Here is a 72,089-nt window from a genome sequence, read left to right on the forward strand (position 1 = left end):
ACTCCTCCCAAAAATCGCTCTACTGCTGAGCGTGTTGGTGCCCTTCTGGCTGCTGGCTTCGGGACAGAGTAGGTGCTAGCGGTGGTGGTGGTGGGAGCTAGGCCTAGGAAGCTTGAGAGTGGCTTGCCGAAGCTATAGAGGCCATAGGTTGTTGGTTACCTATGTACTCTAGGACGTAGGGAGAATATTATGAAGCAGTATGTAGGACTTGCTTCGGCTGATTCTGCCGTGCTTCAGCTTCGGTAATCTCTTTCTGCTTCTGAATAGTAACTTGGCACGTTCTTGTGGTGTGGCCTTTGTCTTCGTCGCAGAACAAACAAAACAGTCTCCTGGGTTGATCCCCATATCTTCCTCCGAAGCTTCTGCCCCCTCTGCCTCTTGGAGCTGGTGGCCTAAAGGAACTTTGTTGCGGCCCCGATGATTGGGAGCTGTGCTGTTGCCTTTGGGGTTGACTTCTATTATGGATTGACCTGACATGCCTGGGGGGATCTTCCTCCGAAGCCCTTAGCCATCTCAGAGTATCTGTAAGCTTCTTCCCTTCTTTGCCGGAAATCATTATCAGCTCTGATGTTTTCATCCATTTTCTGGAGAAGCTTCTCCAAGGTTTGCGGCGGCTTCCTTGCAAAATATTGTGTCGTTGGTCCTGGTCTGAGCCCCTTGATCATGGCCTCAATGACAATCTCATTGGGCACTATGGGCGCCTGGTCTCTCAGTTGAAGGAACCTTCGAACGTACGCCTGGAGATACTCTTCCTGATCCTGTGTGCACTGGAATAGAGCTTGAGCGGTGACTGGCTTCGTTTGAAAGCCCTGGAAGCTAGTGACCAGCATGTCCTTTAGTTTCTGCCAACACGTAATTGACCCTGGCCAAAGAGAAGAGTATCAAATTTGCGCTACGCTTTTGAATGCCATGACGAAGGATTTCGCCATAACTGCAGTATTGCCCCCATATGAAGATATAGTTGCTTCGTAGCTCATCAGGAACTGCTTCAGGTCTGAGTGCCCATCATACATAGGAAGCTGAGGTGGCTTGTATGATGGGGGCCATGGGGTAGCCTGCAATTCCGCTGCCAAGGGAGAAGCATCATCAAAAGCAAAATTGCCATGATGAAAGTCACTGTACTATTCATCATCATTGTATGAATTTTCTTGATGAAGTTCCCTGTGCTGGGGCCTTCGGTCTTGGTCATCCTGGGTGAGGTGACGCATTTCTTCGGCGACTTCATCAATCTTCCTCTAGAGGTTGGTGAGCCGAAGCATTTTCTCTCTCTTCTTTTGGACCTGTTGATGGATAGCTTCCAGATCCCTGATTTCTTGGTCCAGTTCCTCCTCCTGAGGTGTTGGGCTGGTAGCTTTCCTCTTTTGGCTCCTAGCTTCGCGTAGCGTGTACTGATTGACGTCCAGTGGCTGCAGTGCAGCCCCTGGCGCTGATGTCTTCTTTGGTGGCATGACGAAGGTCGTTGTTTGCCGAAGGTGGTCGAATGAGTTCACCGAAGGTGGGCGCCAATGTTGGTCACTTGTTCTCAAATGCTATGAATCAAGAACAAGGCAACACGATTGTTAATGGTTAAAGACCTTCGTCCTTCGAAGCATTATTTCCTCTCGGATATAATGATCTTCAGATGAAGGTCATGAAGGATACACCTTCATCATCTTATCGAATAAACATGAATATAAATAAGAAAATAAAGGAATACAAGTAAATGAAGATAATAATTGTTATGTGCCAATGACTCATTTATTATTATCTTCATCGAATCTCTATAAGCATTAACAACATTCATATTACAATGATACCTTCATGAAAGTCACGTAGAGGGGGGTGAATAGGTGGAATCTAAAATTTTTAACTTAAAAGACAAACTACAAGCCGGGGTTAGCGTTAGAATTAAAACCGAGTCCGAAAGAGAGGGCGAAAACAAATCAACCAAGAAATAAAGTGGATGACACGGTGATTTGTTTTAGCGAGGTTCAGTTCTTGAGAACCTAGTCCCCGTTGAGGTGGTCACAAAGACCGGGTCTCTTTCAACCCTTTCCCTCTCTCAAACGGTCACTTAGACCGAGTGAGCTTTCTCCTTAATCAAATGGGTCACTTAGACCCCGCAAGGACCACTACAAGCTTAGTGTCTCTTGCTTTGATTACAAGTCACTTAGAGAACAAGAAAGAGGAAGAAGAAAGCCAACCAAGCAACAAGAGCAACAAAGAAACACAAGCGATCCTCTCACAAGTCCTAGAGCACTAGAGTTGATTTGGGGACTTTGATTGGATGGGAGGCTTTGATTTGTGTCTTGGAGTGTTGCACTTTGCTCTTGTATTGAATGCACTGTTGTGAATGCTTGGATGGTTGGAGTGGATGTGGTTGGGGGGTATTTATAGCCCTCAACCACCAATTCAACCGTTGGGGAAGGCTGCTGTCGATAGGCGCATCGGATAGTCCGGTGGCACCGGACAGTCCGGTGCGCTAGCCACGTCACCCAACTGTTAGGGTTCTGAAGATTCTGACCGTTGGAGCGCTGACTTCATGTCGTACCGAACAGTCCAATGCTGCACCGGACAGGTGCTGTTCCCTATCCGGTGCACCTCTGATGCCTGCTCTGACTTTTGCGCGCACTGTTCACTCACTGTTCACACTTTTGCAGACGACCGTTGCGCTGTTAGCCGTTGCTCTACTTGGTGCACCGGACAGTCCGGTGGTACACCGGATAGTCCGATGAATTATAGCGGAGCGACGCCTGAGAAACCCGAAGGTGACGAGTTCAGACTGTACGGTCCCTGGTGCACCAGACACTATCAGGTGGTGCACCAGACACTGTCCGGTGGTGCACCAGACACTGTCCGGTGGTGCACCGGATAGTCCGGTGTGCCAGACCAGGGTTCTCTTCGGTTTCTTTTGCTCCTTTCTTTTGAACCCTAACTTTATCTTTTTATTGGCTTGTGTTGAACCTTTATGCACCTGTAGAATATATAATCTAGAGCAAACTAGTTAGTTCAATATTTGTGTTGGGCATTCAACCACCAAAGTCATTTATAGGAAAAGGTTTGACCCTATTTCCCTTTCAATCTCCCCCTTTTTGATGATTGATGCCAACATAAACCAAAGCAAATGTATAAGTGCATAATTGAACTAGTTTGCATAAGGTAAGTGCATAGGTGACTTAGAATTAAACCAATTCATAATTTCACTAGATATGCATGGATTGCTTTCTTTTATTTAACATTTTGGACCACGTTTGCACCACTTGTTTTGTTTTTGCAAATTCTTTTGGAAATTCTTTTCAAAGTTATTTGCAAATAGTCAAAGGCATATGAGTAAGATTGTAAGAATCATTTTCAAGATTTTGAAATTTCTCCCCTTGTTTCAAATGCTTTTCCTTTGACTACAACAAAACTCCCCTGAATGAAATTCTCCTCTTAGCTTTCAAGAGGGTTTTGAGATATATATCAATTTGAAATATAGATACCAATTGAGATATAATTTCTAGAGGCATACTAATTTGAAAGATACCAATTGAAAACTTTATTTTGAAAATTTTGAAAATTTTGAAATTGGTGGTGGTGCGGTCCTTTTGCTTTGGGCTTAATATCTTCTCCCCCTTTGGCATTAATCGCCAAAAACGGAGACTGTGAGAGCCCTTTCTATATTTTCTCCCCCTTTGGTAAACAACATATGAGTGAAAGATTATACCAAATTGGAGAGTGTGTAACGACGAAGGGTAAATGATATGATAGAGTGGAGTGGAAGCCTTGTCTTCGTTGAGTACTCCATTTCCCTTTCAATCTATGACTCAGCATGAAGATACACTTGGAAACGCATTAGTCGTAGCAAATGAAAGAGATAAGATCAAAGGTATATAAATGAGCTATGTGTGCAATGTTTCAATCAAAATTCCGAGAATCAAGAATATTTAGCTCATTCCTAAGTTTGCTAAAGGTTTTCTCATCTAAAGCCTTGGTGAAGATATTGACTAATTGTTCTTTGGTGTTTATATACGCTATCTCGATATCCCCCTTTGTTGGTGATCCCTCAAAAAGTGATACTGAATGTCTATGTGCTTAGGGCGGCTGTGTTCAACGGGATTCTCCGCCATGCGGATAGCACTCTCATTGTCACATAGGAGAGGGACTTTGCTCAATTTGTAGTCATAGTCCCTAAGGGTTTGCCGTATCCAAAGTAATTGCACCCAACAATGGCCTGCGGCAATATACTCGGCTTCAGCGGTAGAAAGAGCTACTGAGTTTTGTTTCTTTGAAGCCCAAGACACCAGGGATCTCCCTAGAAACTAACAAGTCCCTGATGTGCTCTTCCTATCAATTTTACACCCTGCCCAATCGGCATCGAAATATCCTATTAAATCAAAAGTGGATCCCCTGAGGTACCAAAGCCCAAACTTAGGAGTATAAACTAAGTATCTCATGATTCTTTTCATGGCCCTAAGCTGAACTTCTTTAGGATTGGCTTGGAACCTTGCACACATGCATACAGAAAGCATAATATTCGGTCGAGATGCACATAAGTAGAGTAAAGATCCTATCATCGACCGGTATTACCTTTTGATCTATGGATTTACCTCCCATGTCGAGGTCAAGATGCCCATTAGTTCCTAGGGGTGTCTTGATGGGCTTGGCATCCTTCATTCCAAATTTCTTAAGAATGTCTTGAATATACTTTGTTTGGCTGATGAAGGTGTGAAAGGGAAATGTGCCCTTGGGCCATTTCTAAGTATTTTGGTGATTGAGTGCCAACACAAGTGCTTTTGTGTTAATCTATGTAAAGTGGTGGACAAAGTGTAAATCATGTCAAAAGGTATGTTTCTAGACTTAGTACATTGTTTTATGGACTAATGTATTGTGTCTAAGTGTTGGAAACAGGAAAAATTGAATTAGAAATGAGATGGCTTTGTTCAGCCAAAGTCTGCTCAGTCTGGGTGCACCGGACTGTGTCCGGTGCGCCAGGCTGGCTCTGGCGAACAGGCTGCTCTCGGGACTTCGACGGCGGTGTACGGCTATAATTCACCGGACTGTCCGGTGGTGCACCGGACTGTCCGGTGAGCCGTTCATAGGCGAACTCGTCGCTCTCGGGAGTTGATTAACGGCGTACGGCTAAAATTCACCAGACTGTCCGGTGGTGCACCGGACTGTCCGGTGAGCCAACGGTCAGCCGGGGCAACGGTCGGCCGAGGATTCCGCACGTGACGCGTGGCCGAGCCAACGGTCACATTGGTGCACCGGACTGTCCGGTGTGCACCGGATAGTGTCCGGTGCGCCAACGGCTCTCAGACTCCAACGGTCGGCTTCGCCAAATAAGGAAGGATATCTGCACCGGATAGTGTCCGGTGGTGCACCGGACTGTCCGGTGCGCCAGTCGACAGAAGGCAAGATCTGCCTTCCAGGAATGTTCTCAACAGCTCCTAGCTGCCTTGGGGCTATAAAAGGGACCCCTAGGCGGATGGAGGAGCACATCAAGCATACTCAAAGCATTCCTAAACACCAAGACTTCGATTCCACGCATTTGTTTCTTCGTGATAGCATCTAGAGCTCTTGTTGAGTTGTGAACTCGTCGGGTTGTGTTGCGAGCTCTTGTTGCGACTTGTGTGCGTGTTGACATTCTGATTCTTGGGTCTTGTGTGCGTTGCTCATCCCTCCCTTACTCCGTGCTTCTTTGTGAACTTCAAGTGTAAGGGCGAGAGGCTCCAAGTTGTGGAGATTCCTCGCGAACGGGATTAAGAAAAGCAAAGCAAAACACTGTGGTATTCAAGTGGGTCTTTGGACCGCTTGAGAGGGGTTGATTGCAACCCTCGTCCGTTGGGACGCCACAACGTGGAGTAGGCAAGCGTTGGTCTTGGCCGAACCACGGGATAACCACCGCGCCATCTCTGTGATTGATCTCTTGTGGTTATTGTGTTTTGTTGAGACTCCTCTCTAGCCACTTGGCGATTATTGTGCTAACGCTTAACCAAGTTTTTGTAGCTTAAGTTTCAAGTTTTACAGGATCACCTATTCACCCCCCCTCTAGGTGCTCTCAATTGGTATCAGAGCCGTTCTCTTCACGAAGGGACTAATCGCCCGAAGAGATGGATCCTAAGGGGAAGGGAATCGTGATCAACGATAAGGAGAAGGAGTCCTTCGTCAACGAGCCGAAGGATGACAAGCCTACCGACTCGTGCTCGGCCCATAAACGGAAAGATGGGAAGAAGAAGAAGACAAGGCGCATCAAGAAGATCGTCTACTACGACGACAGCGACGAATCTACTTCTTCCCAAAAGGACGACGCGTTGAACGGTCCAATCCATGAGCCTCAACCCATTGCTCTCAAGGCAACGAGGAGCAAGGAGGCGCTACCTAGCAAGGTGGCGCAAGTTGAGGCGGCCGGGCTCAATGATGAAGAGATGGCCCTCATCATCAAGCGCTTCAAGACGGCGCTAAAGGGTCGCAAGGGACAGCCAAGCAAGACCAAGACAAAGGGGAAGCGCTCATGCTTCAAATGTGGTAAGATTGGTCATTTCATTGCTAACTGTCCCGATAATGAAAGTGACCAGGAAAAAGGGAACAAGAGGGAGAAGAAGAAGGCATACAAGAAGGCCAAGGGCGAGGCACATATCGGAAAAGAGTGGGATTAGGATTGCTCCTCTTCCGACTCCGACAATGAAGGACTAGCCGCCACCGCCTTCAACAAGTCATCCCTCTTCCCCAACGAGCATCACACATGCCTCATGGCGAAGGAGAAGAAGGTATGTACTCGGGATACCACCTATGCTTCTTCAAGTGATGATTCTAGTGATGACGAAGAGATAGATTACTCTAGTTTGTTCAAGGGATTGGATAGAACTAAAATTGGCAAAATTAATGAGTTAATTGATGCCTTGAATGACAAGAATAGGTTACTAGAAAAGCAAGAGGATTTGTTGTATGAAGAACATGATAAATTTGTAGAGGCACAAAAATCTCATGCTTTAGAAGTTAAAAGAAATGAAATGCTTTCTTATGAACTATCTACTTGTCATGAAACCATTTCTACTTTAAAAGGTGTAAATGATGATTTAAATGCTAAACTGGAAGTAGCAAGTAAATCTAACTCTTGTGTAGAACATGTTAGGATTTGCAATAGGTGTAAAGATTTTAACATTGATGCTTGTAATGAACACCTAGTTTCAATTTCCAAATTGAATGATGAATTGGCTAGTCTTAATGCCCAACTTAAGACTAGCAAAATTGAATTTGACAAACTAAAATTTGCAAGGGATGCCTACACGATTGGTAGACACCCCTCAATTAAGGATGGACTTGGCTTCAAGAGGGAAGCCAAGAACTTGACAAGCCATAAAGCTCCCATCTCCGCCAAGGAGAAAGGGAAGGCCCCTATGGCTAGTAGTGCTAAAAAGAACCATGCTTTTATATACCATGATAGGAGACAATCTAGAAATGCTTATAGGAGTTGTAATGCTTATGATGCTTTTGATTCTCATGCCATGTTTGCTTCTAGTTCTTCCTATGTACATGGTAGAAATATGTCTAGGAGAAATGTTATTCATCATGTGCCTAGAAAGAATATTGTTCATGCTCCTAGGAAAGTAATAAATGAACCTTCTACAATTTATTATGCTTGCAATGCTTCCTTTGCTATTTGTAGAAAGAATAAGAAGGTGATTGCTAGGAAGTTAGGGGCAAGATGCAACGGAGATAAAACTTGCATTTGGGTTCCTAAGACAATTGTGACTAACCTTGTAGGACCCAACAAGAGTTGGGTACCTAAGACCCAAGCCTAAATTTGCCTTGCAGGTTTATGCATCCGGGGGTACAAGCTGGATTATCGACAGCGGATGCACAAACCACATGACGGGGGAAAAGAGGATGTTCTCTTCCTACGTCAAGAACAAGGATCCCTAAGATTCAATAATATTCGGTGATGGGAACCAAGGCAAGGTAAAAGGGTTAGGTAAAATTGCTATTTCATCCGAGCACTCTATTTCTAATGTGTTTTTAGTTGAGTCGCTTGGATATAATTTGTTATCTGTTAGTCAATTATGCAATATGGGATATAATTGTCTATTCACAAATGTAGATGTGTATGTCTTTAGAAGGTGTGATGGTTCACTAGCTTTTAAGGGTGTACTAGACGACAAACTTTATTTGGTTGACTTTGCAAAAGAAGAGGCCGGTCTAGATGCATGCTTAATTGCTAAGACTTGCATGGGCTGGCTGTGGCATCGCCGCTTAGCACATGTGGGGATGAAGAACCTCCACAAGCTTCTAAAGGGAGAACACGTGATAGGTCTAACTAATGTTTATTTCGAAAAAGATAGACCTTGTGCAGCGTGTCAAGCAGGGAAACAGGTGGGAAGCTCTCATCACACCAAAAATGTGATGACCACATCAAGACCCTTAGAGATGCTTCATATGGACCTCTTCGGACCCGTCGCCTATCTAAGTATAGGAGGAAGTAAGTATGGTCTTGTTATAGTTGATGATTTTTCCCGCTTCACTTGGGTATTCTTTTTGCAGGATAAATCTGAAACCCAGGGGACCCTCAAGCGCTTCCTCAGGAGAGCTCAAAATGAGTTTGAGCTCAAGGTGAAGAAGATAAGGAGCGACAACAGGTCCGAGTTCAAGAACCTTCAAGTGGAGGAGTTCCTTGAGGAGGAAGGGATCAAGCACGAGTTCTCCGCTCCCTACACACCACAACAAAATGGTGTGGTAGAGAGGAAGAATAGGACGCTCATCGATATGGCCAGGACTATGCTTGGAGAGTTCAAGACCCCCGAGCGCTTTTGGTCGGAAGCCGTGAACACGGCTTGCCACGCCATCAACCGGGTCTACCTTCACCGCCTCCTCAAGAAGACTTCGTATGAGCTGCTAACTGGTAACAAACCCAATGTGTCTTATTTTCGTGTATTTGGGAGCAAGTGTTATATTCTTATGAAGAAAGGTAGAACTTCTAAATTTGCTCCCAAACCTATAGAAGGGTTTTTATTAGGTTATGATTCAAATACAAAGGCGTATAGGGTCTTCAACAAATCATCGGGTTTGGTTGAAGTCTCTAGTGACGTTGTATTTGATGAGACTAATGGCTCTCCAAGAGAGCAAGTTGTTGATCTTGATGATGTAGATGAAGAAGACGTTCCAACGGCCGCTATGCGCACCATGGTGATTGGCGATGTGCGACCACAGGAACAACTGGAGCAAGATCAACCTTCTTCCTCAACAATGGTGCATCCCCCAACCCAAGATGGCGAACAGGTACCTCAAGTGGAGGCGCATGATCAAGGGGGAGCACATGATGTTCAAGTTGAAGAGGAAGAAGCACCTCAGGCACCTCCAACCCAAGTTCGAGCGACGATTCAAAGGAATCATCTCGTCGACCAAATTTTGGGTGATATTACCAAGGGAGTAACTACTCGCTCTAGATTGGTGAATTTTTGTGAGCATTACTCTTTTGTCTCTTCTATTGAGCCTTTCAGGGTAGAAGAGGCCCTGCTAGATCCGGACTGGGTGATGGCCATGCAGGAGGAGCTCAACAACTTCAAGCGTAATGAAGTTTGGACACTGGTGCCTCGTCCCAAGCAAAATGTTGTGGGAACCAAGTGGGTGTTCCGCAACAAACAAGACGAGCACGGGGTGGTGACAAGGAACAAGGCTCGACTTGTGGCAAAAGGTTATGCCCAAGTCGCAGGTTTGGACTTTGAGGAGACTTTCGCTCCTGTGGCTAGGCTAGAATCAATTCGTATATTGCTAGCATATGCCACTCACCATTCTTTCAGGTTGTACCAAATGGATGTGAAGAGCGCTTTCCTCAATGCGCCGATCAAGGAGGAGGTGTACGTGGAGCAACCCCCTGGCTTCGAGGATGAACGGTAACCCGACCACGTGTGTAAGCTCTCTAAGGCGCTCTATGGACTTAAGCAAGCCCCAAGAGCATGGTATGAATGCCTTACAGACTTTCTAATTGCTAATGCTTTCAAGGTTGGTAAAGCCGATCCAACTCTTTTTACTAAGACTTGCGATGGTGATCTTTTTGTGTGCCAAATTTATGTCGATAACATAATATTTGGTTCTACTAATCAAAAGTCTTGTGAAGAGTTTAGCAGGGTGATGACGCAGAAATTCGAGATGTCGATGATGGGCGAGTTGAACTACTTCCTTGGGTTTCAAGTGAAGCAACTCAAGGACGGCACCTTCATCTCCCAAACGAAGTACACGCAAGACTTGCTAAAGCAGTTTGGGATGAAGGACGCCAAGCCCGCAAAGACGCCGATGGGAACTGACGAACACACCGACCTCAACAAAGGAGGTAAGTCCGTTGATCAAAAGGCATATCGGTCAATGATAGGTTCTTTGCTTTATTTATGTGCTAGTAGACCGGATATTATGCTTAGCGTATGCATGTGTGCTAGATTTCAATCCGATCCAAGGGAGTGTCACTTGGTGGCTGTGAAGCGAATTCTTAGATATTTAGTCGATACGCCTTGCTTCAGGATCTGGTATTCTAAGGGGTCTAACTTTGACTTGATTGGATACTCAGACTCCGACTATGCTGGATGTAAGGTCGATAGGAAGAGTACATCGGGGACGTGCCAATTCTTAGGAAGGTCCCTGGTGTCGTGGAACTCTAAGAAACAAACTTCCGTTGCCCTATCCACCGCTGAGGTCGAGTATGTTGCCGCAGGACAGTGTTGCGCGCAACTACTTTGGATGAGGCAAACCCTCCGGGACTTTGGCTACAATCTGAGCAAAGTCCCACTCCTATGTGATAATGAGAGTGCTATCCGAATAGCGGAAAATCCTGTTGAGCACAGCCGCACAAAGCACATTGACATCCGGCATCACTTTTTGAGAGACCACCAGCAAAAGGGAGATATCGAAGTGTTTTATGTTAGCACCGAGAACCAGCTAGCCGATATCTTTACCAAGCCTTTAGATGAGAAGACATTTTGCAGGCTGCGTAGTGAGCTAAATGTCCTAGATTCGCGGAACTTGGATTGATTTATAGCATACATGTGTTTATGCCTTTGATCATGTTCCTTATGCATTTTGCTGCTTACTTGCGGTGCTCAAGTTGTACAAACACTCCCTGGACCTCACAAGTCCTCTTGCAAGTGATGCACATATTTAGGGGGAGATGTGCTACAACTTGACCCTTTGAGACTAACCATGTGCTTGAGTTTGCTTGTTTTAGTCTCAAAGGAGGTTTGAAAGGGAAAAGGTGGACTTGGACCATGAAATACTTCCACTGCACTTCGATGAGAGGGTAACTTATTCCAAGTTCATCTCATATACTCTTATTGCCTTTGTATTCTTATTGAAGATTTTGGTGAGGCAATGGGGTTCTAGGGCCAAGATTGATCCCGTTTTGGTGCTTGATGCCAAAGGGGGAGAAAATAAAGGCCAAAGCAATAGATGGATCAGCTACCACTTGAGAAATTTTGAAAATAGTAGATTAGAGCTTTTGGTTTGTCAAAACTCTTTTTTGTCTCTTTTGTCAAAAGTTGGCCTCTTGTTGGGAGAAGTGTTGATCATGGGAAAAGGGGGGAGTTTTTGAAATCCTTGATCAACTTTCTTTGAAATATCTCTCTTTATGTCTCTACAAGTGAATTTGACTTAGAGATAGGAATTTGAGTTTGATTTGCAAAAACAAACCAAGTGGTGGCAAAGAGTGATCCATATATGCCAAATATGAATCAAAACTATATTGAGTTTTCATTTGCATTGATATTGCACTTGTTCTAGTTGCTTTATGTTGTGTTGGCATAAATCACCAAAAAGGGGGAGATTGAAAGGGAAATGTGCCCTTGGGCCATTTCTAAGTATTTTGGTGATTGAGTGCCAACACAAGTACTTTTGTGTTAATCTATGTAAAGTGGTGGACAAAGTGTAAATCATGTCAAAAGGTATGTTTCTAGACTTAGTACATTGTTTTATGGACTAATGTATTGTGTCTAAGTGCTGGAAACAGGAAAAATTGAATTGGAAATGAGATGGCTTTGTTCAGCCAAAGTCTGCTCAGTCTGGGTGCACCGGACAGTGTCCGGTGCGCCAGGCTGGCTCTGGCGAACAGGCTGCTCTCGGGACTTCGACGGCGGTGTACGGCTATAATTCACCGGACTGTCCGGTGGTGCACCGGACTGTCCGGTGAGCCGTTCACAGGCAAACTCGTCGCTCTCGGGAGTTGATTAACGGCGTACGGCTAAAATTCACCAGACTGTCCGGTGGTGCACCGGACTGTCCGGTGAGCCAACGGTCAGCCGGGGCAACGGTCGGCCGAGGATTCCGCGCGTGACGCGTGGCCGAGCCAACAGTCACATTGGTGCACCGGACTGTCCGGTGCGCCAAAGGCTCTCAGACTCCAACGGTCGGCTTCGCCAAATAAGGAAGGATATCTGCACCGGACTGTCCGATGCGCCAGTCGACAGAAGGCAAGATCTGCCTTCCAGGAATGTTCTCAACGGCTCCTAGCTACCTTGGGGCTATAAAAGGGACCCCTAGGCGGATGGAGGAGCACATCAAGCATACTCAAAGCATTCCTAAACAGCAAGACATCGATTCCACGCATTTGTTTCTTCGTGATAGCATCTAGAGCTCTTGTTGAGTTGTGAACTCGTCGGGTTGTGTTGCGAGCTCTTGTTGCGACTTGTGTGCGTGTTGACATTCTGATTCTTGGGTCTTGTGTGCGTTTCTCATCCCTCCCTTACTCCGTGCTTCTTTGTGAACTTCAAGTGTAAGGGCGAGAGGCTCCAAGTTGTGGAGATTCCTCGCGAATGGGATTAAGAAAAGCAAAGCAAAACACCGTGGTATTCAAGTGGGTCTTTGGACCGCTTGAGAGGGGTTGATTGCAACCCTCGTCCGTTGGGACGCCACAACGTGGAGTAGGCAAGCGTTGGTCTTGGCCGAACCACGGGATAACCACTGCGCCATCTCTGTGATTGATCTCTTGTGGTTATTGTGTTTTGTTGAGACTCCTCTCTAGCCACTTGGCGATTATTGTGCTAACGCTTAACCAAGTTTTTGTGGCTTAAATTTCAAGTTTTACAGGATCACCTATTCACCCCCCCCCTCTAGGTGCTCTCAAGGTGCCCTCTTGGAGTTGCTTGATTTGGAATCCTAAGAAATATCTCAACTCCCCCATCATTGATATCTCGAATTTCTGAACCATGATCCTACTAAACTCTTCACAGGTAGACTTGTTAGTAGACCCAAATATGATATCATCAACATAAATTTGACAATTGAACAAGTCTTTTTCAATAGTTTTAGTATAGAGTGTAGGATCGGCTTTGCCGACTTTGAAGCCATTAGTGATAAGGAACTCTCGTAGGCATTCATACCATGCTCTTGGGGCTTGCTTGTGCCCATAAAGCGCCTTTGAGAGCTTGTAAACATAGTTAGGATACTCACTATCTTCAAAGCCAGGAGGTTGCTCAACATAGACCTCTTCCTTGATATGTCCATTGAGGAAGGCACTCTTCACGTCCATTTGATAAAGCTTGAAGCCATGGTAAGTAGCATAGGCAAGTAATATACGAATTGACTCAAGCCTAGCTACAGGTGCATAAGTTTCATCAAAATCCAAACCTTCGACTTGTGAATAACCCTTGGCCACAAGTCGGACTTTGTTCCTTATCACCACACCATGCTCATCTTACTTGTTGCGGAATACTCATTTGGTACCTACAACATTTTGATTAGGACGTGGAACTAAATGACATACCTCATTCCTTGTGAAGTTGTTGAGCTCCTCTTGCATTGCCAACACCCAATCCGAATCTCTTAGTGCATCCTCTACCCTGTATGGCTCAATAGAGGAAACAAAAATGAGCGACTCGAGATCGAGTAGTTACCCCCTTATGAATATCACCGAGGATGGAGTTCACAGGGTGATCTCTTTGAATCGCCTGGTGGACTCTTGGGTGTGGCGGTCTTTGACCCTGAATTTCTTGTTCATCTTCCTTGTCTTGAACATCATCATCTCCCCCGTGATCATTGTCCTCTTCTTGAGGTGGCTCATCTTCTTGATCTTCTTCTTCATCACCTTGAGCCTTTTCCTCATCTTGAGTTGGTGGAGATGCTTGTATGGAAGATGACGGATGATCTTGTGCTTGAGCGGGCTCTTCAGATTCCTTAGGACACACATCCCCAATGGACATGTTCCTTAGCGCGACGCATGGAGCCTCTTCATCATCTAGCTCATCAAGATCAACTTGCTCCACTTGGGAACCATTAGTTTCATCATACACAATGTCACAAGAAACCTCAACTAATCTAGTGGATTTGTTGAAGATTCTATATGCCCTTGTGTTTGAGTCATATCCTAGTAAAAAGCCTTCTACAGCCTTAGGAGCAAATTTAGATTTTCTACCTCTTTTAACAAGAATAAAACATTTGCTACCAAAAACTCTAAAATATGAAACATTGGGCTTTTTACCGGTGAGGAGTTCATAAGATGTCTTCTTGAAGATTCGGTGAAGGTAGAGTCGGTTGATGGAGTAGTAGGCGGTATTAATCGCCTCAGCCCAAAACCGGTCCGGTGTTTCGTACTCATCAAGCATGGTCCTCGCCATGTCAAGTAGAGTTCTATTCTTCCTCTCTACTACACCATTTTGCTGTGGTGTGTAGGGAGAAGAGAACTCATGCTTGATGCCCTCCTCCTCAAGGAACCCTTCGATTTGAGAGTTCTTGAACTCCGTCCCATTGTCGCTTCTTATCTTTTTTATCCTTAAGCCGAACTCATTTTGAGCCCGTCTCAAGAATCCCTTTAAGGTATCTTGGGTCTGAGATTTTTCCTGCAAAAAGAACACCCAAGTGAAGCGAGAATAATCATCCACAATTACTAGACAGTACTTACTCCCGCCGATGCTTATGTAAGCGATCGGGCCGAATAAATCCATGTGGAGTAGCTCTAGTGGCCTGTCCGTCGTCATGATGTTCTTGTGTGGATGATGGGCACCAACTTGCTTTCCTGCTTGACATGCACTACAGACCCTGTCTTTCTCAAAATGAACATTTGTTAGTCCCAAAATGTGTTCTCCCTTTAGAAGCTTGTGAAGATTCTTCATCCCAACATGGGCTAGTCGGCGATGCCAGAGCCAACCCATATTAGTCTTAGCAATTAAGCAAGTGTCAAGTTCAGCTCTATTGAAATCAACTAAGTATAGTTGTCCCTCTAACACTCCCTTAAATGCTACTGAATCATCACTTCTTCTAAAGACAGTAACACCTACATCTGTAAATAGACAGTTGTAGCCCATATTGCATAATTGAGAAACTGAAAGCAAGTTATAATCTAAAGAATCTACAACAAAAACATTGGAAATGGAATGGTCAGGAGATATAGCAATTTTACCAAGTTCTGTGACCAAACCTTGATTTCCATCCTCGAATGTGATTGCTCGTTGGGGATCTTTGTTTTTCTCGTAGGAGGAGAACATTCTTTTCTCCCCTGTCATGTGGTTTGTGCATCCACTGTCTATTATCCAACTTGAGCCCCCGGATGCATAAACCTACAAAACAATTTAGGCCTTGTTCGTAGGTACCCAAACAGTCTTGCGTCCTTTGATGTTAGAAACAAGCACCTTGGGCACCCAAACACAAGTCTTAGATCCCTTGTGTTTGGCCCCAACATATTTGGCAACTACTTTGCCTAATTTGTTAGTCAGCACATAAGAAGCATCAAAAGTCTTAAATGAAATAATAGGCTCATTTGATGCAGTAGGAGATTTCTTTTTAGGCAATTTAACATGGGTGGATTGTCTAGAGCTAGAAGCCTCATTTTTATACATGAAAGCATGATGAGAAACAGAATGAGACTTCCTAGAATGAATTCTCCTAATTTTATGCTCAGGATAACCAGCAGGATATAAAATATAACCCTCGTTATCCTGAACCATGGGAGCTTTGCCCTTAACAAAGTTAGACAATTTTCTAGGGGCATTAAGCTTGACATTGCCTCCCTGTTGGAAGCCAATGTCATCCTTAATGCCTGGGCGTCTCCTATTATAGAGCATGCTTCTAGCAAATTTAAATTTTTCATTTTCTATCTCATGCTCATTAATTTTAGCAGTTAATGTAGCTATGTGATCATTTTGTCGTTTAATTAAAGCAAGGTGATCATGGATAGCATCTACATTAACATCTCTACATCTAGTGCAAATGGAAACATGATCAACAATAGATGTAGATGGTTTGCAAGCATTTAATTCATCAATCTTAGCATATAAAATACCATTCTCATTTCTAAGATTGGAAATAGAAACATTGAAAACATTCAAATCTTTAGCCATAGAAATTAAATTATCATTCTCAGTTCTAAGGCTAGAGAGAGATTCATTCAATTTATCAATCTTTGCAATTAAACTAGCATTTTCATTCTTAAGACTGATAATTGAATCATTGCAAACATTAGATTTTTCAACCTTAGCAATTAAATTAGCATTCTCATTTCTAAGGTTGAAAATAGTGTCATGGCATATGCTAAGCTCATTAGTCAAATTTTCATTTTTCTCTACTTCCTGAGCATAAGCATTCTTCACCTTAACATGCTTCTTATTTTCCTTAATAAGGAATTCCTCTTGGCTATCCAATAGTTCATCCTTCTCATGAATAGCACCTATCAATTCATTCAATTTTTCTTTCCGTTGCATGTTAAGGTTGGCAAAAAGGGTAAGCAAATTATCCTCATCTTCACTAGAGCTACCCTTATCACTAGATGTTGTATATTTAGTGGAGGCTCTAGATTTTACCTTCTTCTTTTTGTTGTCCTTTGCCATGAAGCACTTGTGGCCGACGTTGGGGAAGAGGAGGCCCTTGTTGACGGTGATGTTGGCAGCGTCCTCGTCAAAGGAGGTGTCGGTGGAGCTCTCGTCGGAGTCTCATTCCCGACATACGTGGGCATCGCCGCCCTTCTTCTCCCTTTTCTTCCCCTTCTTGTCGTCGCCCCTGTCACTATCACTAGACATAGGACATTTAGCGATAAAATGAACGGGCTTACCACATTTGTAGCACACCCTTTTGGAACAGGGATTGTAGTCCTTCCCCTTCCTTTGTTTAAGGATTTGACGGAAGCTCTTGATAATGAACGCCATCTCCTCATTATCAAGCTTGGAGACGTCGATGGGGAGCCTACTTGATGTAGACTCTTCTTTCTTTTCCTCCGTCGCCTTGAATGCGACGGGTTGCACCTCGGGTGTGGAGGTGCCGCCTTGCTTCAAGTTGACGATTTGTTTGGAGCCTTTGATCATCAATTCAAAGCTCACAAACTTCCCTATAACCTCCTCGGGAGACATTAGCATGGAGTTCCTTGTCTACCCGAGGAATGTGTCGCTAATTTTATGGAGGTGGAGGCGACGCACATGTCGTGGGAGCAGAGATGACAATGGGACCTGATTCTCACGGAGAATTTCTATATTAGGCTAGTTTGTGAACTACATTTTCTCGAAGGTTTTTTATTTTCCTAAGAAAAAAATGAACTAATTTTCCTTGGAAAAATAAAAATACAGTGGAAAATTGGGGTTCTCAAACTAGCCCTTGAAAGCCACAAAACAGAAGGGGATTCGAGTGGCTAGAATCCCCTTCTTATTTAAATTTAAATACGAAATCTCCTTTGGTTTTGTGGCTCTCAAACTAGCCTTTAGGGGATGGAGATAAGGATAATTTAGTCCCCACGTGGATTGAAACGGAAAAAACTTTGTCTCTATCGGGTTCGCGGGGAGGTATACGGGTCATAGGGCTGGACATTCGGGTTAACCGAAATAATCGAGTAGGTTAATTCGGGTTTTCCAAATTTCGGTTTTCAAAATTTCGGTTTTGAAAACTGCTACCAGAAGTGTATCTAAAATAAATGGGTACTAAAAAATTCGGATATAAAAAATCAGGTTCGGTTAATCCTGATTTACCCAATCACTGCTCTGTGTGTATCTGCTCAGCTCCAAATATTTACGAAGTGGGTAGGTGCCATGGTCATGGTGGCTAGCTTTTCTTCACTCTATGCAAACTGCAAATGGCAAAAGCACAAGCGTCACTGCAATCTGCTGCCACCACGGCATAGGGGTTCCATACTTCCACGTCACATGCACTGCATGGTGCTAGCGTCCATCGAGCTGTGCCACGGAGACCCCCGGGCCATGGTGAAATGGCGACGCCTAGTGGGCAGAAGCCGCTAGCTTTCGTGGCCTTGCTGCAGCGCAGCAGAAGCCAACGGCCTCCTCGGTAGAGCAGAGAGCACCGGACAAAAAGGGCGATCGCTCGCTGAGCGCTGGCTGCCCGTGCCTTTGACACGGTGCATAATTTTGCAACCCCAGCACTGCAACACATACATCAATAACACACATGATATATAATTTCAGGCTGTTTGGGTAAATCGGGTACTGGAGCATGTTACCGAATTTATCCAAATATAATTTTAGATTTTTAGACTTAGGATCCAAATTAGTGTTTGGGTGCGGGTTCGGATTCGGATAATAGGTATCGGGTTTTATTGCCACTCTAGGGTCTCCGCTCTCGCGAAGTTTTCTTCATCTGAATTAGTCCATTTATATGTTAAAATTATACTAAAAATTAATACATAACCTATTATAAAATAGCAAACTATACTTTAAATAAGACGTTTCTTATATTTTTAAATCATGTTATATTTATATTGATTTAATATGATCTATTATAATTTGCCTCTAAATATTGTATTTAGTGACGGAGACGGATTTCTCGAGGATTTCTAGTAGAGATAAATTTTTCGACGGGGAACGAGGATGGGAGAAAAAGCCTCCCGTGAGTGTTCGAGGGGACGGGAATTTTTCTCCATAGGGGACGGGGATGGGAGCCGTTCCCGAGAATTCTCTGTTGTTGCCATCTCTACGTGGAAGGACTACACCAAGAGGGGAGTGGATCTCCGCGACTGCGAGAGAAAGGGTTATGACGGTTAGAAATAGTGGTATTCGAGACGGAGTCGAACACGTGAATATCTACTATGTTAGAAGAGGTTGGGCACTTTACGCAGCCGCACCCAACCTTTTAGAGGTCCTAAAGTTATGTAACTTATGTTTTCTAACTCATTTTACGTATCCGTAAGTTGCTGAAGATAGTTAGTAAGGAGGTGTTTGGTTTCTAAAGACTAATTTTTAGTTCCTCCATTTTATTTATTTTACTAGTTTGGGAACTCTATTTTACAAAGGGATCCATATTTTCTTAAGGAAAAAATGAGCTAATTTTCTTGGAAAAATGAAAATCCCTTGAGAAAATAGGGTTCCAAACTAACCCTTAGTACCTAAATTGCTAAATACGGAAACTAGAATTTTATTTTAGTTTCTGTGTATAGCAATTTAGTCCCTTGAAACCCAACACCCTATAAGTGCTATAAAGTATCGACTGAAGAGGTTGGATGGCCTGATCCTGACGCAACGTTGTCCAACTACAACATACAAGGGATAATAAGGTTGTCTCCAACATCTATCCTATCTCATTCCCTATTTGAAACTTCACTCTGTAAACAATATAATTTAAAGTGCAAATCTCATATTTTACACGGTCCACTACGGATAACCTAAGGTTGTCTTTAGTGGACCGTGTAAAAAAGGGATTCGCACAATCACACTGTAGATGGCATCGTTTGTGGTAGTTTCGGAACCTGGGGATACAGTAGAATTTATGTTCGGCGAGGAGACTAATGCGAACTCACTCCGAATAGTGAATCACGAATGACTTGAGTAGAGGGTTTATACTGGTTTAGGCTGGTGCCCTAGTCCAATGTAGTGCTAGCCGTAGTATTAGCTAAGAAACATGTTACAATAGGTATGAGTGTGAGAGTGAGGGGCCGAGAACTCTAGCTGAATGCTTCTATCTTTGACTGTTTGGCTCCCTCCTTTTTTATAGCTCAGGGGGTCCTTACGCAGGGATCTATCGTCCGAGGGTACGATCTATCCTCTATGGTAGTCCTGCTAACGTGGTCCTTTTGACATTGTCTTGGGTCGTGCAACCAATATGGCAAAGCACTCCATTTGCCCGGTATGCGGATCACTGTAACAACTCCGGTGTTGCGCTCCATTGTAATGACGTATTATGGGACCCATGTGTCATAGTTAGAAGGCGCTGGGATTCGTACGCGGCGACGCCCCGCCCCATTGTTATGGACTTCTCTATCATCCATTGTCGTGTCGTGGCGTCATCCCGAGTAATGGAAGTGCTTAATGTTGCCTGGTTAATGGAAGTGCTTAACGATAGAGTTAATAGGGCAAAATGGTACTATATAAAGGTTAGACTGTTAAATAGATGACATTGGTGTGTTGGGCTCCATTGTAGTGACGTTTGATGGGACCCATGTGCCATAGTTAGAAGGCGTTGGGATTCGTACGCGGCAACGCCCCGCCCCATTGTTAAGGACTTCTCTATCATCCATTGCCGTGTCATGGCGACATCCCGATTAATGAAAGTGCTTAATGTTGCCTGGTTAATGGAAGTGCTTAACGATAGAGTTAATAGGGAAAAATGGTACTATATAAATGTTAGACCGTTAAATAGATGACATTGGTATGTTGGGCTTCATTGTAGTGACGTTTGATGGGACCCATGTATCATAGTTTGAAGGCGTTGGGATTCGTACGCGGCGACATCCCCATCCCATTGTTAAGGACTTCTCTGTCATCCGTTGTCGTGTCGTGGCATCATCCTCGTTAATGGAAGTGCTTAATGTTGCCTGGTTAATGGAAGTGCTTATCGATAGAGTTAATAGGTGTAAAATGGTACTATAGCAATGTTAGACTGCTAAATAGATGCCATTGGGTAATCTAGCGAGTAAGACATGAATTGTAGGGTATTTTAGCTATTGATAATATTAAAGCATATCCAAGGGTCATTCTAAATTTCACTCTCTAAATTATCATATGGAGAGTCATTTACATAAAAACCACTTTCTATAAATTTTCAATCTCCAACAACCTTTTTTATATATTATTTACACTCTAGAGAGCCATTCACACTTTTTATATTTGGCTAGCGAGAAATCCGAAATAGAAGATGGCTATATTTGGATATCCGTTCAGATCAGCTGTTGTAAAATACTTTTTGTAAAAAAAATTATTTAGATATATTAGGAAGAATATAAAAAATCTTTTGGAGTTGCTATTTAAGGTATTTTGATGAGCCACAATTTATTGTGATCTAAATAAGGACTTATTTAGTTCGCTCTCAATCTATATAGATAAAGTAAGATTAGATGTTCTTATTTTTTATAATCAAGTCGTAAGCAAATTTGGCCTGGCCGCCAGCCCCCGCCTCCGCCTGGGTGGTTGGGTTCGTCTGGCGCTAGGTTTCGGCGAGCCTGGAAAGGGAAGGGCCCGTGCGGCGCGGTCCACGCGACGTCCCTGGCGGTCACGGGCCACCGCGGGAGCTGCGCACGCGCGAGTCGACAGCGCAAAGTCCGCCGATGGGTCGGCAGGCCGGGCCCTCGCGGTCCAAGTGTCCAACCGCGCCCGGCCCTGTGCCCTGCCCACTCACCCGACGACGGACTGTGCTCCCGCCAGTTTCTCGCCGTCTCAGATCTCACAAAGCGATTACATTCCATCCCTAGCAGCGGACGAGCGGCAGGGCCTGCTCCGACCGGCCGCGGCTGGAGCTGTCGCGATCGCGTTGCTGGCAAGACCAGCCGCACCGTTAGCAGGCCACAGGTTTTAGAGAACTCCGATACGCGTCTTTAGGCTCCTCTCGGAAATGCTGTGCCCTCTGTTCAAGAACGAAAACACCGTGTCGTTGCAACCCTGCGAGAATCGATGCGCTCCCACGCGCGCACACACACAAATACGGAATTCTAACGGCCGGTCCACCGGGAAAACGGCTCTTCCGGCATCGCCAGCGCTGGCACAGGCAGCGCTTGCATCGCATGGTCCCCGATCACGGCATAGTCTAGAGCCGTCGGAGGCCAGCCGAATCTGGCTCGGCGCTTTCCCACGCGACGAAGGACGCTGTCGGATCGGCCAGGCCGCGTCCGGTAACAGACAAGACAAACCAGATGGAACAGTCGAGACCACAGATTGGCGCTGCAGAGGTCCCGAAATATATACCAGACCCAGTTACGTGTGCGTGTCCATCTCGTGAAACGAAGAAAAAAAAATGGGAGGCTTGGCCATTGGGGTTGCAGCTGCAGCGGATCTGGGTGGGATGGGCACAATTTGGAAGCTACTACATTTCTATCGCTGAAGTCCAAACGCCATTACGCCAGGCGCAACAACAGTAGTACACCGCACCGCACACACCCCCACACGCCGGCGCACAAGGCTGGACTGGACTGCGCCACCGCCAAATAAAATACCAGGCGGCAAGAATGCGTTCACAAACTGATAAATCCAATGGAACAGGGCCATGCGCTGGACTGGCTGGAGTCACGATCCGACAACTGGATCGCAAACCCCAGCCTCGTTGTCACCAGATACACACGGGCCCCATCGTTTTCGTCCCCGTTGCCTTCGTTTCAGGCCAGTAGGCGGGCCGCGGACGCTTCTCCAGGCAAACCAGCACCAGCAGTGCATCGGCATCGCTGTCTGTCCCGGGTTCCTACCGGTGGACAGGTTGTTAGCGTGGGGAGTTCAGTTAGCGCCCTAGTTTTGTTTTGCAGGATCCACGATCTGGACCCTGGAGCTAAAGCTTCGGAGTGCAGCTGACGCTAGTGCGTTGTTTAGTGACGAGAACTCCAGTTTAGTTGAACTGCTTCACATGAATTAGGTGCACCAGCACAACAGGCACTTGCGCCTCACATGAGCATGGCTGATTAGTTGGAGCCTCTGCTCTGGAGATTTGACGCTCACCAGGTCATTTCAATGTCCAGGAAACCAAAAGCCAGAACCTGTCAGCCTCTGCTCTGGAGCATGGCTGAGGCGTTGCTTCAGAAGAGCATGGAAAAACTTCAGGCCAGGGCCATACTTTTTGACGAATACAGGATCACCTTCATTTGGAAATTGTCAGCATCCGATACAACCCAACAACCCTAGCATACTTCTACTTTAATCTTAGCAAATGACATAACCGGTTAGCAAATTTTTTCCAACTTCCAGGCAATTTTTGGGACAGGATCAAAGAGCAGCTACACGGCAGTACAGAGCCGAATAAGGGGACATGAAAGATTAGGAGCGAAGAGACTAAAAGAATGAACACAAGGATCGCGTGAGCCTTCTATTTCAACGGAAGCACACAAGGTTTGGCACGCCCTAGCAGCTAACCCGTCTATCTTCCGTCAGCAGAGGTGAACGACTCCGCGAATCCAGGAGGCCTTGTAGGGATGCTCGTCTGAGTGTTATCCAAACTTGCAACGAATGAAGAGGTTGCGCCGTCAAAGTGGCTGCTATCTTCAAAAGCCTGCCATCTCTTCAGAGCCTGAGGGAGGGTCATGTTCAGGTCAATACCGTAGCTGTCGTCCGAGTCTGGATCAGTTGGTTTCCAAACTTCTGAAAGGGTAGAGAGCACATTAACAGCATGGCCCATGTCAGGCCTCTGGTGTGCTTCCCTAGCGCAGCAGTGACCAGCAAGCTCTGAGACAGTACTAACGCTAGCATATGTCTCCTCATCAAGGTCAATAACAGGGTCGATTGCTTTGCGGAATGTTTCCTTGTTCAGCTGCATTCTCCGGAACCATGTAACTAGATGCATGCTATCCTCTGGCCGAGTCTCATCAAGTGCCTTGCGCCCTGTAATCAGTTCCATCAAGATGACACCAAAGCTGAAGACATCAGCTTTTGTGGTCACTCGTCCAGTAACTGCACATAAAAAATGTTCGCTTTTTGTTAGACAGATGTTGCGAGTAGCATATTTAAATTCATCAGCACACTTTTCAAAAAAAAGGAGCATGGTTGAAATTATCATTTAGGAAAAATGCACAACAGATGATATAGCTAACAATTTAGGTTACTGGTGTAGAATTGGTGCTCCATTGATGGCCTTGGGCTATTGAAAATGTCTTAATGGTACAAGGGAATGGTCCAGCGCGCAAAAGATATTTTAAGTTTATGTTCAATTTCAATAGGTAATCCAACCATGGATCGTAATGCTTGGGGTGAAAGATCAGTTAAAATTTTAAATGGCTCTTACTCTGCAAATAAACTTATTCTAGTTGATCGCAAGGTCAATCAAAGCTTAAGACCTTTTCAGGTACCACATTTGGAATTCCAATTTTCTTATTGAGCACCTAAAGTATCTCTTATGGAAGGTAGAGAAGCAAGTCACAACCAGGAGCGATGCCAGAGTATAATAAGGGTCTGCACATGCACCAGGGTCCAGGGAAGAAAAATACAGTAGTAAGTTAGTTGATTTCTACCATATAATCATCACACCTAAAAAGTCATTTTGGAAGAAAAATTGTAATATGCAAGTTTTCATGATATTATTATGCAATTATGTACATGACTTTGCTCAAATGTATTGGGCATTTGTGATTGACCGCTTGGTCGTTGAAATGAAGTCATTTCAGATGAAAGCTATTAGTATTTAACCATCAAATTATATTATTACAGGTTGCTGTAGGTTAGATGTAATGTGCTTGTCAATTGAACTGAACATGGCATCTATAAACTTGGTAAAAAGAAATATAGGATGCTCACCTGCATACTCTGGTGCAAGGTACCCAAAAGTGCCAGCAAGTCTTGTCTCTATGGAGACGCACTTCCCATCATCTGGTGCAAGCCTGACCAATCCAAAGTCTGCCACCTTGGCCTTCATGTCATCACCAAGAAGTATGTTTGATGGCTTCAAGTCTCTGTGGATAAAGGTCTGCTGGGCAAGGCTGTGAAGGTACTCAACGCCCCTTGCAACATCAAGTGCAATACTAAGCCGCTTTTTCCATTCCAATGGTCGCAAATTGTTCTCTGACCACTCAAACAGGTGTTGGCTCAGTGTCCCCTGTGGCATGTACTCATACACAAGAATCCTCTCATTGCCATCAAGGCAGTAGCCCAGCAGCGAAACAAGGTTCCGGTGACGAACCTTGGTCAAAACAGCAATCTCTGATTTAAACTCATTTAGCCCCTTGTTACCCATCACACCAGCCTCCATCCGCTTTACAGCAATTTTCGTGCCATCATGAAGTTCACCCTTGTAAACAGTGCCAAACCCTCCTCGACCAAGGATGTTGTCCTCGCTGAAGTTGTTGGTCACATTGCGGAGAACTTGGATTGAAATGACCATATTTCCACTTTCAACAACATGGATGTCCCGTGGACCACTGCTCGCTTGGCTATATGTCTCACTTGCGCGAGCACCACCATTAGCATTTCCCCCTGCAACTGTGATTTTAACCATGTCATCTGAACCTGAGTGCCTCGGATGGATAACCATGGCATGTGGACTCTGCACCCTTCCGAAAGGCTTCTGTTTTCTCTTGTAACAATAGAATCCTAATGCAGCAACAAGGCCTAGTCCAGCAACTGTACCAGCCACTGAGCCAGCAATGACTCCAACAGAAGATGAAGAGGAGCCCCCATTCCCATTGTTACCACTGCTTCCGCTACTGCTTCCTCCCGATGGACTGTTGTTGCTACTACCTGGTCCTGCAGTTGGTGCAGGAGCATCCTTGCCTATGTTAGGGTTACCAGCAGTATTCACCGCCACATTCTTGGAAGCAAAGGTAGGAAGTTTCCCATAGAGATTGTTGTTTGACAAATCAATTTTTGTCAGCAAAGGCAACACGGCAACCTCCTCAGGCACAGTACCAGTGATGTTATTGTTAGCAAGATCTAGCACCTTAAGTGAGCTAATCTTCCCAATGGCCGGTGAGATACTACCACTGAGACCCTTGTTGGCAAAAGTCAGCCCAGTAATGTTACCTTGGATGCAAGTAACACCCGGAAACATACATGGATCATTCCCCCTCCAATCCTCAGCAAGTGCCTTTGGGTACATGAACCCAGCCGCAACCTCAAGCAGCAGGCTCACAAGGGGATTGCACGGCTTCCCGGCTTCCTGCACACAGAACCGCTCTGTATCTGCTTCGATATCAGCATGAAGTCCATTGGGAATCTGAGGCATCGGACCCTGCAGCAAATTATTCGTCAGGGTCACGTTCTTCAGAGCCTTCAGCTTGAAAAGACTCTCAGGCACCGGCCCTGTGAGCATGTTGTCGCGAAGTTGCAAATCCCATAGATCATCAAACCCCGCGAAGTCCGGCAAGGGCCCAGTGAATTCGTTAGAATGCAGCCACAGTTGCTCCAGAGACGTCATGTTGCTGACAAAGCTAATCGACCCATTGAGGTGCGCGCCGTTGAGCCAGAGCTGCACCAGCGGCGCGCCGGCCAGCGACGCCGGTACGGGTCCTGACAGCTGGTTAAAGGAAAGCGACAGCCGCTGGAGCGCCGGCATCGCACCCAAGAAGTCCGGGAGCGTGCCAGAGACGTTGGCACTGATGGCCGAGAAGTTGGCGAGGGAGGCGCAGGCGGCGAGGGAGGCGGGGAGCGTCCACGACGCGAACGGGTTGTAGTCGATGGCGACGGCGGTGAGCCCGGTGAGGCCTTTGAAGAAGTCGGCGGGGATGGAGGCGAAGCTATTGTTATGGGCAAGTAAAACCTGAAGCGAGGAGAGCCCCGGGAGCAAGGGCAGCGGGCCGGAGAGCTTGTTGTCGAAAACCTCGAGGCGGGTGAGCTCGGTGAGGTCGCCCACCTCCGGAGGCAGGGTCCCCGTGAGGCCGCGCGCACCGACCTGGATCGCGGTGACGCGGCCCGACGAGTCGCATGACACCCCGTCCCACCGCTTCGGCGAGCAGGGGTCGCCGGCGACGTCCCATCCCAGCGTCTTGTCCGCGCCAAGCGCCTTCGCCACAGCCCGCATCGCCGCCACGTCCGACGGCGACGTCTCCGCCGCCGCGCCAGCCTCGAGCGCCATCAGAACCAGGACCACGAGCCCGCACCAACGACCCGCGGCGCCCTCGTGCCGCCGCCGCCGCGCGGTGAAGGCGGTGGGGAACGGCATTGCGTCAGAGAGGCAGAGTTAGAGAAGAGAGGAGAAGAGAGAGAGACTGGACTAGTTTTGGAGGTGAGATTTTAAGTGGAGAGAGAGAGAGAGAGAGAGGTAGTACAGGGCACATGGGCAAGGGGAGAGGGCCGGTGGCACATGCGTGGGTCCCGCCCGCCGTGGGTGGGGAAGCAGATTTTAGCTAGGGCTGCAGCCTCCCCGGCGTGATAATGACGGGACTACCCCCTCTCGGTTGCGCCGGTTTGAACCCGGTCTCGCACAGCGGCGAGGGCACGAGAAGCCGGGGCGAGGAAGACGACGCCAGCTGCCCAGCTCACGCCCGCCAACGCGTGGGGACCACGCGGCGGTGGCTGTAAAGCGCCGCGATCCCTGCACCAAAAGGCGGGGCGATTTGCGTCTGTCTCTTCTCTTCTCGCCTGTCTCCGCACTGGAGCAGAGCTGGACGGGCCGCCAGGGGCCCAGAGGCCAGCGTCACGGGTATTCACGAATCCAAGGGACGGGTAAGGTGTGGGACCGCAAGATTGCCGGGTCGAATCGCCACGCCGCTGGGCTCAGCGCGGGCCCGGTGTGTCAGTGGCAAGGTACGGACGGGTAGCCACGGCCGCGTTGGCCGGCGTGCGCGTCCGGCTCCGGAATTCAATGGACGACGGCACGAACAGGTTGGGATCCTTTGTGGCCGGAAACGCTACTGCTGCTGTACCAGTGGTACCACGTTCATGTTGTGTTGTACCCGCTCCTCGCACGGCGCGTAGGCGTAGGGAAATGCTACTGCTGCTGTACGTACGTGCGTGTGGCATCTCTATGCGCGGCTGGCGAGTAATGTTGGCCGGGGCGGGGGCAGCCACGGGCCACCAGGCACCAGCTACCGAAGCGGTGGACTGGTGGAGTGGCGGAGACGCAAGACGGTTTAGTTGGCGTTGTCCACGGCGTCGGAACTCGGAACAGTAAAGAGGCATTGCCCCGCAACGGAGGCAAAGGTAGTGTTGGTGACTTGGTGTGGCCAGAGTCCCCGAATTCGACGATACAGACAACACTATATAGAAATTCTCGGTTAACGGTAATTTTTAGGATTTCGGGGTGTGTCAGCATCTCAGACAGGAGCAATGAGCATACAGCGAGAACAAGTCACGGGACACGAGAGTCCATCGTCCAAACGCTAAGGTTACTGAGACAATATGGGCCAAGTAGTGGGTCGGCTATCTATGGGTCGCTTGATATTCTAGCAGTACTATATAAAAGACAAACACTTGTGTAATAGGGCATGAACAATTTAGCTATCAAACATCAGACAAACTCGTCTTTCTCCCAGATATTCCCTTCTCCAAGTCTCATTCTCCTCTGAGCTCTTCCTCTCCTATCCCCCTTTCCAGGTGTTGCTAACATTTGGTATCAGACTAAGAATCGATCTTGATGGAGACCACGATGCAGGATATTCTAGACGCACTGGCGCGCATGGAGGCACGCTTGACCGATGCACTGGTGGGTCGCTGCGGCGAGCAGTACGCACGCGAGCACACTTCCCCCTTCGATGGATCCGCGCCTCCTCCTTCCATCTTCAACACACAGTACCGCGACGAGGCAATCCTTCCGCCTCTCGTCCACGACGACGCTGCGAAGGTGGCGTCCTTGGATTCAGGAAACGACTTTGGCCTGCAGCAGACCGCCACGGTGCTTGCGTACCTGGGGTCCGACGAGATGCCTTCATTGACCACGCTCCTCGCCGGCTCGGTATTCGACCACTTCATCCCGCCACTCTACGACGACGACCGCTACACCACGCCACAATCGTCTGTCGGTACTATCGCCAACCCTGACGACGACCTCCTCCAGGAGCTCGACGGGTTGGACGAGGACGCCGCGAGCGCCAACGCGGCTGACGACGATTCAGGCGCTGTCCACGTCCATGCGCCGCTCAACCCCGACGCGACGCTCGACTCGAACGTCGACACCAGTGGATCACCGCGCTACCCGTGCCTCCCCGAGGGCGCGACGTTGTTCCGTCGGAACCCGGATAAGAAGATCCACGATGGGCTCATCGGCGGCATCAGCCAGCACATCTGGAGCATCGTGGACGAGGTCGAACACACGACCTCAGGGCTGGTCCAGACGCTCATCGCCGTCGACAGGCACTTCGACCTCATCATCAAGGCGAGGATCAAGCACTTGGATCCGTTACCTCCGCTCGTCCCCAACACCGACGCAGAGGAGGAGGAGGTTCTCACGACCACGTCCACCAGGTGTTCGAGAATGGGCATCAACCGTGGCGCATACTCCGTCCCCAACCTCCTCGTGGTCTGCATCGTGGGCGCACCCAAATTCAACGAATACAGCACCAACCGCGTCCTGCACCGCACGCGGCTACAGCGCCCTCCGCTCTAGCAACTGATCGTCGACCCTGTCAGCGCCGTCCACGGCGGCGACGACTATGAGCTGTCCCACAGCGAGGCAGGCAGTGTTCTCGCGACCGCCGCGCTTCCCAACCCGCGCGAGAAGATCCGTTGTCAGCTCGTCAACAGGACGAGGCTGGCCCGCGACGTCCGCCTCATCTTCTCCCTGACATCGTCGAACCAGGTGCTCAGCCTTCACATGAGCACACATGACTTTGACTGCGCCAGCGTCGACAGGAAGTCCTGCTTGCGGGCGTACACGCTGACGAGCATGGAGGACGAGGTTGGCCACTTCGGCCTCGACGCCAAGGAGTACATCCTGGACGAGCACTCCAAGTTCCTCAATGGCGAGCTCATGAACCAACTCCTGGACCTGCTCCCCCTCGATCCTTACATCGAAGCTGCTCTATCCCCGATTTCTTCTATCGTACAGTTGGTGGTGTTGGCAGAGGAGGAGGTTATCACCAACTCGCCCAACAGGTGTTTGATGATTTGCTTCAACCTCTTACAAAGATGTTTCAGCTGGGATGCAGCACCACATCGTCAGCTTTGGCCACCACCTCATATTCATGTTGAGTTTTGGTGTGGCAGTGCTGCTCTACGTTCAATTCCATGGCCACCACCCACTTCCTTGGATAGTTTGTATACTAAAGAATTCTATTGTAGAGTGCAATTTCCTGGATTTGGTAGAACCTTTGTGTTCAATGCAGAGATTCTAAAAAGAGTTGGACGTACATCTGAAGCCAAAGATTCATCTCGCGTGGCTCTGAAATCATCATGGGGGACACTTGGCTGCAGTCATGAAGAGGCTGCTGAATTAGCTTCTTTGGTGGATGGATATCAGTTAATGCGTGCAGCGTCAGCATCTGATCGGGTGTCTTCGCTGAAGAATTATCACCACACACTGGGGTTATGCGACCATTGGGCTGAGAAGAGGTTTAATGGTCACAAATGTGTGCAGTTCCACGCCATCGAAGAGGTCTGTGAATTTTTGTGTATGGAGGGTAGTCCAGAATAGAAACCAGACTCAAATGACCAGTTGATATTGACGCTATATTGTACAGCGTGGTCAGGAGCGCATGCGGCTGCTACATTTTGTCTTCGAGATTCGATTCAGCAGCAAGACGTATTGGTACTGGGTGATCAGGCATCGTTTATCAAGGAAATCACGGCAATCGTTTGTCGAGCTGGTTCAGGAATTGGTATGGCTGTTGGCCTTGTTTCTTCTAGTCTATGTGCTGTCACTAGTGGCCAAGGCAATTTCAAAGTCTTAGTTTGGGATCCCGGTGGTTATGCATATCACAGCTTGGGGACAAGCTGTATTTCAAGCGGTGGGGAATGTCAGCATCTCAGACAGGAGCAATGAGCATACAGCGAGAACAAGTCACGGGACACGAGAGTCCGTCGTCCAAACGCTAAGGTTACTGAGACAATATGGGCCAAGTAGTGGGTCAGCTATCTATGGGTCGCTTGATATTCTAGCAGTAATATATAAAAGACAAACACTTGTGTAATAGGGCATGAACAATTTAGCTATCAAACATCAGACAAACTCGTCTTCCTCCCAGCTATTCCCTTCTCCAAGTCTCATTCTCCTATGAGCTCTTCCTCTCTGATCCCCCTTTCCAGGTGTTGCTAACAGGGTGGTTCTTTATCATCGTTCTCCGTGAAGTTTCCACAGTTCGACTGGAGAAGAAAAAACGATGAGGGCTGGTTTAATGAGAAGAGAATTAGAGCGTGTTTGCAAAGGAATTAGAGAGATTGAAGAGACTAAAATTTTCTTGCGATTTAAAATTGAATAGTAAATAATTTCATCTCCCACGGTTCTCTCTAATTTACTTGCCACCAAACCAGCACCGAAGAAAATAGGATTCCTAGACATGTTGCACTACCAGGTCTGTTTTTACATCGATGTTTAGCCACGAAAATTAACTATTTGTCATATGAGAAATGTCATGTTAGTGACGGACTAGTTAGTTGTCCGTACATCTCTATGATTTCTATACATTATATAGATAGATATTACTTAAATAAGATATTTATTTAAACATGATTATATTTTTTAAAATTATAAGTATATGTCTATATTTATAATATCTCTCTTTTGTATAACATAAATAATATATAGTTGTTGTGGTAGAAGCCAAGCGTTTGATTCCAAGTGAACAGGGTTCAAATCGTCCTTATCCTCATTTTTTGGATATTTCGTGTTGGAGGGAAAGTTTATCCACTCGCTGTGCTGAGGAGACGACGCACGACAAAACTCACGATAAAATACATTAATGACGTGTCTCTTTCAACCATTAATATCTCTCTTTTGTATAACATAAATAGATATATAGTTGTTGTGGTAGAAGCCAAGCGTTTGATTCCAAGTGAATAGGGTTCAAATCCTCATTGTCCTCAGTTTTTGGATATTTCGTGATGGAGGGAAAGTTTATCCACTCGCTATGCTGAGGAGACGACACACGACGAAACTCACGATTAAATACATTAATGACGTGTCTCTTTCAACCAGTTCCCTCCCTCAAACGATCACATAGACTGGTTGAGCCTTTCTTCACTTCACAATGACACAAGTCCCGCAAGGACCTCCACAGAAAGAAACAGAGTCTCTTGCCTCACTTTACAACAAAGAGAATGGGGAATGGAAAGTGAGACTGAAAGCTTAAATCAAGATCACAAGAACTTGCAACACTCGAATGCACTAGTCGCTAAGTCTCTCTAAATCAAATTGATCAATGTGACGCGGAATTGACTTTGGAAGCTTTGGATGTGTTGCACTTAATGTGTAGTAGTTTGGAGTAGTTCTTGTGTCTTTTAATGTGCTGGATGGGGTATTTATAGCCCCAATAACCAAAATAACTGTTGGAGATCTGAAAAAATGCTTTGTTGGGTGCTGCACCGGACCCCTAAAGTGTCGGTTTGGTGCACCACCAAACTTTGTCAAACTGGGTCCATAGTTAGTTGTTCTAACTGGTAGAGCCGACCATTGGTGGTGTCAGACGGTCTGGTATGCCACCGATGCGGCAGCCCAAAAATGATGATTTACATGTTCTTTGTGTAACCAGTTCAGATAGCCACCAAACTGGTTTGGTCTGCCAGCTTGGCAATGGCCGAGCCTCAGCCTCCCTGCATGGACGCTCCGGTGCACCACCGAACCGGTCCGATGCCCCAGCCAACAGCCTAATTTCCTCTTATTTGTACAAATATTCTTCAAATCTTTTTGACTGGCCTTGAGGATTATTCTATAACTTAGACAAACATAGGTAGTGACTTTCGAACCAGTCTAAGTCATGATCTTGGACATTTTATTCTCTCTAGCTCAAACTCATATTTTTTTGCTCAAACTAGCTCCAAGTGAGTGATTTATCGAATATTGGATATCCAACCTATTTAGATGTCTCAAAAAGGTTTCTAGAGGTATTTAGAACTTATCCAAAGTGTATAACTAGACATAGTTCATCTATTCCAAGTTTTACCGCTTTTCGATTGGTTTTGAGCGGTTTCTAACTTAGAATCCAAACTGTTGAAGTTATGTACCTGTGGATCAAAAACTAGGCAAACCGGTTAGTCCATAAGGTTGTGAAGGTCATCAAGCAACAAAATCAAGTAGATAAAATGGTTAAGTTCATTTTTCTTTCAGAGGTAGGTAAGTTTTTGTAGGGAGTTGAATTATAGGATAAATTATTATGTTTATTGTGTTCTTGCTTTACATTGTGTATCACTTATTTATGAGGTGATTTCAGAGTGTGGTCCCAATCTACTAATTTGTGGTTCTATGATAACTTTCAAGATGTGAATCAGGATCAACTATACACTAAGAAGCTCAGTACTTGATCTTATTTTCTTTGGGCAAAATTTGAATTATGATCTCAAGTAGGTCTATGCACACAACAGTTTCGCTTTGAGGTTAGCAATGTCGTGACATGGTAGTAATGGGCTCCAACAACAATGCCACATTTAATGTTTATAGAATTTTGAAGTTTGTTTTTAACAGTCTTACTAGTATAGTTCCCGTGCGTTGCAACGACAAATTATTCTATAAAATGTTAGTGTACAACGATTACATAAAAATGAACACATATATTATCGACCATAATATTTCACAATTTGTTTGCTGAAAACCATTGAGTTTCGAGATCCCTTGCCTTCTGAGTTACCCCAATGAAATGCAAGGATCAATACAGTCAATGGGTACCAAAATGGAGGCCATATGAACGTACTGCGACCACTTCCTCGTGCACGCTCTTATGGCTGGCTTCATCATCTGGCCACATTGCTGCCTGACACTGACCCTAGTACTTTCAATGATGATGAAGCCTTGGATTTGTAGTGTGAAGAGAGTAATGTCACTCAGCAGGGCTGTTTGAGAACAATAGAGATAAAAACATATCCAGATGTGACTGAAGTACCTAAAAATACATCAGAAAGAAACTTCATTGCTCTAATTCACCTTAAGGCGCCGCTTGCTCAGTACCTTTAGTCATCCAACAATCTCGGAGATGGCAACAAGCTAAGTACAGCTCGTGCACCTGTTGATCCTAGTCATCCGGCAATCTCGGAGATGTCAATTTGCATTCCAAATAGTCTTATGCATATTTTTGAAAGTAGGAAGACTACTGTCGGCGTTTCGACCCGGGGGGTCCCTGGACCGACGAGTAAATTTGTCGCTGCGCGTCCCAGCCCAGATGGGTTGGCGCGAGATGGAACACAAGGAGGAAAACACGGCTCGTGTTATCCCACGCCAGGGGGTGTGCTCATAGTAGGGGTTACAAGCGTTCGCGCGAGAGAGAGTGAGCCTGTTCGTCAGCTCGTTCTCCCGCGTGACCCTCCCGCATGAAGGCCCTGGACCTTCCTTTTATAGATGCAAGGAGAGGATCCAGGTGTACAATGGGGGGTGTAGCTAGGTGCTAACGTGTCTGGCAGAGAGGTGCCTGAGCCCTGTGTACATGCCAACATGGCTGTCAGAGAGGTGCTAGAGCCCTGTGTACGCGGTAACGTGGCCGTCGGAGGAGCGCCTGAGCCTTGTAGAAGCACAGCTGTCGGTGCTGCTGGGAGCTTGCTGACGTCTCCTTGCTTCCGTAGGGGGCTGAGAACCACCGTCGTCATGGACGCACGCGGGGAGCCATCATTACTTGTTACCAGGGCGAGCCAGATGGGACACCGGTCTTGTTCCCCCGTAGCCTGAGCTAGCTAGGGGTAGGGTAATGATGTATCCCCGTGGCGCGGTCGGTCCAAGCCCAAGGTCGGGCGAGACGGAGACTTCTCCTGAGGTCGAGGCCGGGGTCGGGCGAGGACGCGATTCCTCCCGAGGCCGAGGTTGAGGCCGAGCCCTGGGGTCGGGCGAGGCGGAGACCTCCTTCCGAGGCCGAGGTTGAAGCCGAGCCCTGGGGGCGGGCGAGGCGGAGATCTCCTTCCGAGGCCGAGGCCTAAGGTCGGGCGAGGCGGAGCTTCCTGTTGCGCCTGAGGCTGAACTTGGCTGTTGTCAGCCTCACCCTGGCGGGTGGCACAGCAGTCGGAGCGGGGCGAGCGGCACTGTTTTCCTGTCAGGTCGGTCAGTGGGAGGTCGAAGTGACTGCAGTCACTTCGACCTTGCCGAGTGAGGCACGTGTGTCAGGATAAGGTGTCAGGCGATCCTCACATTGAATGCGCCTGCGATATGGTCAGTTGGTGAGGCGATTTGGCCAAGGTTGCTTCACAACGAAGCCTGTCCGAGCTAGGCTTCGGGCGAGTCGAGGGTGCGCCCGTTGCTTGAGGAGGCCCTCGGGCGAGGCGTGAATTCATCTGGGACTACTGTTCCCACCCGAGGCTGGGCTCGGGCGAGGCGAGATCGTGTCCCTTGAGTAGACGAAGCCTTGACCTGAATCGTGCCCATCAGTCTCTGCAGCTTGTGCTGATGGTGGTTACCAGCCGTGTTTAGGAGTGTTGGGGGTACCCCTAATTACGGTACCCGACAGTAGCCCCCAAGCCTCAAAGGGAGTGTTGGTACTCGCTTGGAGGCTTTGCCGTACTTTTTTGCGAGGGGACCGGCCTTTCTCGGTTACACTTTGTTCCGGTGGGTGCGCGCGAGCGCACCCGCCGGGTGTAGCCCCCGAGGCCTCGGAGGAGTGGTTTGACTCCTCTGAGGTCTTAATGCCTTTCGTGATGCCTTGGCCGGCCTGGTTGTTCCCTCATGCGACCTGATTGTAGCTCAGGTGCATGGTCAGGTTCCGAGTTTTTAGGCTGGTTTGCTGACGCTGTCAACGGTTTGGCCATAGTCGGGTTTGCGAGAGCAGCCCCCGAGCCTCTGCACAGAGCGAGAGGACGATCAAGGACTGTCTCGACTTTTATTATACGCCCCTTCGTCGCCTTTCCGCAAGAAGGAAGGGGGAAAGCGCCATGTTGCCCTCGGAGGGCACCGAACATGGTGTCTCCAGTGAGTTGCTAACGGGTGATCCGAGTGGACGCCCGTGCCCCGTTCGATAAGGGTCGGCTAGTGGCCCAGAGGCGCGCTCCAAAAGTACCTGCAGGTGATTTGCCGGACCCGGACCCGTTCGATAGGGTCCGAGGGCTCGATGCCTCCCTCGGGTGGGATTCCGTTACAAAATCGCTCCTGCTGGTCTCAGAAATGTCCTAGGGTACCTCGGGAGCGTAGCCCGAGCCTCGGCCATGTAACAGACGTACCCAGAGTCATCCCTCACTCTGCGTGCTCTAGGGCGACTGTCGAACCCTTCCGAGGGGCCAGCCTTCAAACCCCTGATCAGTAGTGGGCACGGAGCCCGAGTGCTCTAGGGCAGCTGTCGAACCCTTCCGAGGGGCCAGCCTTCGAACCCCTTATCAGTAACGAGCTTGAAGCCCGTGAGAGCACCTAGAGGGGGGGTGAATAGGTGATCCTGTAACACTTCAAAATCTTAAGCCACAAAACTTGATTAATTGTTAGCACAGTAATTTGCCAAGTGGCTAGAGAAGGATCTCAACACAACACAATAACCAAGAGATATCAATCACAGAGATGGCACGGTGGTTATCCCGTGGTTCGGCCAAGACCAACGCTTGCCTACTCCACGTTGTGGCGTCCCAACGGACGAGGGTTGCAATCAACCCCTCTCAAGCGGTCCAAAGACCAACTTGAATACCACGGTGTTGCTTTGCTTTTCTTAATCCCACTTGCGAGGAATCTCCACAGCTTGGAGCCTCTCGCCCTTACAAAAGATGTTCACAAAGAATCACGGAGCAAGGGAGGGATTAGCAACTCACACACGACACAAAGATCACAGCGAATACGCACACGCAAAACCCAGACTTGAGCTCAAGAGACTAGCACACTAGAACGGAGCTCAAATCACTAGAATGTCGAACAAGTGCGCAAGAATGAAGTGTGAGTGATCAAAGATGCTCAAAGGATGCTTGGTGTTCTCCTCCATGCGCCTAGGGGTCCCTTTTATAGCCCCAAGGCAGCTAGGAGCCGTTGAGCACAAATCTGGAAAGCCATTCTTGCCTTCTGTCGTCGGGGGCACCGGACAGTCCGGTGCACACCGGACACTGTCCGGTGCCCGATTTCCTTCCTTAATTAGCGAAGCCGACCGTTGGCAGACTTGGAGCCGTTGGCGCACCGGACATGTCCGGTGCACACCGGACAGTCCGGTGCCATCTTCTAGCCGTTGGCTAAGCCACGTGTCTCGCGCAGATTGCGCGGCCGACCGTTGGCCCGGCCGACCGTTGGCTCACCGGACAGTCCGGTGCACACCGGACAGTCCGGTGAATTTTAGCCGTACGTCGCCGGTGAATTCCCGAGAGCGGCCACTTCGCTCGAGCCAGCCTGGCGCACCGGACACTGTCTGGTGCACCACCGGACACTGTCCGGTGCACCACCGGACAGTCCGGTGCTCCCAGACTCAGCAGATTCTTGGTTGCTCGAGCCAAGACATTTCCAATTGGATTTTTCCTGTTTCCAGCACTTAGACACAATACATTAGTCCATAAAACAATGTACTAAGTCTGAGAAACATACCTTTATTCTTGATTTGTACTTTGTCCACCTTTTTACACTTAGACACTTGCGTTGGACACTAAATCACCAAAACACTTAGAAATGGCCCAAGGGCACATTTCCCTTTCAATCTCCCCCTTTTTGGTGATTTATGCCAACACAACATAAAGTAAGTAGAACAAGTACAAAAACAATTCAAATTGGAACTCAAAATTGTTTTGATTCAATTTGACATATATGGATCACTCTATGCCACCACTTGGTTTGTTTTTGCAAATCAAACTCAAATTCCTATCTCTAAGTCAAAACCACTTGTAGAGACATAAAGAGAAGTTTTCCAAAGAAATTTGATCAAGGATTTCAAAAACTCTCCCTTTTTCCCATAATCAGCACTTCTCCCCACAAGAGACCAACTTTTGACATAAAAGACAATAAAAGAGTTCTGACAATTGACAAACCAAAAACTCTAATCTACTATTTTCAAAATTTCTCAAGTGGTAGCTGATCCATTTATTGCTTTGGCCTTTATTTTCTCCCCCTTTGGCATCAAGCACCAAAACGGAATCAATCTTGGCCCTTTAACCCCATTGCCTCACCAAAATCTCCAACTAAGAGCAAATAGGCAATAAGAGTATAAAGATGAACTTGGAAGAGTTACTCTTTTCATCGGAGTGCAGTGGAAGTCTTGCATGGTCCAAGTCCACCTTTTTCCCTTTTAATTCTCCTTGGAGACTAAAACAACCAAACTCAAGTACATGGTTAGTCTCAAAGGGTCAAGTTGTAGCACAGCTCCCCCTAAATATGTGCATCACTTGCAAACAGGACTTGTGAGGTCCAGGGAGTGTTTGTACAACTTGAGCACCACAATAAGCAACAAAATGCAGAATGAACATGATCAAAAGCATAAACACATGTATGCTACATTTCAATCCAAGTTCCGTGAATCTAAGATATTGAGCTCACTACGCAGCCTGCAAAAGGTCTTCTCATCTAGAGGCTTGGTAAAGATATCGGCTAGCTGGTTCTCGGTGCTAACATGAAACACTTCGATATCCCCCTTTTGCTGGTGGTCTCTCAAAAAGTGATGCCGGATGTCAATGTGCTTTGTGCGGCTGTGCTCAACAGGATTTTCTGCTATTCGGTGGGACTTTGCTCAGATTGTAGCCAAAGTCCCTGAGGGTTTGCCTCATCCAAAGTAGTTGCGCGCAACACTGTCCTGCGGCAACGTACTCGGCCTCAGCGGTGGATAGGGCAACGGAGGTTTGTTTCTTAGAGTTCCATGACACCAGGGACCTTCCTAAGAATTGGCACGTCCCCGATGTACTCTTCCTATCGACCTTACATCCAGCATAGTCGGAATCTGAGTACCCAATCAAGTCAAAGTTAGACCCCTTTGGATACCAGATCCCGAAGCAAGGCGTAGCGACTAAATATCGAAGAATTCGCTTCACAGCCACTAAGTGACACTCCTTCGGATCGGATTGAAATCTAGCACACATGCATACGCTAAGCATAATATCCGGTCTACTAGCACATAAATAAAGCAAAGAACCTATCATGGACCGGTATGCTTTTTGATCAACGGACTTACCTCCTTTGTTGAGGTCGGTGTGTCCGTCGGTTCCCATCGGCGTCTTTGCGGGCTTGGCGTCCTTCATCCCAAACCTCTTTAGCAAATCTTGTGTGTACTTCGTTTGGGAGATGAAGGTGCCGTCCTTGAGTTGCTTCACTTGAAACCCAAGGAAGTAGGTCAACTCGCCCATCATCGACATCTCGAATTTCTGCGTCATCACCCTGCTAAACTCTTCACAAGACTTTTGGTTAGTAGAACCAAATATTATGTCGTCGACATAAATTTGGCACACAAAAAGATCACCATCGCAAGTCTTAGTAAAAAGAGTTGGATCGGCTTTCCCAACCTTGAAAGCATTAGCAATTAAAAAGTCTCTAAGGCATTCATACCATGCTCTTGGGGCTTGCTTAAGTCCATAGAGCGCCTTAGAGAGCTTACACACATGGTCGGGGTACCGTTCATCCTCGAAGCCAGGGGGTTGCTCCACGTACACCTCCTCCTTGATCGGCCCGTTGAGGAAAGCGCTCTTCACATCCATTTGGTACAACCTGAAAGAATGGTGAGCGGCATATGCTAGCAAGATGCGAATTGACTCTAGCCTAGCCACAGGAGCAAAAGTCTCCTCAAAGTCCAAACCTGCGACTTGGGCATAACCTTTTGCCACAAGTCGAGCCTTGTTCCTCGTCACCACGTCGTGCTCATCCTGTTTGTTGCGGAACACCCACTTGGTTCCCACAACATTTTGCTTGGGACGAGGCACCAGTGTCCAAACTTCATTGCGCTTGAAGTTGTTGAGTTCCTCCTGCATGGCCAACACCCAGTCCGGATCTAGCAAGGCCTCTTCTACCCTGAAAGGCTCAATAGAAGAGACAAAAGAGTAATGCTCACAAAAATTAACTAATCTCGAGCGAGTAGTTACTCCCTTGCTAATATCACCCAATATCTGGTCGACGGGATGATCCCTTTGAATCGTCGCTCGAACTTGGGTTAGAGGTGCCTGAGGTGCTTCTTCCTCTTCAACTTGAACATCCTGTGCTCCCCCTTGATCATTCGCCTCCACTTGAGGTACCTGTTTGTCACCTTGGGTTGGGGGATGCACCATAGTTGAGGAAGACGGTTGATCTTGCTCCAAATGTTCTTGAGGCCGTATATCTCCAATCGCCATGGTGCGTATTGCGGCCGTTGGAACATCTTCTTCATCTACATCATCAAGATCAACAACTTGCTCTCTTGGAGAGCCATTAGTCTCATCAAATACAACGTCGCTAGAGACTTCAACCAAACCCGATGATTTGTTGAAGACCCTATACGCCTTTGTATTTGAATCATAACCTAATAAAAACCCTTCTACGGCTTTGGGAGCAAATTTGGAATTCCTACCCTTCTTCACTAGAATGTAGCATTTACTCCCAAAAACACGAAAATACGATACATTAGGTTTGTTACCGGTTAGCAGCTCATACGACGTCTTCTTGAGGAGGCGGTGAAGGTAGACCCTGTTGATGGCGTGGCAAGCCATGTTCACGGCTTCCGACCAAAAGCACTCGGGGGTCTTGAACTCTCCAAGCATAGTCCTCGCCATATCTATGAGCGTCATGTTCTTCCTCTCTACCACACCATTTTGCTGAGGTGTGTAGGGAGCGGAGAACTCGTGCTTGATCCCCTCCTCCTCAAGGAACTCCTCCACTTGAAGATTCTTGAATTCGGACCCGTTGTCGCTCCTTATCTTCTTCACCTTGAGCTCAAACTCATTTTGAGCTCTCCTGAGGAAGCGCTTGAGGGTCCCTTGGGTTCAGACTTGTCCTGCAAAAAGAACACCCAAGTGAAGCGGGAAAAATCATCAACAATAACTAGACCATACTTACTTCCTCCTATGCTCAGATAGGCGACGGGTCCGAAGAGGTCCATATGTAGCAACTCCAGGGGTCTTAATGTTGTCATCACATTCTTGGTGTGATGAGAGCCTCCCACCTGTTTCCCTGCTTGACAAGCTGCACAGGGTCTATCTTTTTCGAAATAAACATTGGTTAGACCTATCACGTGTTCTCCCTTTAGAAGCTTGTGGAGGTTCTTCATCCCCACATGTGCTAAGAGGCGATGCCACAACCAGCCCATGCAAGTCTTAGCCATTAAGCATGCATCTAGACCGGCCTCTTCTTTTGCAAAATCAACTAAGTAAAGCTTGTCGTCTAGTACACCCTTAAAAGCTAGTGAACCATCACATCTTCTAAAGACAGACACATCTACATTTGTAAACAAACAGTTATATCCCATATTGCATAATTGACTAACAGATAGCAAATTATATCCAAGAGACTCTACTAAAAACACATTAGAGATAGAGTGCTCATTTGAGATTGCAATTTTACCTAACCCTTTTACCTTGCCTTGATTCCCATCACCGAATATTATTGAATCTTGGGAATCTTTATTCTTGACGTAGGAGGTGAACATCTTCTTCTCCCCCGTCATATGGTTTGTGCATCCGCTGTCAATAATCCAGCTTGAACCCCCAGATGCATAAACCTGCAAGGCAAATTTAGGCTTGGGTCTTAGGTACCCAACTCATGTTGGGTCCTGCAAGGTTAGCACAAATATCCTTAGGGACCCAAATGCAAGTTTTGTCTCCGTTGCATCTTGCCCCTAATTTTCTAGCAACTATCTTCCTATCCTTTCTACAAATAGCAAAAGAAGCATTTAAAGCATGATATATTGTAGAAGGTTCATTAACTTTCCTAGGAACATTAACAACATTTCTCCTATGCATATTATGAATAACATTTCTCCTACCAACATTTCTATCATGCACATAAGAAGAACTAGAAGCAAACATGGCATGAGAATCAAAGGCATTATATACATTACAACTCCTATAAGCATTTCTAGGTTGTCTTCTATCATAGTACATAAAGGCATGGTTCTTTTGCACACTACTAGCCATAGGGGCCTTCCCTTTCTCCTTGGTGGAGATGGGAGCCTTATGGCTTGTCAAGTTCTTGGCTTCCCTCTTGTAGCCAAGACCATCCTTAATTGAGGGGTGTCTACCAATCGTGTAGGCATCCCTTGCAAATTTTAGCTTGTCAAATTCATTCTTGCTAGTCTTAAGTTGGGCATTAAGACTAGCTAATTCATCATTTAATTTGGAAATTGAAACTAAATGATCACTACAAGCATCAATGTCAAAATCTTTACACCTATTACAAGTTTCAACAATTTCTACACAAGAATTAGATTTACTAGCTACTTCTAGTTTAGCATTTAAATCATCATTAAAACTTTTTAACTTAGCAATAGTTTCATGACAAGAAGATAATTCACTAGAGAGCATTTCATTCCTCTTAATTTCTAGAGCAAGAGATTTCTGATCTTCTACAAATTTATCATGTTCTTCATACAACAAATCCTCTTGCTTTTCTAGAAGTATATTCCTATCATTCAAGGCATCAATCAATTCATTAATTTTGTCTACCTTGGTTCTATCTAATCCCTTGAATAAGCATGAGTAATCTATCTCATCATCATCACTAGACTCATCCTCACTTGAAGAAGCATAAGTACTAGTATTATGAGTGCTTACTTTCTTCTCCCTTGCCATGAGGCAAGTGTGACGCTCGTTGGGGAAGAGGGATGACTTGTTGAAGGCGGTGGCGGCGAGTCCTTCATTGTCGGAGTCGGACGAAGAGCAATCCGAATCCCACTCCTTGCCAAGATGAGCCTCGCCCTTTGCCTTCTTATAGTTCTTCTTTTTCTCCCTCTTGTTCCCTTGATCCTGATCACTATCATTGTCGGGACAGTTAGCAATAAAATGACCAAGCTTACCGCATTTGAAGCATGAGCGCTTCCCCTTGGCTTTGGTCTTGCTTGGCTGTCCCTTGCGACCTTTAAGCACCGTCTTGAATCTTTTGATGATGAGAGCCATCTCTTCATCATTAAGTTCGGCCGCCTCAATCTGTGCCACCTTGCTAGGTAGCGCCTCCTTGCTTCGTGTTGCCTTGAGAGCAAGGGGTTGTGGCTCGTTGATCGGACCATTCAAGGCGTCGTCCACGTACCTCGCCTCCTTGATCATCATTCGCCCGCTAACGAATTTCCCAAGAACTTCTTCGGGCGACATCTTGGTGTACCTGGGATTTTCACGTATATTGTTCACCAAATGAGGATCAAGAACGGTAAATGACCTTAGCATTAGGCGGACGACGTCGTGGTCCGTCCATCGCGTGCTCCCGTAGCTCCTTATTTTGTTGATAAGGGTCTTGAGCCGGTTGTATGTTTGTGTCGGCTCCTCGCCCCTTATCATCGCGAACCGTCCAAGCTCGCCCTCCACCAACTCCATTTTTGTGAGCAAGGTGACGTCGTTTCCCTCATGAGAGATCTTGAGGGTGTCCCAGATCTGCTTGGCATTGTCCAAGCCGCTCACCTTGTGATACTCGTCCCTGCACAAAGAGGCTAGCAACACAGTAGTAGCTTGTGCATTTTTATGAATCTGTTCATTAATAAACACAGGGCTATCCGAGCTATCAAATTTCATTCCACTTTCCACAATCTCCCAAATGCTTGGATGGAGAGAAAATAGGTGAGTACGCATTCTGTGGCTCCAAAATCCGTAATCCTCTCCATCAAAGTGAGGGGGCTTGCCAAGTGGAATGGGGAGCAATTGAGCATTTGAACTATGCGGGATGCGCGAATAATCGAAAGAAAAGTTTGAGTTAACCGTCTTTCGTCTATCGTAGTCGTCGTCGTCCTTTTGGGAGGAGGAAGATTCGTCGCTGTCGTAGTAGACAATTTCCTTGATGCGCCTTGTCTTCTTCTTCCTCCCGTCTTTTCTTTTGTGGCCCGAGCCTGAGTCGGTGGGCCTGTCATCATTGGGCTCGTTGACGAAGGTCTCCTTCTCCTTGTCGTTGATCACCATCCCCTTGCCCTTAGGATCCATCTCTTCGGGCGGTTAGTCCCTTTCTTGAAGAGAACGGCTCCGATACCAATTGAGAGCACCTAGAGGGGGGGTGAATAGGTGATCCTGTAACACTTCAAAATCTTAAGCCACAAAACTTGATTAATTGTTAGCACAGTAATTTGCCAAGTGGCTAGAGAAGGATCTCAACACAACACAATAACCAAGAGATATCAATCACAGAGATGGCACGATGGTTATCCCGTGGTTCGGCCAAGACCAACGCTTGCCTACTCCACGTTGTGGCGTCCCAACGGACGAGGGTTGCAATCAACCCCTCTCAAGCGGTCCAAAGACCAACTTGAATACCACGGTGTTGCTTTGCTTTTCTTAATCCCACTTGCGAGGAATCTCCACAGCTTGGAGCCTCTCGCCCTTACAAAAGATGTTCACAAAGAATCACGGAGCAAGGGAGGGATTAGCAACTCACACACGACACAAAGATCACAACGAATACGCACACGCAAAACCCAGACTTGAGCTCAAGAGACTAGCACACTAGAACGGAGCTCAAATCACTAGAATGTCGAACAAGTGCGCAAGAATGAAGTGTGAGTGATCAAAGATGCTCAAAGGATGTTTGGTGTTCTCCTCCATGCGCCTAGGGGTCCCTTTTATAGCCCCAAGGCAGCTAGGAGCCGTTGAGCACAAATCTGGAAAGCCATTCTTGCCTTCTGTCGTCGGGGGCACCGGACAGTCCGGTGCACACCGGACACTGTCCGGTGCCCGATTTCCTTCCTTAATTAGCGAAGCCGACCGTTGGCAGACTTGGAGCCGTTGGCGCACCGGACATGTCCGGTGCACACCGGACAGTCCGGTGCCATCTTCTAGCCGTTGGCTAAGCCACGTGTCTCGCGCAGATTGCGCGGCCGACCGTTGGCTCACCGGACAGTCCGGTGAATTTTAGCCGTACGTCGCCGGTGAATTCCCGAGAGCGGCCACTTCGCTCGAGCCAGCCTGGCGCACCGTACACTGTCCGGTGCACCACCGGACAGTCCGGTGCTCCCAGACTTAGCAGATTCTTGGCTGCTCGAGCCAAGACATTTCCAATTGGATTTTTCCTGTTTCCAGCACTTAGACACAATACATTAGTCCATAAAACAATGTACTAAGTCTGAGAAACATACCTTTATTCTTGATTTGTACTTTGTCCACCTTTTTACACTTAGACACTTGCGTTGGACACTAAATCACCAAAACACTTAGAAATGGCCCAAGGGCACATTTCCCTTTCAGCCCGAGTGCTCTGGGGCGGCTGTCGAACCCTTCCGAGGGGCCAGCCTTCAAACCCCTGATCAGTAGGAGGGCTCAGGGCCCGCTTCCTTCGCGGAGAAGGATCCCTTTCGGAATATCCCCTTTCCCGGTCCCTGTAGCAAGAGAGAGAAATGGGAGGAGGAAAAGGATATGAATTTAAATGTGTGGCGCACCTTTTTGACGCAGTCATCATGGCGGAGTGAAACAACGCCTGCTTCGCCTGCCAAAGGCGTCGCTTGCCCTGCCGAGGAGTTAATGCGACGGGACGGGCGATTCGCGGGGCGGCTGTTGCGCGTGCGCGAGTCGTTCGAGGAACGGGCGTTTCGCCTTTGAGTTTGAATTTCGCGGCGGGTTCGGGCGAAGTGTTGAATGGATCTCGCCCGGGCCTTTATATACCCGGAAGAGGGGCCGGTGGTGGTTCTTTACTCTGCTATTTGCGCTTGCCTTCTGCTTTGGTTTCCGCAACCTAAGAGAATAGCCAGAGAAAAGAAAACCGTGCACCTTGTCCCCTCCGCCTCCACCCCCTTCGTTCAGCGATGGCTGACAAGGTGACCGTCATTCCGCCACGCGATCCGTGGCCTTTCTCCACCGTCACGGTGGACGATCTGGAGGCCCTCGTCGCCGATGGTTTGCTCCGTCCCCTCTCCGGTGACCCGCAGCCGGAGTGGATGGCCCCTGTGAGCGAGGCCGACCCGACTCCACCGCCGGGGTATGTGGTTAGTTTCGTCTCCTTCCACGAGCGGGGGTTCAGAGTGCCAGCGAGCCGTTTCATGCGGGCGCTCCTGCACTACTACGGGGTGGAGCTGCACAACTTCAACCCCAACTCCATTGCGCAAGCGGCCATCTTCGCGGCGGTTTGCGAGGGTTTTTTGGGGATTGACCCCCACTGGGATCTGTGGACCCATCTCTTCTCCGTGGAGCTTTTTGCCTTGACGATGGGGGAAAAGAAGGTCCGCATGGCGGTGCGGGCCAGTGGCTGCACCCTCCAGTTGAGGCAGGGGCGCGCGCAGCAGTACATCCCCGCCATCCTTGTGTCTTCGAACAAGGGGTGGCAGCGCCGGTGGTTTTACCTCCAGAACGACGACGGAAGGCTCCCGTCGTTTTCTCAACGAGTGGTGACTGCCGTCGGCAGCAACTGGAGCTGGGGGGCCACGCGCGAGAAACAGGAGAAGCTTCAGCCTCTTCTGGAGGCCTTGCAGAGGTTATGAGATGGGGGTCTTACCGCCGTGGGGGTCGTCGCCGCTACCCATCGCTGGAGGGTGCTTCCTTTGGCGAAGCAGCGGTTGCCGCTTTCGGAGATGAAGCCGGGGGTTGATTTGGAGGGCTCGCAGATGTCCTCGGCTTCCCTCTCCGCCGACGACCTCCGCAGGCGGGTAGCGGGTACGGTAGAGAGGCTGGATGCCGGTGCCCTTACCCAGCCCGTGATGCGTCCAGAGCGTGGGTACGTGTCCCTGGTGAGTGTCCGCTTCTTCTCCTGTTTCACGCCGAGTTGCCTTTGATTCTTACCATCGAGATTTCCGTTTGTCTCCAGGGGTTGCAGTTTTACAAGCCCTCCCTGCCACCAGTCCCGGAGGACGCGGTGGACCGAGCCGCACGGAGGGTCACCGCGGAGAAGAAAAAGGAGAAGAAGGGCGCGGAAAAGGCCCAGCCCCACGAGCGGATGCGGGCTCGGGAAGCCTTGGAGAGGCGCCGTCGGAGGCAGGAGAGGGACGGGCTTCGGAGGGAGCCATCACCGGAGACGCCTGACGACGATGACGATGATGATGATGACGAGGGCGACGACATGGCGGCCTGTCTTGGCCTCAGCCCGGATCCGAGGCTAGGCCAGAGGTCGCCGAGCCAGCCTCCAAGTGGGTTGGCGCCATCAGAATCTGGGGCCGAGACATCAAGGTCCCGGTCCGAGGAGCGAGGGTAGGTCGAGGGGGTACTTGACCCTTGGCTGAGGTAGTTGAGGTGACTCCGGGGAGTCAGGCCAATCCGCCTGTCCCCCAAGAGCAGGCGCCCGCGCCGGCTGTACAAGAGGTTGATCCTCGGGCCGTCATGACGACCCCTGGGCAGGCCGTCCCTTCGGCGCCTCGGGCGCCCGAGGTGGGAACGGCGCCGAAGCCGGCAGCGGGGCGATCCTCGGCAGCGCCTACGGGGACCGAGGCCCGAGGGGCCTCCCCGCAGGCCCGATTGGCCTTGGTCCGGAGTGGGTAAGTATCTGAGGATACCTCTATTTTGGCTCTTTCTCCATGTGCCCTGATCCTGCTTTATCTCTTCCTTTCAGCAAACAGAGGCAGGGCTCAGCCGGTCTGGCCCCCCCGGAAGGCCCTTAAGATAGTGCCGGCTTCTGCAGCCAGTGCTGCAGTGCGCCATGCCGGTTGGCTGGCCTCCACACAAGACGCCCTCGAGCGGGGGGGGGGGGGGGGCCTGGCGGCACGAGTTGCCATGGGGCAAGCCTCCCAGGCTAACCCCTCCATCGGGGCGGCCATCGTGCCGGGGGAGGCTGCTGACGTGGCCGTGGCCCCGAACCCACCTGACGTGTTGCCGGCGCCAGCACCAGCTCCTGCCGAGGTCGTCGCTGTTTTGCCCGTGGAGCCACCTGTCGTCGCTGATGCTGGGATGGCTGAGGTGCCGCTGCTCGAGGTCATCTCCGACCTCCCCAGTCTCGGTCATAAGGAGAGGGCGGCCGCCGTTTCCGAGGTTGGTGATTGGAGGCCCGCCTCCTTAGCCGAGGGGAGGCCCAGTACGTCGTCAGCGATGGTACCTGATGCATCGACTGCAGGGGGTCCCGACGCCTTGGAGGAGGGGCGCGCAGAACTGCGGCCCGTCTTGGGGAGCGGCGACCTTATCCCCGCGCGGCGCAACTCCAATGAGTGGTGTGGGCAGGCGCTCCGGTTCTGGACCCGCAGCGCCTCGAAACCCCTCTTCGTCCTCGACGATGAGCGGGAGGAGCAGTCTCGGGATGAGCTCCGTGAGTATGCCGAAGCGGCGATGGGGTCGCTTCGGTCGACGATGGAGATCCTTTCCAGTGATGTTCCCAGGGTCCTCCAGGTAAGGATTTTAGGCATACCCCTTGCATGACCAGGGCATTCTTTGTAACACCCTCCTTCCCTTCCTCAGGAACTGACGGATGTGAGCACCGCCAAGTCGCTGTTCATCCGCCGCGAGACCGACGTCTGGGGTTCGCTGCGGTCCCTAAGGGTCGCGCTTGCCGAGGCTAATGAACCCCTCACCCAATGGAGCACCGAGGTGGCGGACCTTCGGTTGCTCTGTGATGAGCTGGAGGTGGAGGCAGCGGCGGCGCAGGCAGAGGCGACGTCAGCATGGACGGAGGCGCAGCAGCAGTAGCTGGAGCTTGGCCAGGTCATTGGCGAGCGGGACCAATCTCGGAGCCAGGCTGCCAAGGCTGTAGGCCGGGCTAAGGCCCTTGGGGGTCAGCTGGCCGAGGTGTCTGCTCGGTCCGGAGCCCTTGCGGAGGACCTAGCCGTGGCTGTCGGGTCTGCTCAGTCCGCCCAAGCCGTAGCCTCGGAGCAGCGTGCCCGGGCTGAAGGTACGTTTCGGCCGCTTTGTGACTTCGATTCAGCTTCATTCTTCAACTCGTGTCTGAAGAATTCTGTTCGGCTGTCTGCAGAGTTCGAGACAGCTCTTAACGAGTCCATCAAGGCACTTGCCCAAGCGGCTGAGCAGAGGAGGTCGACCGCGTGGCCATGTCCGAGGCTATCTTGGCCTTCTGCCAGGCCTTTGGCCTCGATGACGTCCCCTCGGGTAGCTCCCCCTAGAGTCGCCTGCAGGCCTTGGGCGGCCATGTGCGCAGCAGACTCCGCGGGGCGCTGCATCACGGCGTTAGGCGGGCCTTCGCCATGCTCGCTTCCCACTATGACGTGGATCTAGAGCGGGTCAGCGAGGGGTACTGTCTACCCGACGAAGATGAGGCTGCCTTAGCCGAGGTTCAGAGGCTTGACGCAGCCGTCGCGGGCCCAAGCGCGGTGCTGGCGTCCTCCTTCGAGGTGAAGATCCTTCCGCTCGCGTCGCCGTCTGGGGCCGAGCCAGATCTTGCCGAGGGTGGAGACGACGCCGAGGGTGCCGCTCCTCCCCCGGGTGATGTCTGATTCTGCTGGGGAAGTTTGTTTGGAGTATGCATGTGTTTTTCGCAGCCGTCGAGGCCTAAACATCTTATTGTCGTGCTATAAAGCTGCGTTTCCTTTCCTCTTGTTTCGAGTATCTGGACTTGTTTGTCGGTAGCAGAATCGTTTATCCGAGCAAGAGTTACTTTTCGCGAAAGGTGACGAGTGAGGTATCCGTATCCCGGAGACGTAGGAGTCCCTCGGCTCAGTCGGCCTTGCCGCTTACGTGCGCTCATACTCGCTTGCAGGATTCTGTTATCGATATAGTCGGAAAGCACGAAAGTCGTTTTGGTAGAAAACTTTTCCGAGGAAAATTTTGACGCAGAAGGGGTTCTCCCCATCTAGCCCCTGAGGGAGGGTCAGGCTTTGCTGAGGCAAGGTTGACCCTTCCTTGATGGTTAGACTTTATTTGTGTATGTAAAGAGAACGAGGTATATGAATGACTTGAAACATCTTAAGGGTAGAAGCGACGTAGCTTTTGGATGTTCCAAGCGTTGTTGTATACCTCGCCTTGATCGTTGGCTAGCTTGTATGTCCCGGGCTTCAAAATCTTGGTGATGATGAATGGCCCTTCCCAGGGAGGAGTAAGCTTGTGGCGCCCTCGGGCGTCCTACCGCAGCTGAAGTACCAAGTCTCCCACCTAGAAGCCTCAGGGCCGAACCCCTTGGGCGTGGTAGCGTCGCAGAGACTGCTGATACCGTGCCGAGTGTAGTAAGACCACGTCCCGAGCCTCTTCGAGCTGGTCCAGTGAGTCTTCTCGGCTGGTCTGGTTGCTTCGGTCGTCGTACGCCTTTGTCCTCGGGGAACCGTATTCTAAGTCTGTGGGCAAGATAGCCTCGGCCCCATAGACTAGAAAGAACGGTGAGAAACCCGTGGCTCGGCTTGGCATCGTCCTCAGACTCCAGACCACCAAGGGTAGCTCTTTCATCCACCGCTTGCCGAACTTGTTGAGGTCGTTGTAGATCCTCGATTTAAGTCCCTGCAAAATCATACCGTTGGCACGCTCCACCTGCCCATTCGTCATGGGGTGAGCTACGACGGCCCAGTCCACACGGATGTGGTGGTCCTCGCAGAAGTCCAGGAACTTCTTCCCAGTGAACTGCGTGCCATTGTTGGTGATGATGGAGTTCGGGACCCCAAAGCAATGGATGATGTTCGTGAAGAACGCCACCGCCTGCTTGGACCTGATGCTGGTTAGGGGTCGGACCTCGATCCACTTGGAGAATTTGATGATGGCAACCAGCAGGTGCGAGAAGCCCCCGGGTGCCTTCTGTAAGGGACCGACGAGGTCCAGACCCCACACAGCAAACGACCAGGTGATGGGTATTGTCTGCAGGGCCTGAGCGGGCAGGTGCGTCTGTCTTGCGTAGAATTGACACCCTTGGCAAGAGCGTACAATCCTAGTGGCGTCGGCCACCGCGGTCGGCCAGTAGAAGCCTTGTCGGAAGGCATTCCCCACGAGGGCTCGAGGTGCTGCGTGGTGACCGCAAGCCCCCGAGTGTATTTCTTGCAATAGCTCATGTCCTTCGGCGATGGATATGCATCGTTGGAGAATGCCTGAGGGGCTGCGATGGTAGAGCTCCTTCTCATCACCCAGTAAGATGAACGACTTGGCGCGCCGCCAGTCGCCGAGCTTCGGCCTTGTCGAGGGGTAGCTCTCCTCGGAGGAGATATTCCAGGTACAGGGCCTGCCAGTTTGGGTTAGGCGTGACCCCATTCCGCTCTCACTCGACGCGCAGTGCCTCACCCTCGGCGGCCGAGGATACCTCGGGCTGGGCCGAGGCCTCCTCGGGCTCGGGCGTGTCGTCGATCTTGACGGAGGGTTGATGTACGTCTCTGGAGAAGACGTCTGGGGGAACCATTGTCCGCCCCGAGGCTATTTTAGCCAGCTCATCCGCAGTCTCGTTGTACCGTCGAGCGATGTGGTTGAGCTTTGTTGGGGACTTGTTCTCAAATGCTATGAGTTAAGAACAAGGCAACACAGAGAATGTTAAACGATAAAGTCCTTCGTCCTTCGAAGCATTATTTCCCTTAGGATATAACGATCTTCGGACGAAGGCCATGAAGGACGAACCTTCATCATCTCAGTATACGTTAATGAAAGACGAAGCATATGAAACATAAAAGATAGCATGAATAATCATATAACATTATTCATTTAACTTTATTATATCATCATAGAGAAATAGAGACAATATCGAATTATAAATGTACCTTCGGCTTGGAAGGAGATGAAAATACAAGTGTGACGCAAAAGCAAATGCCAAGTCAGCGTGAACAGTACGGGGGTACTGTTCACCTATTTATAGGCACGGGGTACAACCCATACAAAATTACATACATGCCCTTTACATTTGGTGATAATTCCATAGCAATCTATCGAGGTCTAAATGGCCTTTTCATCTTTAAGTCGGTTCCCTCTTCTGCGAACATGCCGAAGCTTTCCTGCTTCACAGCTTCGGCGCTGTGTCAACCTTCGTATCTTTTGAGCTTCTCCCTTTCTGATACGAGTCCGAAGATACCTGTTCACACATTATACTCCAGAAACATTGTTAAATCATGTTTTTGAGGACCTTCGGAAGCCGAAGGCCCCAACAGTAGCCCCTCGCAATATTAATTTGTTAAAATAATAAATTTAGATTGCGATATGGACGAAGGCTTTACGCCGAAGGTCCGAAAAAACACCTTCCCTTTGCTAGAATAGCAACATTCAATGACAAGTGGGGTCTTTCAGCTTTCAACGCACCGAGCGTATAAATACGGCCATACCGCAAACTCATTTTGCACGCTTTCTGGCCAACCACTCTCGCTCATTCATTTTTTAGCTCTTGTGCACTGTGATTTGCTAAGTTTTTAGCTTTGAAGCTTCGGCTTTGAAAACAGTTTTTTAGTGTTTTCGAAGATGTCTGAAGCTGCTAAGAAAGCTGCTGCTGAGATGAAGCTGAGTCTTGATGAAGAGAAGAACTTAGGTTTCTTATAGCGATGTCGAAGACCAACACAGAAAAAATCACCAAGGAGATTCTGGAAGGGCTGTCTGAAGATACTGGTGACAGTGAAAGTTATGATGTGGACAGTGGCGGTGAAGACTCCGAAGATCGCCCCTGGCGACCAAGCCATTCAGTTTATGGTAAATCAACTATCAAAGAGAATCATCTTGTTAACATGAGAGGAAGGTATTTCCGGGATCTGTCCGTTGTGAGGGCCGACGAAGGGGAGAAGACTTGTCCACACCCCGAAGAGAATGAAGTCGTAGTGTTCCGAAGCTTTTTGAAGGCTGGGCTGTGATTGCCCTTGAGCAGCTTCGTCGTGGAGGTGCTGAAGATCTTTGAAGTCTATCTTCACCAACTTACCCCCGAGGCAATCATAAGGCTGAATATCTTCGTGTGGGCCGCGAGAAGCCAAGGTCTGAAGCCTGACGCAAGAAGCTTCTGTAATATACATGAATTATTATATGAAACAAAGCCTTGGGGCAAAGAACAGTACCATAATAACTTTGGCTGCTACAGTTTCGTCTCTCGATCCGGGGCAAGCTGTCCCGTACCAACCTTTCGGAAGAGGTGGCCCGGGGATTGGATGACAGAATGGTTTTATGTGAAGAATGACCTAGCAGCACGAGAAGACATCAAAGGTATAATTATGCGTCCTATTTGGCAAAGCTTCGGCCTTCGGAGGCCGAAGGTTGAAATGAATGAAGCCGCCGAAGAATGCCAGAGGGCCTTCGGCATTGTCTGTTCTTTTATAGGAACAAGGGACTTAGTACAAGAGCATATCGCCTTCAGGGTATGGCCGCTTGCGGAGAAATGGGAAATGCCACAAGAAACCATTAAAGAGGCCGACGAAGGTGGACTCATCAGGTCTAAGTACACTTTTAAGTTTGGAGATAAATTTATTGAACCAGATGATGAGTGGTTGAAAAGCATTGATAATTTAAGTGATGAGCTGCTTGGTACCTACTCGAAGGCCGAAGATACTGCAATGTCAGCAGCCTTCGGAGGCCGAAAAAGAAGAGGTTGAATCAGGTATTTGATGCTATCGGGTTTGTCTACCCTGACTATTGCTATCCCACCCGAAGGCAGAAAAGAAAAAACACAACCTCTGCAAAAGAAGAAACTGCAGCTGCTCCTAGCGAGCCAGAACCGAAAAGGAAGAAGATAAAGGTTCTCACGCATCGACCGCGCTATATTGAACCAGCTTCGGTGCCTGAGTTTACCGGAGAAACTTCTTCGGCCACCGAAGTTAAAAAACCAGCCGAGCCAACTTTGCTGCCAGAAGTCGCAAAAACAGCCGAAATGCCAACAAAGACAAAATTGGAGCAATCAAAGATTTTGTTACCAGAAACGAAAGAGAAGGCCGAAGCGCCATTCACAGAAAAAATGGAAGAGATAAAGGAAACAACTGAGGGCTCCAAAACATCAGAAGTTTTGAGTCCTACAGCAATCATTGGGACAGCAAAAAATGAAAAAGTGCCAGCCCTAACTCCGAAGAGAAAGAGAATGGCTAATGTGCTAGATGTACTAGAAACGATCAAATCTTCGAGCACACCTCCGAAGAAGGCTGCTGTTACTCCTGAAACAACAGTTGAAACTTCTGGTTCTACAATCCCAGAGCAAGGGGCTGAAGCCGAAGCTGGGCCCTCAGAGCCCGCAAAGGCAAAAATCTTGGAAAGTGAGGCAGAAAAAATAACAAAGCCAACTTTTGTTGAAGAAACTGGTGTTATTACCCCCGAAGCATCCCCCAAAATTCGTGATTATATTTTTCGTCATGCTTCGGGGAAAAAATTATCAGAAAAAGAAGAACAAGAGGCCCAGCATTATGCCCAAAAGTTGAAATATCCAAAGGGGGCGTTGATATTTAATGGCAATGGAGAAGAAGATTTCTTGTATTGTCTCCCCGACAGCAAGGAAATTTCTGTCTGTCGGGAGATGAGCAGAAGCTTCGGATTCCCAACTTTAGAAGACAGACTTTCGGTGCTGTCAAAGAACGATCTGGCTGACAGCCTAGCTTATAACAGTTTAAAGGTACGATATATGAAATCCTTGTATTTTTCCGTTCATTTAAAACCACTGACACACACACATATTTCTTTTTGCAGGGCTTGATACTTAGCAATGCTCTCAGAGCACAGAAAGATACTGAAGACGAAGGGTGTACAATAGCCCTGAGCAACCTTCGTTCCGAAGTAATTGAACTGAGGAACGAAGGTCTCGAAAAAGACAAAATATTATACTCATTGATAAATAAAATAAAAGAGGACGAAGCTGCTTTTAAAATTCAAGCTGAAGCTCAGAAACGCGAAATTGAAGACCTTCGGAAACAACTGGCCAGAGCCAAGGAAGAACGCATACTTGAAGAAACAAAGCGTGAACTCAGCGATCAATGGGCAGATCACCTAGAAGTGACTGTTGAAGAGCTTCGTTCGTCCAAAAAGAGATGCTACAACAAATCTATAGATTGTGTTAAGAAATTAAAGGCTAGCTTTGCCAAGGTCGGAGCATTCTCAAGTGAGGAAAACTTTTCGAGAGGCAATCCCGAAGGTGTTATTGAATGGATTGGCCACGAAGCTGAAGCCTTCGAAGAAATTTTAAATAGCCGAGGAGATATATGCGCCTTCTCTGGCGCCAGAGGGATTGCCACCATCTTAGAAAAGAAGGGCTGCGAACATGTAAAGATTTTAGCACAGTCCGAAGCTGCCTTGTCCTTTGAAGATACAAGAGATCCTTCGGCCGAAGCTAGCATAATTGGTGGAAAGTTTTTTACCGATATCTGGGATAATGGTGGCCGAGAAATGGCCGGAGAAATTATTCGAAGAAGTGAAAAGGGCATTCACGATGCTAGAAAAGTAGCTGAGGCTGCTGACAAGAGCGCAGAAGCCGAAGGTCAATTAGGTACTAAATAATAGTTTTTATCGTGTTGTAATTTTTAGGCTTTTAAGATCTGTTTGCGATTTGTAATAGCAATGTAGCCGTGTCCTGCTTCAGATCCGACTAAAGCACCTTCGGACCCTCAGCCGAAGGGGGACGACGAAATTAAAAAGATGGCCGAAGATATTATGGACGAAGTCGTCAATCGGCTCCTGAATGAGGCTGCAGAAGTCGTTTTAAGAGAAGATTAAACATTTTTGTAAAAAACTTCTGAAATGTAATATAGTGTGATATTTTGTAACCCCGAATGTAATATATCTATTTTTTCTACTCAATTCTTTACGATGCATGAAACTTTACACGCGTACCGTTTTTGAGTCTTTGGCGAAAAAACACCTTCCCTTCTTTTCATGCTTCGTGAAGAAAAAATACCATTTATCACAACAATATCCGAAGTATCCTGAAAGAGTGTTGAAGCTTCGTAGAAACATGCTTCAAGGCTATACTTCAGAAATCAATATTGTTGCTCCTTGTGACTTGGCATGATTTGCCCCTTTTTCAAAGCGTTTTCCCGAAGATTGATATCATATTTCTTTCTTATGCCACATGCAGTATGATGTATGATGCTTATGTTATGCAAAGATGATGTGATGATGTTATGCTATGTAAGGTGATACTCCGAAGATACACGCATATTTGCGCGATAAAACACATAATCTTTTTGTGAATCAGCATTGACTTTTCGCTATAAGCCTCCCTTAGGAGCTTCTTCGCCTTTTACTTCAGCGGAATCAGCGTTGACTTTTCGTTGTAAGCTCTGCATTCCCTTAGGAACGTCTTTGGAGCTTCTTCGCCTTTTACTTAGGCGGTATAAGCTCTGCATTCCCTTAGGAACGTCTTTGGAGCTTCTTCGCCTTTTACTTAGGCGGTATCAGCGTTGACTTTTCGCTGTATGCTCTGCATTCCTTTTGGAACGACTTTGGAGCAGAAAACTTACACTGCGCTCCCTTCGGAACGACTTTTTGTGACTTCGTCAAACTTACTCTGTGTTCCTTAGAACGACTTTTTGTTGCTTCGAAGAATTTTCGATAGTCCGAAGGTCCTTTTTATTATCACAAGCCTGTGAAGAAAACATATTTTTCTTGTAGGAATCAACGAAACTAATTACATGAAACCTAAACAATGTCCTTTATTACAGAAAATAAAACTGAATGAAAAAGATTGCTATTAAGGTAGGATATTTGTCAATAGATGTGCTTTGATTCTGGCACAATGCTGTTGACCGTGCGAGCTTCGGACTGTTCTCTGAAGTCCCTTTGATGCGGAGCATATTGGCTCCCTTCTGGCTGCTGGCCTTGTTGCAACGGAGGTGGAGGTGGAGGCTGTTGCCAGGAAGCTTGAGGCTGACTCGCCGAAGCAGCAGAGACTGCAGGATGGTTGCCCACATATTCTGGGATGTAGGGCGAATGATACGAAACTGTATGCATGACCTGCTTCGGCTGGGCTTGTTGTGCTGCTGCTTCAGCTATTTCCTTTTGCTTCTGTATAGTAACATGGCACATCCTGGTAGTATGGCCTTTGTTCTCACCGTAGAATAAGCAAAAGATTCTTCTCGGTTGATCGCCAAATCTTCCTCCGAAGCCCCTGGCGCCTCTGCCTCTTGGAGCTGGTGGCCGGAAGGAGCTTTGCTGTTGTCCAGAAGCCTGTGAGGAGTATTGTGGCCTTTGCTGTTGGCTTCCTCTGTCATCATTTTGTGTAGAATTGTGAATTGATCTCACATGCCTCGGGTAAAACCTCCCTCCGAAGCCCCTGGTCATTTCAGAAAACCTGAAAGCCTCCTCCCTTCTTTGGCGAAAATCATTGTCGGCCCGAATGTATTCATCCATTTTCTGGAGAAGCTTCTCCAAAGTTTGAGGAGGCTTCCTGGCGAAGTACTGAGCTGACGGACCTGGCCGAAGCCCCTTGATCATGGCCTCGATGACAATTTCATTGGGCACCGTTGGTGCCTGTGCCCTCAGACGCAAGAACCTTCGGACATATGCCTGAAGGTATTCTTCGTGGTCCTGAGTGCACTGGAACAGAGCCTGAGCAGTGACCGGCTTAGTCTGAAATCCTTGAAAGCTGGTTAACAACAAATCCTTCAGCTTCTGCCATGAAGTGATTGTTCCTGGTCGAAGGGAGGAATACCAGGTTTGAGCAACACTTCTGACAGCCATAACGAAAGATTTGGCCATGACTGAAGCATTGCCACCATACGAAGACACTGTTGCTTCGTAGCTCATCAAAAACTGCTTCGGGTCTGAGTGGCCATCGAATACAGGGAGCTGAGGCGGCTTATAGGACGGGGGCCAAGGTGTAGCCTGCAGCTCAGCAGACAGAGGAGAAGCATCATCAAAAACAAAATTCCCATGATGGAAATTGTCATACCAATCATCTTCGTTGGGAAAACCCTCCTGATGAAGGTCTTGATGCTGAGGCCTTCGGTGTTGCTCGTCCTGAGCAAGATGACGAACTTCTTCAGAGGCTTCGTCTATCTGCCTCTGCAGTTCAGCTACCCTGGCCATCTTTTCCTTCTTGCGTTGAACCTGCTGCTGAAGGATTTCCAGATTTTGAATCTCCTGATCTAGATCATCCTCCGGAGGTGTTGGACTGGTAGCCTTCCTCTTCTGGCTTCGTGCCTCTCTAAGAGAAAGGACGTCTTGATTGGGGTCCAGCGGCTGCAGCGTGCCAGCCCCTGGTGCTGAAGCCTTCTTCGGCGGCATGACGAAGGTGATGCTTGCCGAAGATGTTGGAAAGCTCAAGAAATGGAAGTGAGTTCACCGGAGGTGGGCGCCAATGTTGGGGACTTGTTCTCAAATGCTATGAGTTAAGAACAAGGCAACACAGAGAATGTTAAACGATAAAGTCCTTCGTCCTTCGAAGCATTATTTCCCTTAGGATATAACGATCTTCGGACGAAGGCCATGAAGGACGAACCTTCATCATCTCAGTATACGTTAATGAAAGACGAAGCATATGAAACATAAAAGATAGCATGAATAATCATATAACATTATTCATTTAACTTTATTATATCATCATAGAGAAATAGAGACAATATCGAATTATAAATGTACCTTCGGCTTGGAAGGAGATGAAAATACAAGTGTGACGCAAAAGCAAATGCCAAGTCAGCGTGAACAGTACGGGGGTACTGTTCACCTATTTATAGGCACGGGGTACAACCCATACAAAATTACATACATGCCCTTTACATTTGGTGATAATTCCATAGCAATCTATCGAGGTCTAAATGGCCTTTTCATCTTTAAGTCGGTTCCCTCTTCTGCGAACATGCCGAAGCTTTCCTGCTTCACAGCTTCGGCGCTGTGTCAACCTTCGTATCTTTTGAGCTTCTCCCTTTCTGATACGAGTCCGAAGATACCTGTTCACACATTATACTCCAGAAACATTGTTAAATCATGTTTTTGAGGACCTTTGGAAGCCGAAGGCCCCCAACAAGCTCCAACCCGTAGAACTTGTCTTCTAGGCGCCGAACTTCGTCGCAGTAGGCCTCCATCTTCCGGTCGCGGCAGTGGGAGTTCTTCATGACTTGGTTAATGACAAGTTGCGAGTCGCCACGAGCGTCAAGGCGCTGAACCCCTAGCTCGATGGCGATGTGCAACCCATTAACCAGAGCCTCATACTCGGCCACGTTGTTTGACGCCGAGAAATGGAGGCGCAGCACGTAGCAGAGATGTTTCCCGAGGGGTGAGATGAAGAGCAGGCCAGCACCTGCTCCTGTTTTCATCAGCGACCCATCGAAGTACATGGTCCAGAGTTCTAGTTGGATCGGAGCTGTTGGCAATTGAGTGTCGACCCATTCAGCCACGAAGTCCGCCAAGACTTGGGACTTGATGGCCTTCCGAGGGGCGAACGAGATTGTCTCGCCCATGAGCTCCACTGCCCACTTTGCTATCCTACCCGAGGCCTCTCGGCACTGGATGATCTCCCCCAGGGGGAAGGATGACACCACAGTCACCGGATGAGACTCGAAGTAGTGTCACAACTTTCGCCGCGTCATTACTGCGTACAGTAGCTTCTGAATTTGCGGGTAGCGGATCTTGGTCTCGGATAGCACTTCACTGATGAAGTAGACCGGCCTCTGGACGAGCAGTGCATGCCCTTCTTCTCGTCTCTCGACTATGATCGCGACGCTGACCACCTGAGTGGTTGTGGCTACGTAGATCAAGAGAGCTTCTCCTATAGCAGGGGGCACCAAGATGGGCGCGTTTGTAAGGAGCGCCTTTAAGTTTCCGAGGGCTTCCTCGGCCTCGGGGGTCCAAGTGAAGCGCTCGGTCTTCCTTAAGAGGCGGTACAAGGGCAGGCCTTTTTCGCCGAGGCGCGAGATGAAGCGGCTCAGAGCCGCAAGGCATCCCATGACCCTTTGTACTCCTTTCAAATCTTTGATAGGCCCCATGTTGGTGATGGGCGTGATTTTCTCCGGGTTGGCCTTGATGCCTCGCTCGGAGACGATGAACCCCAGGAGCATGCCTCGGGGGACTCCGAAGACACACTTCTCGGGATTGAGCTTCACGCCCTTTGCTCTCAGACACTTGAATGTCGTTTCAAGGTCAGAGAGGAGGTCGGAGGCTTTCCTCGTCTTAACAACGATGTCATCGACGTAAGCCTCGACCGTTCGGCCGATGTGCTCCCCAAACACATGGTTCATGCACCTTTGGTACGTTGCACCTGCATTCCTCAAGCCAAATGGCATAGTAGTATAACAGTACATGCCAAAAGGTGTGATGAAAGAAGTCGCGAGCTGGTCGGACTCTTTCATCTTGATTTGGTGATAACCTGAATAGGCGTCGAGGAATGACAGGGTTTCGCACCCAGCAGTGGAATCCACAATTTGGTCGATGCGAGGCAGAGGGTAGGGAACCTTCAGACATGCCTTGTTTAGACCAGTGTAGTCTATGCACATCCTCCACTTCCCACCTTTCTTTTTCACAAGCACAGGGTTGGCTAACCATTCAGGATGGAATACCTCTTTGATGAACCCTGCAGCCATCAGCTTGTGGATCTCCTCGCCTATGGCCCTGCGCTTCTCTTCATCAAAGCGGCGAAGGTGCTGCTTCACAGGTCGGGCCCCAGCTCGGATATCCAGCGAGTGCTCGGCGACATCCCTCGGTATGCCCGGCATGTCCGAGGGACTCCACGCAAAAACTTCGGCGTTTGCGCAGAGAAAGTCGACGAGCACTACTTCCTATTTGGGGTCGAGCTCGGAGCCGATCCGGACTTGCTTGCAGGCGTCGTTGCTGGGGTCGAGAGGGACGGACTTAACCGCCTCAGCTGGTTCGAAGTTGCCGGCGTGGCGCTTCGCATCAGGCACCTCCTTGGAGAGGCACTCCAGGTCGGCGATGAGGGCCTCGGACTCGGCAAGGGCCTCAGCGTACTCCACGCACTCCACGTCGCATTCGTACGTGTGTCGGTACGTGGATCCGACGGTGATGACCCCGTTGGGGCCCGGCATCTTGAGCTTGAGGTAGGTGTAGTTGGGGACGGCCATGAACTTGGCATAGCACGGTCTCCCAAGCACCGCGTGGTAGGTTCCTCGGAACCCGACCACCTCAAACGTGAGGGTTTCCTTTTGGAAGTTGGAGAGAGTTCCGAAGCAGATGGGCAGATCGAGTTGTCCAAGGGGCAGGACGCGCTTCCCGGGGATGATCCCGTGAAAGGGCGTCGCACCGGCCCGGATCGTGGACAGATCGATCTCCAAGAGCCTGAGGGTCTCGGCGTAGATGATGTTGAGGTTGCTGCCTCCGTCTATGAGGACCTTGGTGAGCCTGGTGTTGCCGATGACGGGGTCGACGACGAGCGGGTACTTTCCTGGGCTCGGCATGCAGTCGGGGTGGTCGCCTTGGTCGAAGGTGATGGGCTTGTCGGACCAGTCTAGGGAGACTGGCGCCGCCACCTTTACCGAGCAGACCTCCCGGCGCTCCTGCTTGCGGTGCCGAGCCGAGGCATTCGCCACTCGCCCACCGTAGATCATGAAACAGCCGTGGACCTCGGGGAACTCCTCTACCTTGTGAAAGGGAAATAGGCTTACACCTTTTCCTAAATTGATTTTGGTGGTTGAATTGCCCAACACAAATAATTGGACTAACTAGTTTGCTCTAGTATATGAGTTTTACAGGTGCCAAAGGTTCACAACAAGCCAATAAAAATGCCAAAGAAGGGTTCAAATTAAGAGAGCTAAAGACATCCCAAATGGCACTCTGGTCTGGCGCACCAGACTGTCCGGTGCACCACCGAACAGTGTCTGGAGCACCACCGGACAGTGTCCGGTGCACCAGGGAACTCGAGGCTGAACTTGCCACCTTCGGGAAAATGGGAGGTCGCTCTGCTATAATTCACCGGACTGTCCGGTGAAGCACCGGACAGTGTCCGGTGTCACACCGGACTGTCTGGTGTGCCAGCGGAGCAACGACTACTTCGCGCGCAACAGTCGACTGCAACGCATTTAATGCACGCCTGCGCGCGCAAAGGATAGAGCACGCACAGTTGGCGCACCGGACAGTCTACAGGACCTGTCTGGTGCACCACCGGACAGCCCAGAGGCCCCACTAGTCAGAGCTCCAACGGTCGAACCCCAATGGCCTGCTGACATGGCTGGCGCACCGGACAGTGTCCGGTGGCGCACCGGACTGTCCGGTGCGCCATGCGACAGCAGCCTTTCTACAACCATATTTTGGTGGTTGGGGCTATAAATACCCCAACCACCCCACATTCAATGGCATCCAAGTTTTCCACCTTCAACACATTACAAGAGCTATAGCATTCAATTCTAGACACAACCAAAGAGATCAAATCCTCTCCCAAGTCCGGAATCACTCCAAATCAAATAGTGACTAGAGAGAGCGACATTTGTGTTCATTTGAGCTCTTGCGCTTGGATTGCTTCTTTTCTTTCTCATTCTTCTTGTGATCAAACTCAATTGTAACCAAGGCAAGAGACACCAATTGTGTGGTGGTCCTTGCGGGAACTTCGTGTTCCGTTTGATTGAGAAGAGAAGCTCACTCGGTCCAAGTAACCGTTTGAGAGAGGGAAAGGGTTGAAAGAGACCTGGTCTTTGTGACCACCTCAACAGGGAGTAGGTTAGCAAGAACCGAACCTCGGTAAAACAAATCATCGTGTCTCGCTCTTTATTTGCTCACGATTTGTTTTGCGCCCTCTCTCTCGGACTCGTTTATATTTCTAACGCTAACCCGGCTTGTAGTTGTGCTTAAGTTTATAAATTTCAGATTCGCCCTATTCACCCCCCTCTAGGCGACTTTCAATTGGTATCAGAGCCCGGTGCTTCATTAGAGCCTAACCGCTCGAAGTGATGTCGGGAGCATCCGCCAAGAGGGATCTCGGGACCGGTGAGAAGACCGCCACAAGCCATGGGAAAGCTCTATCCGAGGAGTCTGCCAACAAGGTGAAGGGATCCCCTTCACACAAAATGTCGCGTCGCAGCGGTGACAAGAAGAAGAAGAAGATGAGGAAGGTGGTCTACTACGAGACCGACTCCTCGTCGCCATCCACCTTCGACTCCGACACGCCATCCATAACTTCTAAGCGCCATGAGTGCAAGAAGTTTAGTAAGATTCCCCTACGCTACCCTCGCATTCCAAAACGTACTCCATTGCTTTCCGTCCCATTAGGCAAACCACCCATGCTTGATGGTGAAGATTATAATATGTGGAGTGATAAAAGAGGCATCATCTAACCTCACTCCACACTAGCATTTGGGATGTTGTTGAGATTGGAGTACAGGTACCATCACCGGGGGATGAAGACTATGATTCGGACAAGGTCGCCCAAATCCGACACTTCAACTTGCAAGCCACCACTATACTCCTCGTCTCTCTAAGTCGAGAGGAGTATAACAAGGTGCAAGGACTAAAGAGCGCCAAGGAGATTTGGGACGTACTCAAGACCGCGCATGAAGGAGACGAGGTGACCAAGATCACCAAGCGGGAGACGATCGAGGGGGAGCTCGGTCGCTTCCGGCTTCGCCAAGGAGAGGAGCCACAAGAGATGTACAACCGGCTCAAGACCTTGGTGAACCAAGTGCGCAACCTCGGGAGCACAAAATAGGATGACCATGAGATGGTCAAGGTTATTCTAAGATCCCTTGTTTTTCTTAATCCTACACAAGTTCAATTAATTCGAGTTAATCCTAGATATACACTAATGTCTCCCGAGGAAGTAATAGGAAATTTTGTGAGCTTTGAGTTGATGATCAAAGGCTCAAAGAAAATCATCGAGCTAGATGGCCCCTCCATGCCCGAAGCACAACCAGTTGCATTCAAGGCAACGGAGGAGAAAAAGGAGGAGTCTACATCAAGTAGACAACTCATCGACACCTCTAAGCTCGACAATGAGGAGATGGCGCTCATCATCAAGAGTTTCCGTCAAATCCTCAAGCAAAGGAGGGGGAAGGATTACAAGCCCTGCTTCAAGAAAGTGTGCTACAAATATGGTAAGCCCGGTCATTTTATTGCAAAATGTCCACTATCTAGTGACAGTGACAGGGGCGACGACAAGAAGGGCATGAGGAGAGAAAAGAAGAGGTACTACAAGAAGGAGGGCGGCGATGCCCATGTGTGCCGCGAGTGGGACTCCGATGAGAGCTCCTCCGACTCCTCCTCCGATGAGGACGTCGCCAACATCGCCGTCACCAAAGGGCTCCTCTTCCCCAACGTCGGCCACAAGTGCCTCATGGCAAAGGACGGCAAAAGGAAGAAGGTAAAATCAAAATCCTCCACTAAATATGAAACCTCTAGTGATGAGGATATTTGTAGTGATGAGGAAGATAATTTGCGTACCCTTTTTGCCAACCTAAACATGCAACAAAAAGAAAAATTAAATGAATTAATTAGTGCTATTCATGAGAAGGATGAACTCTTGGACTCTCAAGATGACTTCCTTATCAAAGAAAACAGGAAGCATGTTAAGGTTAAGAATGCTTATGCTCTAGAAGTAGAAAAATGTGAAAAATTATCTAGTGAGCTAAGCACTTGCCATGATACTATTGCCAACCTTAGAAATGAAAATGCTAAATTAATTGCTAAGGTTGATTCTAATGTTAGTGATGTTTCAATTCCCAATCTTAGAGATGATAATGTTAGTTTACTTGCTAAGATTGATGAATTGAATATCTCTCTTGCTAGCCTTAGAAATGATAATGAAAAATTAATTGCTAAGGCTAAAGAATTAGATGTTTGCAATGTTACAATTTCCAATCTTAGAGATAACAATGATATTTTACGTGCTATGATTGTTGAACTTAATGCTTGCAAACCCTCTACATCTACCATTGAACATGTCAATATTTGCACTAGATGTAGAGATGTTAACATTGATGCTATTCATGATCATATGGCCTTAATTAAACAACAAAATGATCATATAGCAAAATTAGATGCTAAAATTGTCGAGCATGACTTAGAAAATGAAAAATTTAAAGTTGCTGGAAGCATGCTCTATAGTGGGAGACGTCCTGGCATCAAGGATGGCATTGGCTTCCAAAAGGGGGACAATGTCAAACTTAATGCCCCTCCTAAAAGGTTGTCTAACTTTGTTAAGGGCAAGGCTCCCATGCCTCAGGATAATGAGGGTTACATTTTGTACCCTGCTGGTTATCCCGAGAGCAAAATTGGGAGAATTCATTCTAGGAAGTCTCACTCTGGCCCTAATCATGCTTTTATGTATAAGGGTGAGACATCTAGCTCTAGGCAATCAACCCGTGCAAAATTGCCTAAGAAGAAAACTCCTATTGCATCAAATGATTCTAAAATTTCATTTAAAACTTTTGATGCCTCTTATGTTTTAACTAACAAATCCGGCAAGGTAGTTGCCAAGTATGTTGGGGGCAAGCACAAGGGGCCAAAGACTTGTGTTTGGGTACCCAAAGTTCTTGTATCTAATGTCAAAGGACCCAAAACTGTTTGGGTACCTAAAATCAAGAACTAAATTTGTTTTGTAGGTTTATGCATCCGGGGGCTCAAGTGGGATCATCGACAGCGGGTGCACAAACCACATGATAGGGGAGAAGAAAATGTTCTCCTCCTATGAGGAAACTTAAGATCCCCAAAGAGCGATCACATTCGGGGATGGGAATCAAGGTTTGGTCAAAGGATTGGGTAAAATTGCTATATCGTCTGACCATTCCATTTCCAATGTTTTTCTTGTAGACTCTTTAGATTACAACTTGCTTTCAGTTTCGCAATTATGTAAAATGGGCTACAATTGTCTTTTTACGGATACAGGTGTTACTGTCTTTAGAAGAAGTGATGACTCAATAGCATTTAAGGGAGTGTTAGAGGGTCAGCTATACTTAGTAGATTTTGATAGAGCTGAACTCGACACTTGCTTAATTGCTAAGACTAACATGGGCTGGCTCTGGCATCGCCGACTAGCACATGTTGGAATGAAGAATCTTCACAAGCTTCTAAAGGGAGAACACATTTTGGGACTAACAGATGTTCATTTTGAGAAAGACAGGGTCTATAGCGCATGTCAGGCAGGGAAGCAAGTTGGTGTTCATCATCCACACAAGAACATCATGACGACTGACAGGCCACTCGAGCTCATACACATGGATCTATTCGGCCCGATTGCTTACATAAGCATCGACGGGAGTAAGTACTGTCTAGTTATTGTGGATGATTATTCTCGCTTCACTTGAGTGTTCTTTTTGCAGGAAAAATCTCATACCCAAGAGACCTTAAAGGGATTCTTGAGACGAGCTCAAAACGAGTTTGGCTTAAGGATCAAGAAAATAAGAAGTGACAACAGGACAGAGTTCAAGAACTCTCAAATTGAAGGCTTCCTTGAGGAGGAGGGCATCAAGCATGAGTTCTCTTCTCCCTACACCCACAACAAAATGGTGTAGTGGAGAGGAAGAATAGAACTCTATTAGACATGGCAAGAACCATGCTTGATGAGTACAAGACTTCGGATCGGTTTTGGGCCGAGGCGGTCAACACCGCTTGCTACGCCATCAACCGGTTATATCTACACCGAATCCTCAAGAAGACATCATACGAACTCCTAACCGGTAAAAAGCCCAATGTTTCATGTTTTAGAGTCTTTGGTAGCAAATGCTTTATTCTTGTTAAAAGAGGTAGAAAATCTAAATTTGCTCCTAAGGCTGTAGAAGGCTTTTTACTAGGATATGATTCAAACACAAGGGCATATAGAGTCTTTAACAAGTCCTCCAGACTAGTTCAAGTTTCTTGTGACATTGTGTTTGATGAGACTAACGGCTCTCAAGTAGAGCAAGTTGATCTTGAAGAGATAGGTGATGAAGAGGCTCCGTGCGTCGCGCTAAGGAACATGTCCATTGGGGATGTGTGTCCTAAGGAATCCGAAGAGCCACCACAAGCACAAGATCAACCATCTTCCTCCACACAAGCATCTCCACCAACTCAAGATGAGGATGAGGCTCAAAATGATGAAGGAGAAGATCAAGGAGTTGAGCCAACCCAAGAGGAGGGCAATGATCAAGGGGGAGATGCCCATGATCAAGATGAGGAAGATGAACAAGTTCCAAGAACGCCACACCCAAGAGTCCACCAAGCAATCCAATGAGATCATCTCGTTGACACCATCCTCGGCGACATTCATAAGGGGGTAACCACTAGATCTCGTGTTGCACATTTTTGTGAGCATTACTCTTTTGTTTCCTCTATTGAGCCACATAGGGTAGAGGAAGCACTACAAGATTCGGATTGGGTGGTGGCGATGCAAGAGGAGCTCAACAATTTCACTAGGAACGAGGTATGGCATTTAGTTCCACGTCCTAATCAAAATGTTGTAGGAACCAAGTGGGTCTTCCGCAACAAGCAGGATGAGCATGGTGTGGTGACAAGGAACAAAGCCCGACTTGTGGCCAAGGGATATTCACAAGTCGAAGGTTTGGATTTCGGTGAAACCTATGCACCCGTAGCTAGGCTTGAGTCAATTCGCATTTTACTTGCCTATGCTACTTACCATGGCTTCAAGCTTTATCAAATGGAGGTGAAGAGTGCCTTCCTCAATGGACCAATCAAGGAGGAGGTCTATGTTGAGCAACCTCCTGGCTTTGAAGATAGTGAGTACCCTAATCACGTATATAAACTCTCTAAGGCGCTTTATGGGCTCAAGCAAGCCCCAAGAGCATGGTGTGAATGCCTAAGAGATTTTCTTATCACTAATGGCTTCAAAGTCGGAAAAGCCGATCCTGCTTTATTTACTAAAACTCTTGACAACGATTTGTTTGTATGCCAAATTTATGTTGATGATATTATATTTGGGTCTACTAACGAATCTACATGTGAAGAATTTAGTAGGATCATGACACAGAAATTCGAGATGTCGATGATGGGGGAGTTGAAGTACTTCTTGGGATTTCAAGTAAAGCAACTCCAAGAGGGCACCTTCATTAGCCAAACGAAGTATATTCAAGACATTCTCAACAAGTTTGGGATGAAGGATGCCAAACCCATCAAGACACCCATGGGAACCAATGGGCATCTCGACCTCGACACGGGAGGTAAATCCGTAGATCAAAAGGTATATCGGTCGATGATAGGCTTTTTACTCTATTTATGTGCATCTCGACCGGACATTATGCTTTCCGTATGCATGTGTGCAAGATTCCAAGCCGACCCTAAGGAAGCTCACCTTACGGTCGTAAAACGAATCTTGAGATATTTAGTTCATACTCCTAAGTTTGGGCTTTAGTACCCTCGGGGATCCACATTTGATTTAATTGGTTATTCGGATGCCGATTGGGTGGGGTGTAAGATTAATAGAAAGAGCACATCGGGAACTTGCCAGTTCTTGGGAAGGTCTCTGGTGTCTTGGGCTTCAAAGAAGCAAAATTCTGTAGCTCTTTCTACCGCCGAAGCCGAGTATATTGCCGCAGGCCATTGTTGCGCACAATTACTTTGGATGAGGCAAACCCTTAGGGACTATGGTTACAAATTAACCAAAGTTCCTCTTCTATGTGATAATGAGAGTGCAATTCGCATGGCAGATAATCCCGTTGAGCATAGCCGCACTAAGCACATAGCCATTCAGTATCATTTTCTTAGGGATCACCAACAAAAGGGGGATATCAAGATTGCATATATTAACACCAAGGAACAATTAGCCGATATCTTTACCAAGCCACTAGATGAACAAACTTTAACAAACTTAGGCATGAGCTAAATATTCTTGATTCTAGGAATTTCTTTTGATGTTTTGCACACATAGCTCATTAATATACCGTTGATCATATCTCTTTCATGTGCTATGACTAATGTGTTTTTCAAGTGTATTTCAAATCAAGTCATAGATTGAAAGGGAATTGGAGTCTTCGGCGAAGACAAAGGCTTCCACTCCACTCCATCAAATTATCGCCGTCGCTCCGAGCCATCTCTCCAACTTTGGTATAATCTTCACTCATATGGTATTTATCAAAGGGCGAGAAAGTAGTTAAAAAGGGTTTATATTTCACTCAAGTATCCGTTTTTGGCGATTCATGCCAAAGGGGGAGAAAGTATTAGACCAAAGCAAAAGGACCGCACCACCATTTTCAAAATTTGAGTTAAGAAAAGATTTTTGAAATGATGAATTTTTCAATTGGTATCTTATTTTTGATAGAATTTCAAATTGGAACACCCTCTTCAAAAACTAATATCTAAAACCCTCTTGAACACTAAGAGGAGGATTTAATTGAGGGGGAGTTTTGTTTAGTCAAAGGAAAAGCATTTGAAATAGGGGGAGAAAATTTCAAATCTTGAAAATGCTTCTCAAAATCTTATTCATTTACCTTTGACTATTTGCAAAAAGACTTTGAAAAGAATTTACTAAAGGATTTGCAAAAACAAAACATGTGGTGCAAGCGTGGTCCAAAATGTTAAAAATATAAAGAAACAATCCATGCATATCTTAAGAGAATATTTATTGGTTTCATTCCAAGCAACCTTTGCACTTACAATTATGCAAACTAGTTCAATTATGCACTTCTATATTTGCTTTGGTTTGTGTTGGCATCAATCACCAAAAAGGGGGAGATTGAAAGGGAAATAGGCTTACACCTTTTCCTAAATTGATTTTGGTGGTTGAATTGCCCAACACAAACAATTGGACTAACTAGTTTGCTCTAGTCTATGAGTTTTACAGGTGCCAAAGGTTCACAACAAGCCAATAAAAAGGCCAAAGAAGGGTTCAAATTAAGAGAGTTAAAGACATCCCAAATGGCACCCTGGTCTGGCGCACCGAACTGTCCGGTGTGCCACCGGACAGTGTCCGGTGCACCAGGGAACTCGAGGCTGAACTTGCCACCTTCGGGAAAATGGGAGGCCGCTCCGCTATAATTCACCGGACTGTCCGGTGAAGCACCGGACAGTGTCCGGTGTGCCAGCGGAGCAATGGCTACTTCGCGCGCAACGGTCGACTGCAACGCATTTAATGCGCGCCTGCGCGCGCAGAGGACAGAGCACGCGCAGTTGGCGCACCGGACACTCTACAGGACCTGTCTGGTGCACCACCGGACAGCCCAGAGGCCCCACCAGTCAGAGCTCCAACGGTCGAACCCCAACGGCCTGCTGACGTGGCTGGCGCACCGGACAGTGTCCGGTGGTGCACCGGACTATCCGGTGCGCCATGCGACAGCAGCCTTCCAACGTCCATATTTTGGTGGTTGGGGCTATAAATACCCCAACCACCCCACATTCAATGGCATCCAAGTTTTCCACCTTCAACACATTACAAGAGCTATAACATTCAATTCTAGAGACAACCAAAGAGATCAAATGCTCTCCCAAGTCCGGAATCAATCCAAATCAAATAGTGACTAGAGAGAGCGACATTTTTGTTCATTTGAGCTCTTGCGCTTGGATTGCTTCTTTTCTTTCTCATTCTTCTTGTGATCAAACTCAATTGTAACCAAGGCAAGAGACACCAATTGTGTGGTGGTCCTTGCGGGAACTTCATGTTCCGTTTGATTGAGAAGAGAAGCTCACTCGGTCTAAGTAACCGTTTGAGAGAGGGAAAGGGTTGAAAGAGACCCGGTCTTTGTGACCACCTCAATGGGGAGTAGGTTAGCAAGAACCGAACCTCGGTAAAACAAATCATCGTGTCTCGCTCTTTATTTGCTCACGATTTGTTTTGCGCCCTCTCTCTCGGACTCGTTTATATTTCTAACGCTAACCCGGCTTGTAGTTGTGCTTAAGTTTATAAATTTCAGATTTGCCCTATTCACCCCCCCCCCCCTCTAGGCGACTTTCTGAGAGCACCTAGAGGGGGGGTGAATAGGTGATCCTGTAAAACTTAAACTTAAGCCACCAAAAACTTGATTAGGTGTTAGCACAATAATGCCAAGTGGCTAGAGAGGAGTCTCAACAAAACACAATAACCACAAAGATATCAATCACAGAGATGGCATAGTGGTTTATCCCGTGGTTCGGCCAAGACCAACGCTTGCCTACTCCACGTTGTGGCGTCCCAACGGATGAGGGTTGCAATCAACCCCTCTCAAGCGGTCCAAAGACCCACTTGAATACCACGATGTTTTGCTTTGCTTTTCTATATCCCGTTTGCGAGGAATCTCCACAACTTGGAGCCTCTCTGATAGTCGCCTAGAGGGGGGGTGAATAGGGCGAAACTGAAATTTATAAATATAAACACAACTACAAGCCGGGTTAGCGTTAGAAATATAAACGAGTCCGCGAGAGAGGGCGCAAAACAAATCCCAAGCGAATAAGCAAGTGAGACACGGAGATTTGTTTTACCGAGGTTCGGTTCTTGCAAACCTACTCCCCGTTGAGGAGGCCACAAAGGCCGGGTCTCTTTCAACCCTTCCCTCTCTCAAACGGTCCCACGGACCGAGTGAGCTTCTCTTCTCTAATCAAAGCCGGGAACAAAACTTCCCCGCAAGGGCCACCACACAATTGGTGCCTCTTGCCTTGATTACAATGGAGTTGTGATCTCAGGAACAAGTGAGAAAGAAAAGAAGCAATCCAAGCGCAAGAGCTCAAATGAACACGGCAAATCACTCTCTCTAGTCACTAGGGTTTTGTGTGGAATTGGAGAGGATTTGATCTCTTTGAATGTGTCTAGAATTGAATGCCTAGAGCTCTTGTAGTAGTTGAGAAGTGGAAAACTTGGATGCAATGAATGGGGGGTGGTTGGGGTATTTATAGCCCCAACCACCAAATGTGGCCGTTGCTGGGAGCTCTCTGTTCGATGGCGCACCGGACAGTCCGGTGCACACCGGACAGTCCGGTGCCCCCTGCCACGTCATCGTTGCCGTTGGATTCTGACCGTTGGAGCTCTGACATGTGGACCCGCCTGGATGTCCGGTGTACATCGGACATGAACTGTTTATTGTCCGGTGCATCGGTATGGGCGCGCCTGCCGACTGCGCGCGCAGAGCGCGCATTAAATGCGCTTGCAGGTGACCGTTGGCGCCGCAGAGAGCCGTTGCTCCGCTGGCACACCGGACAGTCCGGTGCACACCGGACAGTCCGGTGAATTATAGCGGAGCGGCTGTCGTGAAAACCCGAGGATGACGAGTTCCGGAGGCCGCGGTTCGTTGGCGCACCGGACATGTCCGGTGCACACCGGACAGTCCGGTGAATTATAGCGCGCCGGCCTCCGCGAATTCCCGAGGGCGAAGGGTTGAAGTCGAAGTCCTCTGGCGAAGGGTAGAAAACGAAGTCTATGGGCGCACCGGACACTGTCCGGTGCACACCGGACAGTCCGGTGCCTCCAGCCAGAGGTGCCCTCGGTTGCCTTATTGCTCCTTTGTTGAATCCAACACTTGGTCTTTTTATTGGCTAGATGTGAACCTTTTGCACCTGTATAACTTATACACTAGAGCAAACTAGTCAGTCCAATATTTGTGTTGGGCAATTCAACCACCAAAATTATTTAGGAACTAGGTGTAAGCCTAATTCCCTTTCAATCTCCCCCTTTTTGGTGATTGATGCCAACACAAACCAAAGCAAATATAGAAGTGCATAATTGAACTAGTTTACATAATGTAAGTGCAAAGGTTACTT

At 48.0% G+C, this 72,089-nt stretch overlaps 1 protein-coding gene and 1 pseudogene across 2 annotated transcripts; one reads left to right on the forward strand and one right to left on the reverse strand.

Moving 5' to 3' along the window:
• Positions 1-22,890: 22,890 nt before the first annotated feature.
• Positions 22,891-27,413, reverse strand: LOC103643907 (receptor protein kinase TMK1). Its single transcript, XM_008667078.4, has 2 exons — positions 24,561-27,413; positions 22,891-23,720 (listed from the first exon to the last, which is right to left on the reverse strand). Exons 1-2 carry the CDS (start codon positions 26,917-26,919, stop codon positions 23,191-23,193), a joined length of 2,889 nt encoding a protein of 962 aa, XP_008665300.1. The 5' UTR covers positions 26,920-27,413; the 3' UTR covers positions 22,891-23,190.
• Positions 27,414-28,667: 1,254 nt separating this feature from the next.
• LOC100383842 (LOC103645854-like pseudogene) lies at positions 28,668-30,506 on the forward strand (annotated as a pseudogene). The gene has a single exon (NR_151639.1). The product of NR_151639.1 is annotated as a protein-like pseudogene (transcript).
• The last annotated feature ends 41,583 nt before the right edge of the window (positions 30,507-72,089 follow it).

This window comes from Zea mays, chromosome 1 (genome assembly GCF_902167145.1).
Source record: "Zea mays cultivar B73 chromosome 1, Zm-B73-REFERENCE-NAM-5.0, whole genome shotgun sequence".
In the NCBI taxonomy this organism is placed as follows: domain Eukaryota; kingdom Viridiplantae; phylum Streptophyta; class Magnoliopsida; order Poales; family Poaceae; genus Zea; species Zea mays.

Coding starts and splice junctions, on each gene's coding strand:
- LOC103643907 (XM_008667078.4), bottom strand. CDS start 26,919: ATGCCGTTCCCCACCGCCTTCACCGCGCGGCGGCGGCGGCACGAGGGC. Junction 23,721..24,560: donor CCTTGCACCAGAGTATGCAG/GTGAGCATCCTA, acceptor TTTTATGTGCAG/TTACTGGACGAGTGACCACA.